At 44.3% G+C, this 71,831-nt stretch overlaps 2 protein-coding genes across 7 annotated transcripts; both read right to left on the reverse strand.

Annotated features, from left to right (window-relative positions):
- Window positions 1-5,175: 5,175 nt before the first annotated feature.
- FAM221A (family with sequence similarity 221 member A) lies at window positions 5,176-30,521 on the reverse strand. 4 transcript variants are annotated; one of them, XR_014710475.1, is made up of 8 exons: window positions 30,387-30,521; window positions 26,077-26,250; window positions 25,200-25,390; window positions 20,762-20,968; window positions 16,071-16,184; window positions 15,232-15,320; window positions 13,020-13,104; window positions 5,267-5,349 (listed from the first exon to the last, which is right to left on the reverse strand). XR_014710475.1 is itself a non-coding variant. In XM_084620977.1 (7 exons), the coding sequence occupies exons 1-7, from the start codon at window positions 30,449-30,451 to the stop codon at window positions 5,287-5,289; spliced, it is 903 nt and encodes a 300-aa protein (XP_084477103.1). In that variant the 5' UTR covers window positions 30,452-30,521; the 3' UTR covers window positions 5,176-5,286. The 4 variants fall into 4 exon arrangements, 2 of the variants coding, with proteins under 2 accessions (XP_084477103.1, XP_084477104.1); XR_014710476.1 differs by lacking the exon at window positions 5,267-5,349 and adding an exon at window positions 5,356-10,478; XM_084620977.1 differs by lacking the exon at window positions 13,020-13,104 and having other exon boundaries at window positions 5,176-5,349.
- Window positions 30,522-44,110: 13,589 nt separating this feature from the next.
- CCDC126 (coiled-coil domain containing 126) lies at window positions 44,111-55,023 on the reverse strand. 3 transcript variants are annotated; one of them, XM_084621631.1, is made up of 4 exons: window positions 54,988-55,023; window positions 47,144-47,284; window positions 46,166-46,561; window positions 44,111-44,616 (listed from the first exon to the last, which is right to left on the reverse strand). In XM_084621631.1, the coding sequence occupies exons 3-4, from the start codon at window positions 46,401-46,403 to the stop codon at window positions 44,432-44,434; spliced, it is 423 nt and encodes a 140-aa protein (XP_084477757.1). In that variant the 5' UTR covers window positions 46,404-46,561; window positions 47,144-47,284; window positions 54,988-55,023; the 3' UTR covers window positions 44,111-44,431. The 3 variants fall into 3 exon arrangements, with proteins under 3 accessions (XP_084477757.1, XP_084477756.1, XP_084477758.1); XM_084621630.1 differs by having other exon boundaries at window positions 54,938-55,019; XM_084621632.1 differs by lacking the exon at window positions 54,988-55,023 and adding an exon at window positions 52,976-53,090.
- Window positions 55,024-71,831: the final 16,808 nt, after the last annotated feature.

Raw genomic sequence — 71,831 nt, forward strand, 5'->3', positions numbered from 1 at the left:
CATCCCTGTCCATCCTGGATATTAACCATTGATGGACCTATCCTTCATTAACTTATCTAGTTATTTTTTGAACCCTTTTATAGTCTTGGCCTTCACAACATCCTCTGGCAAGGAGTTCCACAGGTTAACTATGCGTTGTGTGAAAAAATATTTCCTTTTGTTTGTTTTTAACCTGCTGCTTATTAATTTCATTGGTGACCCCTCATTCTTGTGTTATGAGAAGGAGTAAATAACACTTGCTTATTTACTTTCTCCACACCGGTTATGACTTTATAGACCTCTATCATATCCCCCCTTAGTCATCTCTTTTCCAAGCTGAAAAGTCTTATTAATCTATCCTCATATGGAAGCTGTTCCATACCCCTAATAATTTTTGTTGCCCTTTTCTGAACCTTTTCCAAGTCCAATATATCATTTTGAGATGGGGTGACCACATCTGCATGCAGTAATCAAGATGTGGGCGTACCATGGATATATATAGAGGCAATATGATATTTTCTGTTTTATTTTCTCTCTCTTTCTTAATGATTCCCAACATTCGGTTCACTTTTTTGACTGTCCCTACACATTGAGTGGATGTTTTCAGAGAACTAGCCACAATGACTCCAAGACTTTCTTGAGTGGTAACAGCTAATTTAGACCCCATCATTTTATATGTATAGTTGGGATTATGTTTCCTAATGTGCTTTACTTTGCATTTATCAACTTTGAATTTCATCTGCCATTTTGCTGCCCAGTCACCCAGTTTTGTGAGATCCTTTTATAGCTATCCACAGTCTGCTAGGGACTTAACTATCTTCAGTAGTTTTGTATCCTCTGCAAATTTTGCCACCTCACTGTTTACCCCTTTTTTCAGATCATTTATGAAAATGTTAAATAGGACTGGGCCCAGTATTGACTCCTGGGGGACACCACTATTTCCCTCTCTCCATTCTGAAAACTGACTGTTTATTCCTACCCTTTGTTCCCTATCTTTTAACCAGTTACCAATCCATGAGAGGACCTTCCCTCTTATCCCATGACAGCTTGCTTTGCTTAAGAGCCTTTGGTGAGGGACCTTGTCAAAGGCTTTCTGAAAATCTAAGTATACAATATCAACACGAGCTGCTGCCAGAGGGGGTGCGGATCGCTTTTGGGAGCCGCCTGAGGTAAGCACTGCACCCCTCACCCTCTCCTGCACCTCAACCCCTTACTCCAGCCCAGACACTGCACCCAAACTCCCTCCCTGAGCCTGCCCCCCTGCACCGCCTCCTGTACCCCAACTCCCTGCCCCAGCCCAGAGCCCACACCCAACGTAACTTGTGTCAATCAAAGTTTGTGGTATAGACAGGGCCTTACAAAGAGCTCTTCTTCAGGTCTGTGAAAGGTACTCAGAATGTCAAAGCTAGATACAAAGTGGAACAGATTCTTTAGCATAAGTAGTTAACACATATTGTAAAAAGAAAAGGAGTACTTGTGGCACCTTAGAGACTAACCAATTTATTTGAGCATAAGCTTTCGTGAGCTACAGCTCACTTCATCGGATGCATACTGTGGAAACACATTGTAAGAGACCATTCAAGGTGAAGTGGCCAGTTAACGCCTCTGCAGCCATAGGACAAAAAGGGGTGTGTTGGGGGAGTTAGTGGGTTACAGAGTGTTGTAATAAGCCATAAATCCAGTGTTTTTATTAAATCCATGATTTTTAGTGTCTAGCAGAGTTATGAATTTAAGCTTCCAGACTCATCTTTTGAAGGTACACTCCCCATTTTTTTATTCTTTGACTGCAAGGATGTTAACAAGACACTTTGAATGGTCTCTTACAGTATGCATCATAGGGGCCAACTTCTCCTGGTGCTGATGGGTGCTCCAGCCTCGAGCACCCACAGAGTTGGCGCCTATGCTATGCATTAATTAACTTGCTGAACAGTCTATTCCACTTTGTATTTAACTCTGACACTGAGTACCTTTCCCAGACCTGAAGAGCTCTCTGTAAGGTCAAAAGCTTGTCTCTTTTACCACCAGAAGTTGATTCAATACAATATTACCTCACCTCCTTGTGTCTCTAATATCCTGGGACCCACACAGCTACAACATTGCAAACAAAGGATAAGAAAGACATTTTAAAATGACAGGTTTCAGAGTAACAGCCGTGTTAGTCTGTATTCGCAAAAAGAAAAGGAGTACTTGTGGCACCTTAGAAACTAACCAATTTATTTGAGCATAAGGTTTCGTGAGCTACAGCTCACTTCATCGGATGCATCCGTTGCATCTGATGAAGTGAGCTGTAGCTCACGAAAGCTTATGCTCAAATAAATTGGTTAGTCTCGAAGGTGCCACAAGTACTCCTTTACATTTTAAAATGGCAATGAAAAACCCACTTAGGCCTTGTCTACACTGCCACTTTACAGCGCTGAAACTTTCTTGCTCAGGGATGTGAAAAACCAACCCCCTGAGTGATGCAAGTTTCAGCGCTGTAAAGTGGCAGTGTAGACAGTACACCAGCACTGGGAGCTGTGCACCCAGGACTAGTAGCTACTCCCCTCATCGGGGTGGTTTTTTTACAGTGCTGGGAGAGCTCTCGCCCAGCGCTGTTGCCATGACTACACAACCACATTAAAGTGCTGCCGCGGCGCGCTTTAATATTGGTAGTGAAGACATACCCTTAGTTTGCAATACCCACTTTGAAGATTAAATTTAGTGTCTTTCCCTATTTTTCCTTTTTTAATTACAAATTGTTTCCTTCCCCCAATTTCTAGTGAGCCTAAAATGAACATAGGTTTCAGAGTGGTAGTCGTGTTAGTCTGTATCAGCAAAAACAACGAGGAGTGCTTGTGGCACCTTAGAGACTAACACATTTATTTGGGCATATTTGGGAGTATATATATATATATTGCTTACTGTATTTTTCATTCCATGCATCTGATGAAGTGGGTTTTAGCCCACGAAAGCGTATGCCCAAATAAATGTTAGTCTCTAAGATGCCACAAAGACTCCTCATTGTTTTCAAAATGAACATGTAACTTCATGTTTACTTCAAAGTTTCTGCATTAGCATAGCATATGTTGTAGTGCTTGTTCATGAGATAACACTGTGCTGGAATCAACAGGGGGAGCTTAAATTCATCTCCAGAAGTGCCACATAAAAGTTAGCTATTTTTATTTTAAAAATTCTCAGCAGCAGAGATTTTTAATATATATTTATATTTAATATTAAATGGATATGGGCTATCCTATTATGCATTTTAATGAATTTAATAAGTGTGTTAGCTAAATAGATTGACATACTTAATATGTCATAGCTCTGCATGGCATTGTACAGAGAAATAAATACACATCTCCTGCCTCAAGGAGCTCACAATCTAAACTGGGTAAGGTATGATACAGAAAAACCTATTTAGCCAGCGGGAGGTTTTCCAGAAAACAAGATTCAATAGTTGCTGGTTTTCATGCAGTATATATTTTGTCCCTTCTTTCTTAATTTATATTTGATTAGTTTGGCAGGAGTATGATGGTCATTTTGGGGAGGCTGTAGGACATAAAGGATCAAGGAGGATAATAGTGGTGTAGAGGAAGGTTGGGAAAAATCACAGAGAGTTTCAGAGTAGTAGCTGTGTTAGTCTGTATCCGCAAAAAGAAAAGGAGTACTTGTGGCACCTCAGCGACTAACAAATTTATCTGAGCATAAGCTTTTGTGAGCTACAGCTCACTTCATCAGATGCATGCAGTGGAAAATACAGTGGGGAGATTTTATCTGTAATAGAGTGACCAGATAGCTTGAAGTGAGGCCAGTCCTTGTTTACAGACAGCCCCCCAACCTGAAGCAAATACTCACCAGCAACTACACACCACACAACAAAACCACTAACCCAGGAACCTATCCTTGCAACAAAGCCCATTGCCAGCTGTGTCCACATATCTATTCAGGGGATACTATCATAGGGCCTAATCACATCAGCCACACTATCAGAGGCTTGTTCACCTGCACATCTACCAATGTGATATATGCCATCATGTGCCAGCAATGCCCCTCTGCCATGTACATTGGCCAAACCGGACAGTCTCTATGTAAAAGAATAAATGGACACAAATCAGACGTCAAGAATTATAACATTCAAAAACCAGTCGGAGAACACTTCAACCTCTCTGGTCACTCGATTACAGACCAGAAGTCACAATTCTTGAACAAAAAAACTTCAAAAACAGACTCCAGAGAGAGACTGCTGAATTGGAATTAATTTGCAAACTGAACACCATTACATTAGGCTTGAATAAAGACTGGGAGTGGATGTGTCATTACACAAAGTAAAACTATTTCCCCATGTTTATTCCCCCCGCACACACACACACTGTTCCTCACATGTTCCTGTCAACTGCTGGAAATGGCCCACCTTGATTATCACTACAAAAGGTTTTTTTTCTCTCCTGCTGGTAATAGCTCACCTTATCTGATCACTCTTGTTACAGTGTGTATGGTAACATCCATTGTTTCATGTTCTCTGTATATAAAATCTCCCCACTGTATTTTCCACTGCATGCATCCAATGAAGTGAGCTGTAGCTCACGAAAGCTTATGCTCAAATAAATTTGTTAGTCTCTAAGGTGCCACAAGTACTCCTGTTCTTTTTACAGAGGTGAGTGTAAAAGGATACAAAACAGGCATGAAGGGAAGCAGAATTAGCTGAATGCAGAGCCTGAGGTGAGAGAAGAATATATGTTGGCAGGGACAGAGCTTGCAGAAGCTTGAGGGTGAGAAAAAACAATTTGAATTTGATGTGGAAGATGTGAAGCCAGTGAAGGGAGCAGTGTCTGTGTCTTTTAAGAAAATATTAAAACTACAACCCCAATGAGTAGAAAGTTAGGAACAAGAATAACTCTAAGTCCACATATAAAGAAGCAAGTATGTAATGGAAGTCTGATGATATGATGTGGTGTATAATGTATATTTTACTTGCTGTCCTAAGGCTCTGATTCAGCAAAGCACTTAAGCGTGTGTTTGCTGGATCAAAGCCTAAATGAAAAATTCTAGAAGTCTCTAAAAACCATAATTTTCTACTACATATGACTCATGCAGCAATATTTGAGAGCTTAGATAGTATGTCAAGCTACTTTGATAAAAAGTAACAATTTTATTTGAAAGAACCAGAATCACCAAGTATTTTTAAATGAATTTAATCAATACTTTAATATAGCAGTGTTAATATTGAGAAACTAGAAAATATGTGTGTGCAATAAACACCATGAAAATACACTTAAATATAATGATAAACGATTCTGTATTACAAAAACTCCTTTGTTTCATTAATCTTCATGGATTATTTGATGGCAGTGGACCTTTAACTTTCTGTTTAGCAGCCTTCTCATTTTTCAGCTGCAATAAAAGAAAAACAGCAATGGTCCAAGCACTAGTGTGTCAACAAATCAACCATGCAGTACTAATTAAGCTACTACTTTATAATAGAAATCTAGGTACTTACCTGGCCCCCAACACCACAATACCTCACAAATATGAGTTTATCCTCACACTCATTAGATGAAGAGAAATTCTATTAACACCATTTTACAGATGTGGAACACAGACCAAAAGACTAACTTGCATACTCAAGGTCACAAAGGAAGTCTCGGCAGCTCTCCTGAGTTCTTGGTTGTTGCTTTAACCACAAGATCATTCTTCCTCCCAATTGATTTTCCCCTCACTAGTTTCCTATTGCATGCTTTGATTTGCCAAAATATGTACCTGACTACCCTTTTTTACTGTGGATTTATATTCATCCCACTGCAATTTCAATATAGCAACTCCTTCAATTTTGCATGTATATACCATAGCTTTGGAAGCCAATAATTGGTCTATAGCACTCACTGGAGTGTGATGCATGGGTACATTAAACATTATTTTAAATAACTGTATTGAGAAGGTGTGTGGATCTTTGGTGTATAAGTGTTCACTGCACTGCCTTGAGAGACGGGGGGGGGGGGGGGGGGGAAAGATATCAAAGAGGGGTTGGGGAGATTTAAAGCAACATATTTAACCTGTGTCCCTTTTGTAATTTTATTGTATTCTTGAAGTGGAGTATCTTGTTTTGGTAGGGTTCTTTTAATATTTGTTAAATAAATACACCTGTTACTATGTGTTTACATTAGGCAAGACAAGGTCAAAGAAATACACCTTGCAATTGGAATGGAAAGTGATGAGATTTGTGATGGTTTTTAGTCCCTGGGGGAGTTCATTCCAGACTCAGACCACTCCTGAAGAAAGTTATGTCTCCCGCACAGATGAGCTTTACTCTTATTGTTGAGAGTTCCATTGTGCCAGAGAAGTGAAATTGTCCACCATTGTCTTCATCCCAGAACATCTCACAGTCTTTTAGGTATCCTGGGCTGAGGTCATGGAGAGCTTTGAAGATAAGAACTGAGACCTTGAACTCAACTCAAAATTCTATGGGAAGCCAGTGTAGAGAGTAGAGGACAAGTGTGGCGCCCACCCACTTCCCAGGTTTTTCCAATAAGACAAGTGTGATATGCTCACAGTAGCCTGTGTTGCTGGGGAGACTAGCTGCAGCATTTTGTACTAGGTGGAGTTTTCTAAGTGCACAGGTTTCATGTTCAGGTATATTACATTACATTACTGTAGTCCAGCCAAGTCTTCCTCCACTGGGATGGAAAAGAGTCTCCTAACCAAGCTGTGTTGGGGATCCAACCCACACAAGACCTGGAGGGGTTAAAGTGGCTAAGCAGACCAATTAACTGCCCAGGCTGCACCTGGAGAAGGAGACAGGGAGCAGGTCACTAATTGGAAATGGTCTCAGCTGGGCAGGAACAGGAGAAGCCTATATAAAGCCCAGAAGCTGTAAGCAACAAGAGGCTTCAAGGAAGTAGTCTATAGTGCGTGGGCGTGGGTAAACCAAGAAAAAGGGGGAAGCTAAAGGAAGAAGTCCACAGAAATAGCAGCAAGGAGTTGGACCATACAGACCTTGGCTGCTTGTTATAGGGCAATGGTTCTCAGCTAGGGGGGAGGTATGCAGAGGTCTTCCTACTGGGGGCGGAAACTCCTTTAGATATTTGCCTAGTTTTACAGCAGTCTACCAAAAAAAGCACTAGTGAAGTTGATACAAACTAAAATTTCATACAGACAATATCTTGTTTATACTGCTGTATATATTATACATGTAAGTAAGTATGAAATGTAAGTATGATGTTTATATTCCAATTAATTTATGTATAAATAAGAAAATATGCAATTTTTCAGTAATAGTGTGCTGGGACACATTTGTATTTTTAGGTCTGATTTTTGTAAGCAAGTAGTTTTTAAGTGAGGTGAAACGCAGGGGTATGCAAGACAAAAAAGACACTTGAAAGGGGTACAGTAGTCTGGAAAGGTTGAGAGCCACTGTTATAGGGTCCCTGGGCTGGAATCTAGAGTAGAGAGTGGGCTTGGGTTTTCCTTCCAGCCACTGGGAAGTGGCAGAGGGCACTGGGGACACCAGCCAGACAGCTGGTCTGGAAGGTCTTTGATTTCTCTGGATGGGGAGGACCTTAGTGACCTGGCTGGAGGGCCCAGCCATGAACAGGAAGCTGCAGCTCTGACAGCAAGATAGTCTCTTTCACTCTGTGGCCTAACAGAGAAGAGCAGTGCCTGGCACGAACCAATCCCTGGAGCTGCCAGCAGGAGGTGCCACATGCAGTGAGTGGACCCCATCACACAACCAGACACAGCTGAAAGTGCTACTTGTGGTGACTGTTGTGATGAGGGCTCAGTGTTGGCAAAGAATCCAAGAGTACTCCTAGACTATAGACTGAATTGACTAATTGTGGCTATGAACCTTCAGCCAAAGGACATGGCATAGTAAAATGTTTTATGCCATAAAAGCCAGTGCGCTTTTAAACGTCCAAATACACATTCTATCACCATTCTGCACTTGCTCAGCCTATAGTTGAACAGCTCCTGACTACTGTCCAGGCTGCTAGCGTATGGCTTCATGAGCCATGGCATTAAGGGGTAGGCTGGGTCCCCAAGGATAACTATAGGCATTTCAACATCCCAACAGTTATTTTCTGGTCTGGGAAAAAAGTCCCTTCCTGCAGCTTGTGAAACAGACCAGAGTTCCTGAAGATGCGAGCATCATGTACCTTTCCCAGCCATCCCACGTTGATGTTGGTGAAATGTCCCTTGTGATCCACCAATGCTTGCAGCACTATTGAGAAATACCCCTTACGGTTTATGTATTCGCCGGCTTGGTGCTCCGGTGCCAAGACAGGGATGTGGGTTCCGTCTATTGCCCCACCACAGTTAGGGAATCCTGTTGCAGCAAAGCCATCCACTATGACCTGCACATTTCCCACGGTCATTACCCTTGATATCCGCAGATCTTTGATTGCGTTGGCTACTTGCATCACAGCAGCCCCCACAGTAGATTTGCCCACTCCATATTGAGTCCCGACTGACTGATAGCTGTCTGGCATTGCAAGCTTCCACAGGGCTATTGCCACTCGCTTCTCAACTGTGAGGGCTGCTCTCATCTTAGTATTGTTGTACTTCAGGGCAGGGGAAAGCAAGTCACAAAGTTCCATGAAAGTGCCCTTACGCATGCAAAAGTTTTGCAACCACTGGGAATTGTCCCAGACCTGCAACACTATGCAGTCCCACCAGTCTGTGCTTGTTTCCCGAGCCCAGAATCAGCGTTCCACAGCATGAACCTGCCCCATTAGCACCATGATGCCCACATTGCCAGGGCCCGTGCGTTGAGAGAAGTCTGTGTCCATGTCCTCATCACTCACGTCAGCGAGCTGACGTCGCCTATTCGCCTGGTATCGCTTTGCCAGGTTCTGGTGCTGCATATACTGCTGGATAATGCGCGTGGTGTTTAATGTGCTCCTAATTGCCAAAGTGATCTGAGCAGGCTCCATGCTTGCCGTAGTATGGCATCTGCACAGAAAAAAGGTGCGGAACGGTTGTCTGCCGTTGCCCTGATGGAGGGAGGGGCGACTGACGACATGGCTTACAGGGTTGGCTTACTGGGAATTAAAATTAACAAAGGGGGTGGCTTTGCAAGAAACTGAATGGCCCCCTCAAGGATAGAACTCAAAACCTCAGGGATAGAACTCAAAACTGGGTTTAGCAGGCTGTTGATTTCACAGAGGTAGGGAGGGAGGAGAAAATGAATACAAAACAAATCCGGTCTATTTCTTGTTTTGAGCCACTTCATCTATCTTTATACATCTTGCTGTCAGCAGACTGTGCAGTACAACAGCTAGCCATCATCATCTCCTGGGTGCTCGGCAGAAGACGGTGCAGTATGACGACTAGCCATCATCTTCTGGTAGCTGGAGGTTAAAAGACAGTGCACTGCCGGTAGGACTCAATCGCCACAAGATGAAACAAGGGAAATGACCTGGCTGAGTCACTCCCATGTTTGGCCAGGCAACCGGTTAAAAGAGCACCCAGGACTATGTCGATGACGGCTACCAGTCATACTGCACTGTCTGCTGCCAAAAGGCAATAAACTGCTGCTGTGTAGCAATTCAGTACCACGTCTGCCAGCACCCAGGAGACATACGGTGATGGTTAGCTGAGCGGGCTCCATGCTTGCCGTGGTATGGTGTCTGCACAGGTAACTCAAGAAAAAAGGCGCAAAACAATTGTCTGCCCTTGCTTTCAGGGAGGGAGGGAGGGAGGGAACGGGGGCCTGATGATATGTACCCAGAACCACCCGCGACAATGTTTTAGCCTCATCAGGCACTGGGATTTCTACCCAGAATTCAAATGGGCGGCGGAGACTGCGGGAACTGTGGGATAGCCACCCACAGTGCAACACTCCGGAAGTCGACGGTTGCCTCGGTACTGTGGACACACTCCGCCGACTACATGCACTTAGAGCATTTGTGTGGGGGGACACACAATCAACTGTATAAAAATGCTTTCTACAAAACCGACTTCTATTAATTCGACCTAATTTTGTAGTGTAGACGTACCCCAAGTTTGCTCAGGAACGGGAGGTTTGACGCTCTGTGATAGTTGGCTAGTATTGGGTTAGCCAGCATGGGTTTCTTCAATGTTTAGTCCGACTATTCTGTGTTTGAAGGAGGAAGGGAAGATTCCTTCTCTGAATGAGGCTGTGATGCTGGTAAACCAAGTGCCAGCTCTTGCAGAGTCTGTAGATGTCTGCTGAATACTGTGAAATTCATAGCTGGAAACCAAACCAGCTCACCTATATGTTAATATTGTTCTAGATAAGTGTTAGACTTGTAAGGATGTGTTTAGGTGCTATAAAAAGACTAAGTTGCTGCATTCATTAACATTATAATTGTAATGTTTGTATACCATGTTACAAGGTAAAATATAAGTTTAAAAATGCCTGCTCCAAACTTGTGAACTGGGAAGGGAAGAGTGGCTCATCCAGGAGGGCTATCAAAGTTGTGAGCCATTGTAGGACAAAAGCTTTAATTGCCCCATCCACCCATGGAGAAGTACATGCAGAAGGTCTCATCCCGTGAGTTGGAATGCTGCAAGAGGGAAATAAAGATAGTTGACATGGAACCATAGGCTGAACTCATTTAACCTGTAAATTATCTCATTTCTTTTTCCTAGTTAATAAATCCTCTGTTAATTTACTATGGGATTGGCTACCAGCATTGTCTTTGGTGTGAGATCTACGGTACAAATTGATCTGAGGTAAGTGACTGGTCACAACCTAAATGTTTTATGATTTCTGGTGTAAGTGACCATTTATCACTAAATCCAGCTTGCCTGGGTGGCAATATAGATTGGTGAGCCCAAGGGGATGGTCTGTGACTACATAGTAAGACTGTTACAGTGATCCAGAAGTTCACATTTGTTACTGGGTTGGTAAAATCTAATTATGATACATACCACTAGTTTGGGATATCTGCCCTGCCTTTATCAGTTTGTCTGCTCTGAGACTGGCACTCAGTTGTGAACCACTCTAGACAGCATGACCAAAGCATTGGCTATTTCACTCAGGAGTGGCACTAGTTGTGAATCTGACCTATGCCCTTCCTGGCTTGTGAAAGTCATGAACAAGTCTTGGATCAGGACTCCTTTAGGGTGTCCAAAACTTCTCGATGAGTCAATGTACTGAATTCTGAGAATGCAGTTGGTTCTTAGTTAGTGAGTGCAGGCAAAGCAGATCCATGCTGTTTGAGAAGACTTCCTGAATGTGTGTGATTGTTTTAGTGAAGTAGGATAGTTTTTTGTGGTGCTTGGTGTTCTTGGCTTTGCTACAGGTTGTAGGCATTCAGGATTGAAGGAATTTACCACTCTGGCTAGTTCCTTGGCGTGGGATTTGGCAGCCTCAAAGAAGGCTGATAGGAAAGCTCTTGGCTTGAAATACAGCCTCAGTATAGGCTTTGAGGAATTTGTTTCATCCTGTCGGAATCAGTCTTTGTATTTCCACCCTCTCTCTTCATCCAGCACAGGGTGTCAGAAAATCAAGATAATCTGTGTGGCCAATGGGGAGAAGGGGTCATTTGGGGGCAAACACGTCAATGGCAGAGGCCAGTGTAGAATGATTCACCAGGTCCTTGATTCCTCACCCCGTGGGCGGGGTGCTGTTCTCCTTCAGCAGGCTTTGGAATTCGTTGGAGTACGAGTCAGCTATGTGGGTAAGGCCCTGCATTTTCTGATTTTGTTTAAATTTTCTGGAAATTTATCCACATTTGTTACAAAAAATAAAAAGGGGTGAAAAATCAGTGCAAAAAATGAACTTTGCAGTTTTCTGTATAAATTTCACTCTCCTCTTTCCTGTTTTTGTTTTTTTAACTTCCAAAACAGCCCTAATTTTTCATTTTTGACTACTTTTGGTATGAAAAGTAGTTCACTAACTTATTTGCTTTGAATGCTATAAACATCCATTCTATCGGTAGAACAGGTAATAAGTATGGGATGGGCGTGGGATTGACAGCAGAACACATCAGCGCTCAAGTCATTCCAGTACTTCTGATCCATCCCCATCCCCACTCTGGAAAAAGAGATGGTGGATCAGAAACTAGGGCCACCCAGGTTACTGAGCCACCATCTCACCTTCGAGAGAGGGGAGGTGGGAAGTTCTGGCCCTTCCAATATTTGGGTGGGGAAAAATAATTGCTTTTATAAAACCTAGGAATTTTTTGGTTAAAAATGAAAACAAAAAGGCCAGACATGATCTGTGAAAGTCCTAGGGAGCCAAGTGAGGAGATGGGTTTTGCGGGGGTTGTATCTGTGGTCTTGTTAGTATCAATATAGAAATCTCCCAGGACAACTGGGGTATTTTACCACCATTGCCAACCGCATGCCAGTGAGCTCCTTCATGAATCCTTTTCTGTGGTGGTCTGTTTTCAAAGAAAATGAATGGAGTACCAATTGGCTTTTTGTCATTTCTAGGTCGGGGCGTACCAAATATCCTGGGAGAATGCGATTGGCTACTACAGAACTTGCTCTGTCATCCAGCCAGGTCTTGGTGATGCAGGCTATATCAGGAGCCTCATCACTGATGTGGTTGTGTATTGTTCGTTAGCAGTAGGTCTTGCATTGATCAACATCCGCTTTAGTTTGTGATGCCTTGTGCTGTCTGTTTCTGACCTGTGGACTATGTAGTGGACCTGTGCATCATACAGGTGTGTTATGTCTGGCAGCTAGCTTCTTTTTGCTTTCCTGTTTTCTTGGACCGGTCCTCCCAATTTGAACTGTGATAGGTAATGAAGTACATGTTGCCATGGGATGTTCCAAGTGCAGGAACGGGTTGTCTGGTTTACCAGTTGCCATAGGAAAGGCAGCTCTGTTGGATATATTTTGGATCTGTAACTTGGCTGAGTCTTGGGAAGAGGCAGAGCAGTGTTTCCCTGGAGCAGTGATGGGTATGCTGGAAGCAAGGTGGCATAACAGGAATGAAAACTGTAATAAATGACAATAATAGGGCTGAGTCCAGCAAGAGGAAGTGTCAATGGCATCAGACATCCATTTCCTTGAAATAAACTGTCTGTCATGACACCCCTGTTGCTCTTACCTGCTTTGGGAGGGAGATGTAGAGGGTGAGAAATGGCACTTACCTTTTAGTCTTGTCTGAGTAAGAGCTGAAAAGTAGCCTGCCAGCAGGTGGAGAGGTATCTAGAGGAGCAGGGCTGGGTCTCCTTCCTTTTAAAAAAAGAAAAGGCGTACTTGTGGCACCTTAGAGACTAACCAATTTATTTGAGCATAAGCTTTCATGAGCTACAGATCTGATGAAGTGAACTATAGCTCACGAAAGCTTATGCTCAAATAAATTGGTTAGTCTCTAAGGTGCCACAAGCACTCCTTTTCTTTTTGCGAATACAGACTAACACGGCTGTTACTCTGAAACCTTCCTTTTAAAAGAACACAGCCCTTAGGATGGTTGTGGATGGTTCCTGAGCTGAGGGAGTGACTGGGAGAGGAATCACAGCCCCACTTTAATCTTTTGAAAATTAAAGGAAATTTTCTGAAAAATAGTAAGTGACCAGAGCTGGTGCTGGTTGTGTGGGGCCAGCGAGAGATGGACCCTGCTGCTGCCACTGGTGCTAGGTCCCCATTGGGAAGATTCTTTGCAGGGTCATACTCACTTTTTTGACATACATGCCTAAAGTTATGCACACGGCTAAGTCCTGCTGTGGGACTACTCATTCGCTCAAGAAAAAGAAAATGCCTCAGTCTTTGCAGAATTGAATCAAATATCTGAAATTCTTACCTCTTCACCAAGGAAAAGAAAATACTTGAAAATGTCTTGAGACTTAGTAGTAATGCTATATCTATAAACTGTTACATTTGCAAAATCTGTAGCACTTTTCTTTTTTTGTAATGTTTCTCAAGAAAAGATTCAATTTCAAAGACCAGTTCTCACAGAAACAAACGCTACCTGATGCAGGAAACAAGCATAACATTAGGCTTTATCAAAACTAGTTAAGTGAAATATTACTTTATAGAGGAATGGGTAGAATTCACTTCCGGCTAAGATGGTGGAGTTAAACCAGAATCTGAATGACTACATATAAATTAAAGAGGTATTAAGCAGTTTTGTGCCTGAGAATGGCAGTCCATGTTTTTCTGGGTATCCGAAGGAGGTTTGTGGGTTTATTTTGTTTTTACAGTTTCTCCTAGTTGTCCAAAACAATTACTGATATTTTTGTTTCTGTTATTGTTTGGTATTTTGGTGCAGTTATGCTTTGGCTTTCCTCTGGCCAAAGCAAGTTAAGTTTTTAAATTAAATATGCCTGATCTCAGTGAGAAGGTCACTGAACTATTCCAGATATGATTGGCCTATGGACCTACACTATGTCGTAACCAGTTTCAGAATGGTAGCCATGTTTACTCTGTATCGGGGAAAAAGAACGAGGGTACTAGTGGCACTTCAGACTAACAAATGTATTTGGGCATAAGCTTTTGTGGAGTAAACCCCACTTCATCACCATGCATGGAGTGGAAAATACAGTAGATATATCTATATGAGAGAGATCAATTAAGGTGAGCTATTATCAGTAGGAGGAAGAAAAAACTTTTGTAGTGATAATCAGGATGGCCCATTTCAAAGGTAGACAAGAAGGTGTGAGTAACAGTAGGGGGAAAAATTAGCCTGGGGAAATAGTTTTTAGTTTGGGAGTGGATGGGTCATTAGTCTTTATTCAAGCCTAATTTAATGGTGTCCAGTTTGCAAATTAATTCCAGTTCTGCAGTTTCTCGTTGGAGTCTGTTTTTGTAGGGTTTTTTTGTTGAATTGCAACTTTTAGGTCTGTAATTGAGTGTCCAGAGAGGTTGAAGTGTTATAATTCTTGACGTCTGATTTGTGTCCATTGATGCTTCTGCGTAGAGACTGTCCGGTTTGGCCAATGTACATGGCAGAGGGGCATTGATTGATTTGTCTCGTTAGAGTTGGTATGGCAACCCCCATTTTTTCATGTTGGGGGTGTGTGTGTCTGTGTGTGTGTGTATATATATATATATGTGTGTGTGTGTGTGTGTGTATATATCTTCCTACTGTATTTTCCACTCCATGCATCTGATGAAGTGAGTTTTAGCCCATGAAAGCTTATGCTAAATAAATTTGTTAGTCTCTAAGGTGCCACTAGTATTCCTCGTTGTTTATGTTGTAACCCTCATTTTGAAATGCTAATACATTTTTCAGGATCAGAATACCAGTTAAAGCAATGTGCACCATTGTAGGCAAGTTCAATTTTAAGTTTATCCACCTTAAATTGAGCCTCTTTATTTTTAAGGAACATGTTTGTATTAAACCTAAATACGATGACTTGCCCGTTCCTGGTACTGTTTTTCAAAGTAAGCCATGTCCTCTTCTTCAGAACTCCTTAAATTAGAAACTTGCTTTGCTGCACTAGAGCCACCTGAAGAAACACAAAACAAATGTCTATTAAAAATACTTGTTTTTATTTCAATATGCTTTATATTTGGAAAAAGATTTTCAAACGAAAATTTCAGTCTGCACAAGGGAGAAGTGCCCTATTTTACTTAAAAGCAATACCTTCAGCCAAGTAAGCAGCACTGTTAACTAGGTCTGGAATGAAAAGACCAGTAGTCTCTATGAGAGGCCTCAGAGGAGCTACATTGTAACTACCATCTTACTAGCCATGGGACAGAAGTGACGTTACAGCTATGTCGATATAGGCAGAAAGTCATAGCCCAGTATTACACTGAGTAAATACATACAGTGTGTTCTCTTACTGGAAACAAAAATGGAGAGACAGTACTCCAGTGAATAGAGGATTCCATTATTAAAGGAAACAGGTGCGGGGGAGGGCATCAAAAGCAAGAAAATCTAGTTCTTAAACTAATCATTTAGTTTCTCTAAAACATTAAACTAATGAGAGAGATTCTCTAAAACAATGAAAAAACCCTTGTTTTGAAAATCTTGATTACAGAAAAGTTTGTATATTAATTACATACACCCCTCTTAGAGGAAATGTCTTAAATATTTGCTTTAGTTTTGAACTCTAATGTACACCTTTAAGCTTTCCCTAACATCAAAAAGTCAACATTATACAGTGTACTCAGTATCAAGGCAATCTGACATTAATACACAACAATTTAAAAAAAAAAAAAAAAAAAAAAAAAAGCATGGTAGTTCATTTCATTACCACTTGTTAATTGTGAGCTGGCTTGTGCAGAACTGGATGGGCCTTGGAATGCTTTTAGAAATGGATGGTCCATGCCACTACTAGGTGACTCTAGAAATTCAGCAGAGGGTGCCCCTAATAGAAAACATATTGGGGGGAAAAATTAGCTTCACAAGAAGAGTTAATCATACATGATGGAAACCAAACATACCTACCAGTTAAAATAAATAATGCTGATACTTAGTAAACAGCATGAAAAAATTATGCATTGTGTATCATCCAGAACACTAGAACAAAGTAGGTGTGGTAAAAGAACCAAAGTATGGCTTGAAAAGAAATTAAATGGCTGAGCTCTTCTCCTCCTGTTGCTGTGACTGTACTATACGGGAACTACATTGCAGAAAGATCGTGGAGACCAGACCCAGATTTTAAAATATAATTAAATACCAACAGTGTTTCAAAATAAAGACTCCTGATTCTCTTTACTCCCCTGTAATGTAGTTTTGAATGTAGAAGTTCTCTAAGAACCAGGGGTGTAAGATGATAACCCAGTTCTACATATGCCCAATTTTGTTACAAGATTACAATTAATACTCAGTATACAAATCAGCTTGAAATCCCACTATGAATTGTGCCTTACACTGGGGAAAAAAATCATTTATCTGCATGTGTCAGGCTGAAAACTTAAAATGAATAATAAGAGAAAACAAAGATACCCCAACATGTAACTGTTAATGGGGAATCATCAATGAATGGGAGTGTTTCTAACGGGCATCTGTTCTTAGCCCAATGTCATTCAACATCTGTACGGGTGACCTGGAAAAAAATATAAAATCATGGCTAGTAAAGTTTGCAGATGACACAAAAATTGGTGGAATGGTAAACAGTGATAAGGATAAGTCAGTTATGCAGAGTGATCTGAATCATTTGGTAAACTGGGCTCATTCAAATAATATGCATTTCAGTATGGCCAAATGCAAAATCATACATCTAAAGAACAAAGAATTAGATCACACATGCGGGATGGGGACTGTATCTTGGGAAGAAGTGCTTCTAATGAGGACTTACCCTTATGGGTTAGATGACCAAGTGGCACATGAGAGCCACAGAGCTATATTGGGATAAGAGGGCCAATTCAGTTCTTTAATATATAAACAGGGGAATATCAAGTAGGCATTTCAATGTCTTCATTGAATGTCAATATCCTTCAACCAGAATGTAATCTTCTGGATACAGAAATGAATGAATTTCATAGAACTGGAAGGGACCTCAAGAGGTCATTGAGTCCAGTCCCTGACAGGTGTCTGTCCAACCTGCTTCCAAAATCCCCAGTGATGGAGATTCCATAATGTCCCGAGGCAATTTATTTCAGTGCTTAACCACCCTGACAGTTAAGAAGTTTTTCCTAATGTCCAATCTAAACTGCCCTTGGTGCAATTTAAGCCCATTGCTTCTTGTCCGATCCTCAGGGATTAAGAACAATTTTTCTCCCTCTTCCTTGTAACAACCTTTTTATGTACTTGAAAACTATTATGTCCCCTCGGTCTTCTCTTCTCCAGACTAAACAAACCCACTTTTTTCAATCTTCCCTCATAGGCCATGTTTTCTAAACCTTTAATCATTTTCGTTGCTCTTCTCTGGACTTCTTCAATTTGTCCACATCTTTCCTGAAATGTGGCATCCAGAACTGGACACAATACTCCAGTTGAGGCCTAATCAGTGCAGAGTAGAGCAGAAGAATTACTTCTCATGTCTTGATTACAATACTCTTGCTTATGTTTACCTTTTTTGCAACAGCGTTATATTGTTAACTCAAAGTTAGCTTGTGATCCACTATGACCCCCAGATCCCTTTCCACAGTACTCCTTCCTAGACAGTCATTTCCCATTTTGTATGTGTGCAACATTGTCCCCTTCCTAAGTGGAGCACTTTGCATTTGTCTTTATTGAATTTCATCCTATTTACTTCAGACCATTTCTCTAGTTTGTCCAGATCATTTTGAATTTTAATCCTATCCTCCAAAGCACTTGCAACCCCTCCCAGCTTGGTATTGTCTGCAAACTTTTACTGTACTCTCTGCTATTATCTAAATCAGGGATCAGCAACCCTTGGCATGCAGCCAGTCAGGGAAAACCGCTGGCAGGCTGGGACGGTTTCTTTCCCTGTAGCATCTGCAGGTTCGGCCGATTGCAGCTCCTACTGGGTGTGGTTCGCTGTTCCCACAGCACCTGTTGACCTGGAAGTGGCAGCCAGCACATCCCTCAGCCCGCACAGCTTCCCGCAGCCCCCATTGGCCTGGAATAGCAAACCGCAGTCAGTGTGAGCTGCAATCAGCAGAACCTACGGATGCTGCAGATAAAGAAACCGTCCCAGCCCGCCAGCAGATTTCCCTGACGAGACACATGCCAAAGGTTGCTGATCCCTGATCCTAAATCATTGATGAAGATATTGAACAAAACCGGACCCAGAACCAACCTCTGCAGGACCCCACTCGTTATGCTCTTCCAGCATGACTGAACCACTGATAACTACTCTCTGGGAATGATTTTCCAACCAGTTATACATTCACCTTACAGTAGCTCCATCTAGGTTGTAGTTCCCTAGCTTGTTAATGAGAAGGTCATGCAAGACAGTATCAAAAGCCTTACTAACATCAAGATAGACAACATCTACCACTTCCCCCTTATCCACAAGGCTTGTTACCCTGTCAAAGAAGGCTATCAGGTTTGTTTCACATGATTTGTTCTTGACAAATCCATGCTGACTGTTGTTTATCACCTTCTTCTCTTCTAGGTGTTTTTAAATTGATTGCTTAATTATTGGCTCCATTATCTTTCCAGGTACAGAAGTTAAGCTGACTGTTCTGTAATTCCCCAGGTTATCCTTATTTCCCTTTTTTATAGATGGGCACTGTATTTGCCCTTTTCCAGTCTTCTGGAATCTATTCCATGACTTCTCAAAGATAATTGCTAATGGGTCAGATATCTCCTCAGTCAACTCCTTGTGTATTCTAGGATGCAATTCATCAGGCCATGGTGATTTGAAGACCTCTAATTTGTCTAAGTAATTTTTGACTTGTTCTTTCCCTATTTTAGACTCTGATCCTACCTCATTTTCACTGGCATTCACTGTTAGATGTCCAATTGCCACCAACCTTCTTGGTGAAAACCGAAATCAAGTCATTAAGCACCTCTGCCATTTCCACATTTTCTGTTAGTCTCTCTCTCCCTCCCTCCCCCCACATTGAGTAATGGGCCTATTCTGCCCTTGGTCTTCCTCTTGCTTCTAACGTATTCGTAGCATGTTTTCTTGTTTCGTTTTATGTCCCTAGCTAGTTTGATCTTGTTTTGTGCCTTGGCTTTTCCAATTTTGTCCCTACATACATATGTTTATATTCATCCTTTGTAATTTGACCAAGTTTCCACTTTTTGCAGGACTTTTTTTTTTGATCATTGAAGATCTCCTGGTTAAGCCAGAGTGGTCTCTTGCCATAGTGACTCTTTCCTAAACAGTGGAATAGTTTGTTCTTGTGCCCTTAATAATGTCTCTTTGGAAAAACTGCCAACAGTCATCAATTGTTTTTCCCCTTAGATTTGCTTCCCATGGGATTTTACCGACCAGCTTCCTGAGTTTGCTAAAGTCTGCCTTCTTGAAATCCATTGTCTTTATTGTGCTGTTCTCCCTCCTACCATTCCTTAGAATCATGAACTCTACCATTTCATGATCACTTTTACCCAAGTTGCCTTCCACTTTCAAATTCTCAACCAGTTCCTCCCTGTTTGTCAAAATCAAATGTAGAAGAGCCTTCCCCGTAGTAGTTTTCTCCACTTTCTGAAATAAAAAATTGTCTCCAATACATTCCAAGAACTTGTTGGATAATCTATGCCCTCCTGTGTTTTCCCAACAGATGTCTGGGTACTTGAAGTCGCCCATCACCACCAAGTCCTGTGCTTTGGATGATTTTGTTAGTTTAAAAGAAGCCGCCTCCACCTCTTCCTGGTTTGGTGGTCTGCAGTAGACCCCTACCACTACATCACCTTTTTGTTTTTATCCCTTTTTGTTCTTACCCAGAGACTTTCAACAAGTCTGTTTCTTATTTCTATCTCAACCTCAGTCCAAGTGTATACATTTTTAATACATAAGGCCAGGGCTGGCTCTACTGTTTTTGCTGCCCCAAGCAGCATGCCGAATTGCCACCTGAAAAAGGGAGCTGCCGCCGAATTGCTACCGTGGAACTGTGAAGATACAAGCTGATGCCAAATTGTCATGGCGGTGAAAAAACCCATGCAGCCCTAATGATGCATGGACTGCCGCCCCTTTAAGATTGCTGCCCCAGGCACCTGTTTGGAAAGCTGGAGCCTGGAGCCGGCCCTGTTTAAGGCAATACCTCCTCCCTTTTTTCCCTGCCATCCTTCCTGAGCAAGCTGTATCCTTTTATACCAATATTCCAGTCATGCATATTATTCCACCAAGTCTCCATGATGCCAACTATGTCATATCTTCTAATTTCTATAGCTTCTTTTCTACAAGAAGTCAGAAGATGATCATCTCTTGCCTTTAAATCTATAAAAAAAAAAAAAATCAGGAATTGGGAGTCCCCATCCTATTGGAAAGTCTAACTTGCCCTGAAACTTCATATTTCAAGAGACTTTCATATAAGAAAATTAAATAGACAAAGGATCAAAATATTATCTCAAGTCTCCTGCACTTACCGACTCCGCTGTCATCAAGTCTCATGTAGCCTTCGGCCAGTGAACTAAAGCCAGTTAATCCTCCCATTGCAGCATAAGGAACATCCTGCCCCACAGGTTTTCCCTGGGCTAAGCGCTCTTGTTTAGTTTCCACAACCGTTTCATGAGCATATGTTGGCTGACCACACCCACAGGTAAAGCAGCTGTGAAATCCTGAACATTTAGAACCTAAATAAAAAGTATTCAGAGTGAGATAATGGAGTCTATTCATTTATTATCTCTCACACACTACAGTTTCCCTAAATTGTTGCTTTCCCAAGCACTGCTGGTTTCTTTCCATGCATAAGTACCCAACCACACTTTCCATTTGGATGCTCTATAAGAAAAAGGATGAACATGTGCTTAAATCATGGGAATCTGAGTTCTATTCCTGGAATCAGTCCCAGGCAAATCGAAGGATTGATTGTGCACGTGCTCCTACAATTTGTCCAACAATTTAAACGAGGTGGAGGCTGCTTCAGCTAAGGCAGGGGTGGGCAAACTACAGCCTGCAGGCTGCATCCAGACCATCAAACCTTTTAATCCAGCCCTCTATCTCTTACCAGGGAGCAGGATCAGGGGCTTGCCCTGCTTGTGCCATAGCTCCGTGTGGCTCCCGAAAGCAGTGGCATGTCCCCCACCTCCAGCTCCTACATGTAAGAGCAACCAGGGGGCTCCACACACTACGCCTGCCCCAAGCACTGGCTCTGCAGCTCCCATTGGCTGGAATGGGTGCCTGCAGACAGGGCAGAACGCAGAGCTGCCTGGCCAGGGCTGTGCCTCTGTGTAAAAGCCTGGGGGGGACATGCTGCTGCTACTACTGCTTCTGAGAGCTGCAGAGGCAGCACCTGCAGATGGGGCAGCTCGCAGACCCACCTGGCCGCGCCGCCGCATAGGAGCCGGACTCAGAGGGGGGACATGTTGCGGCTTCCGGGAGCTGCTTGAGGTAAGCGCTGCCCAGAGCCTGCACCCCTGACCTCCTCCTGGGCCCCTACCCCAGCCCTCACCCTGGAACCTGTACCCCCTCCCACACCCACCCCTACCTCAGCCCAGAGCCCCCTCCTGCACCCTGAACTCATTTCTGGCCCCACCCCAGAGCCCACAGCTGGAGCCTGCACCCCAACCTGCAATTTCATGAGCATTCATAGCCCACCACACAATTTCCATACCCAGATGTGGCCCTCAAGTCAAAAAGTTTGCCCACCCCTGAGCTAAGATAACAACTAGTGAGTGAGATCCACTGTTGTTATGCTCCCCCAGATGGCATCAGTAGCGTAGCTAGTGGAGGAGCGGGGCAACGGCCGCTCTCCCACTGAGCAGAAGTGGCACCTTTTTAATTTTTTGGCGCTTTTAATTTTTACTCACCTGGCAGCGCTCCGTGTCTTTCAGAATTGGGTCCTTCTCTCGCTCCGGGTCTTCGGCGGCACTGAAGGACCCCAACACCACCACCACCACCACCAAAATGCTGCAGAAGACCCAGAGCGAGCGAAGGACCCGATGCCGAAGACCTCAAGCGCCGCTGCGGGTGGCACCTTTTTTTTATCTCCGCTCCTCTTGTTTTCTCCACCTGGCTACGCCACTGGATAGCAGCAATAGTTCTCTGCCTTCTTCACCTCCCTTGCCAATTGGCTCTAGCTGTTCTGTAGAATGGGCACAGTCACACCCAGCAGCAGCATGTAGCCCAACATATGCCCAGCCAAGAAGGATTCATGGACCTAAATCAGGGCACGGAATGGTCCAACTGATCAGTCACAAGTCTGGGATTCTAGCAACCTGAGTTCACTTCCCAGATCTGCCATGGACTCCCTGTGTGACCTTGGGAAAGTTATTTACAGGCATAGACTTTTAAGCCAGAAGGGACCATTGTGATCACCTAGTCTGACCTCCTGCACACTGCAGGCCACAGAACCTCATTCACCTACTCCTGTAGTAGACCCATAACCTCTGGCTGAGTTACTGAAGTCTTCAAATCATGATTTAAAGGCTTCCAGTTACAGAGAATCCACCACTTACTCTACTTTAAACCTGCAAGTGACCTGCGCCCATACTGCAGAGGAAAGTGGAAAACCCCCTGGGGTGAAACCTTTTCCTAACCCCCAAATTGGCAATCAGTTGGACTCTGAGCATGTCAGCAAGACCCACCAGCCAGACACCTGAGAAAAAATTCTCTGTAGCAACTCAGCCTCCCACTCTGATGTCCCCACTACAGCCACTGGGAATATTTGTACTAGCAGTGACTGATGGGTCATACACCATTTTAGGCAGTCTCATTATACCATCCCCTCCATAAACTAAAACCAGTTAAGTTTTTTGCCCCCACTGCTGCCCTTGGAAGGCTGTCCCAGACCTTGCCTCCTCTAATGGTTAGAAACCTTCAACTAATTTCAAACCTAAACCTATTTATGGCTAGTTTATATCAATTTGTTCTTGTTTCAACATCGGTGCTTAACTTAAATAACTCCATTTCATCTCTGGGGTGTGTGAGTGAGAGAGAGAACATACACCTCTCTACAGGCTTCATTGGGTTAGGGTAAACAAGCCAAACCCCTTGAGTCTCCTCTCATAAGGGAGGTTTTCCATTCCTTTGATCATTATAGTAACCCTTCTCTGCACCTGTTCCAGTCTGAATTCATCTTTCTTATACATGGGAGACCAGAACTGCACACAGTATTCCAGATGAGGTCTCACCAGTGCCTTGTATAATGGTAATAACACTTCCCTATCTCTACTGGAAATACCTCACCTGATGCATCCTAGGATTGCATTTAACCTTTTTCACCGCTGTATCACATTAGCAGCTCATAGTCATCCTGTCATCAACAAACCTAGGTCTTTCTCCTCCTCTGTTCCTTTCCACAGGTTCATCCACAGCTTATAGCAAAAATTCTTATTAGTCCTTAAGTGCATGACCTTGAACTATTAAATTTCATCCCATTTCTATTCCAATTTTTAAGGTTCTCCAGATTTTCTTGTGTGATATTCCAGTCCTCCCCTGTTTTGGCAGTACCTCCCAACTTTGTCATCCACAAATTTTATTAGAACACTGCCATGTTTTGGACCTTCACAGTGGTTCTCAAACTGTGATTCAAGACTCCCAAAATTCTTCTTGGTGCTCTACAAAATGGAACACTTGCGATACAAGAAATGGGGGACTGTAAAGCTGGGAACAGGAGAGAGGCTACGAAGAGTCTCTATTACAAAGTAGACCACAGAATGAAATATCTGAAAAACTACTACCACGGTTACTTCTTTATGATTGAATCAAGAGCACTGTGATGACTTAGTCCCATCTTTGGGAGCAAAGAAATCACTTCACTCTATATTTCTATACACATATATACTACAGCTTAAGAGTATATAGGATAAACCCAGTGGATATATACTCCTACAGAAAACAAAAAATCCATCAACACTATTCCGGTATTGATCCTGTTCCTCACCGATCACAGCCATTGCTTGCAACCAGGATGGTTTTATTTATTTGTTTAAAGAAAAGGAAGTACCCTGATTTGTATAAAAACAAAAGCCAGGGTTCCAAATATTCTAGTCACAAGGCAAAGGAGACTGAGAGCCAAGATTGTGTAAACTAACTCCAGTATAATAAAAATCTACAATTTTCAAGAGAGGGGTCAATTCCTGACATCTTCTACAGAATTTTCAAACACAGCCAGGCCTCTTAACTATCATATATACTTGAAGCATTAGAAAATTTATTAAGCATAATATGACCTGTCATTCAAAAATATTATATTCGTTTGTAGTTTAAAGATTCAGTATGAAACAATCCAGTTACACTTAAACTAATTTGCTACATATGATTTAGAGTTAATTCTTGAAAGGCTGTTATATCAATGTTGTATATTATTCTGTTAGATATTATTCCCCATGCTGCAAGCAAAACTGGTTTATGAGATCCTTCCTCTATAAATTATTTCTCATACTTCATGCAAGTAATTTACTAGCAATCTAGAAATCTAGCTAAAAATATCCATCAATATATCATTTGAAGAGCTCTAAAAGACAGAAAATCATCTGAAGAAGTGGGTTTTTTACCCATGAAAGCTTATGCCTTAATAAATCCGTTAGTCTTTAAGGTGCCACTGGATTCCTTGTTGTTTTTGTGGATAGAGACTAACACAGCTACCCCTCTGATACTTGAGTACATAGTTTAACTGCTGATAATAATTCCTGTTTTAGGGCCAAATCCTAGTCCCACTAAAGTCAATAGCAAAACTTCAACTGAACTGAGTGATACCTGAATTTAACCATTAGTATATTAAATTAGTGTTACCAATAATCTTGCATGGGCATGAAGTGCTATTTCCTGCTAAGTTTAGAAAATATACCTATATTTAAAGCCTATGCTTCTTAAGTTAGTAGTAACGAATACTGCATGTGTATTTATAAGAAACTAACTTACAGGAGTTACAGGAAAATCCAGGTGCTGCACTGTGCTGATCAGCAAAATGCTTGCATCTACAACGAATGGGCTGAGTGCCATTAAGAGGGACATAGTGATAGGATTTGCACTGGCAACGGCTCACTCGACAGGGTACAAAAATAGGACGATTTTTTGGAATCTCTTCATAATCTGTTTTGTGTTGTTTATACCTAAAAACAGAAAAAAAATAAATTAGTACATATGCATATGGGCTATAACAATACCCTTATAGTTCAAAGAGACCAAGTCACTGAGGTACCAACATGGCTGCAACAACACTGCAAACAATTATAGCTCAAAGTCATTCAGCATTTACCATTAAAAATTTCTTTAAGGAATTTATAATTTAGATTTCAAGTTTAATGCAGAGATACATTTAGTTCTTCTACAAACAAAAAATGTGCTCATTCTCACAAAAGGTAGGTTTCGTTGCTGTGTGGGGTTTCAAGTGCTTTTTAAGTTATACTCTAGTGAAAAAATATGGCAGACCTTTAAATTTGCCTTTGGCACCATTTCAAGTATATATTTTCAAAGCAGTATGTGGTGATGGAATCAAATGGTCATAGATCCACACAATAAGTGTAAATATATCAGTAAATTCAAAGCTCTGAACTCTTGAATTTATCTCTGACTACTTCAATCTCTGGTAGACTCACAGTTCCAAGCATAAATTGCATTTATAGATCACTATAGAATGATTTCTTTCGTCTCAAAAATGCTTCCTTAAATTACATCACTCTTTTCACCCCAGATTCTCGAGTTAACTACTGCTATGACACTGCGTTTTATAAACATTTTACATTTTCTAAGTAAAAACAAAGTTCAGCAGCAAGAAGGAAAAAAAAACAAAACTCACCTATGGGTACAAAAACAGAGTGTTTCCGGGCCCACAAGTTTACAGTCCATCCCAGTTGGTGATCTCCAGCTCACGTACAATCTGTTCTGTAATCGTATTGGTAACATTTTTCTTTTGTATTCTTCATATTGCTCAGGGGTAAAGAGTTTCCCTCTATCATCATCACCTACAATTCTGCAACATATAATTGTGTTTCATAATATTTTAATTACATTTAACTTTCAGTAAAATTGAGGGAGGCAAAGGTAGATTGCAATTCTGAAAATATATAATGATACACCAGTAAACAACACTGAATATTATTTTATCTTCCATAATAGTACCCTAGAGATAGCCTTTGTAAGGAACTGTACTCAAGTGTTTAAACAAATGCTTATAAACTGGCTTTAACGGTATGGAAAAAAGAACAGGAGTACTTGTGCACTTTAGAGACTAACAAATTTATTTGAGCATAAGCTTTTGTGGGCTACAGCCCCCTGCATCGGATGCATAGAATATGCATATAGTAAGAAGATATATATATACATACAGAGAACATGAAAAGGTGGAAGTAGCCATACCAACTGTAAGAGGCTAATTAATTAAGATGGTATGAAAAGTGTGTAAAGAAGGGCTAGGGAAGGATGGAGTGGAGCGGCAAGCTACCAAGTTCCTTTTTACGTTGAAGAAAACGGACTGCAAGTCAGGAGTTCTGAGGTCTTCCTAGCTCTGACTCAGATTTCCTGCATGACCACTAACAAGCCACGTCATCTCTCTATTGCAGAGGTCCGCAAACTGTGGGGCACGACCCCCTAGGGGAGTATGGAGGAATGTTTGGTGGGGTGTGGTGGTGACCAGGCCAGCCCCCACAGGGGGTGGAGAGGAAGTGCCACCCAGCCCCCCCTCCCAACTCTGTTCTGGCCCTGGCCCTAGCCTCAGCCTCACTGCAGCTCTGCACCCACTGCAGCCCAGCTGTGGCTCCACCCCAGCCTGGGCCCCTGGCCGCGACTTTGTTCCTGGCCCCAGCCCTGGCTCTGCTCCCAGCCCCAGCCCCACTCTAAGTCTTGCTCCCTTACCCCTATCCACGTCTCCCCACCTGCCCCAGGAGCTGTGACCCTACTCCCATCCTTGGCTCAGGGGCGGGGGGCATGACCCTAAAATGTTCAGGGGCCACTGCTGTATGGTTATGTCTTCGCTCCAGTTATCTATTCTTGAGTTAACTCTTCTGAAGTTAACCCAGCTTGAATCACAGCTGCTACACCATGAAATAACACTCAAGATGTATTGAATGGTATATTAGCAGCGCAAAGTGATTGTGTAAGCCAGTAGGTTTCAACCTTTCCAAACTACTGTACCCCTTTCAGAAGTCTTGATTTGCCTTGCGTACCCCAAGTTTCACCTCACTTAAAAACTACTTGCGTACAAAATCAGACATAAAAATACAAAAGTGTCACAGCATACGACTGAAAAATTGCTTATTTTCTCATTTTGACTATATTAAATTTTAGTTTGTACTGACTTCGACAGTGCTTTTTATGCAGCCTGTTTTAAAACTAGGCAAATATCAAGATGAGTTAATGTACCCCTTGGAAAACCTCTGCGTACCCCCAAAGGTACGTGAAACCCAGTTGAGAACCACTGCTATAAGCAGCTGATGAGCCATGCTAACCAGAGCAATAACCTACATCCCAACAGGCCAGCCAACTTGAATTAACTATGCTCAAGATTTGTGTATGTGGACAGGACTCAAGGGGCAACACTCAAGTTATAATTCTAGTTAACTCTGCAATGAGGACAAGCCCTAAAAGGCCTTCGGTTTCCTCATTTGTAAAACAGAAATAATACTTACCTGCCTCATGGAGTTGTTAAACTTCATTCATTCATGTTTATAAAATGCTATAAAAATTTATAGTATTATTATAAGTTGCATGTGTTAAGACTTTCTACAAATAGATATAACATAGGCCTGTTTTTCAGTAAGCTACAGTGTGGATATACATATGCAAATTCACAATATATCAGTAACATACAATATCACATAATGTGCGCTAATATATTTCATCAACACCTGATATAACAATTTATTGAAATTTACCCTCCTTTTTAAAGCATTTTGAACATATATGGATAAAAAGTATGATTACCTGCATCTTTCATATTTTACTGAATGTTTTCTTAAGCTAAAAATAGTGTGCAAGGTATTGCATCACGTAGGGTAAGTAAAACAGGAGCTAATTCACTTTTGCGGTTTTTTAAAAGTTATTATTTTAATAAGATGCACCTAGAGATTCTTACAAATGGGGACATTTTTATAATTGTCAAAATAAAATGTGTGTCAATTTGTATTTCCTGAAAAAAATAGTTGAACTGGCTTACTGTCCTCCCAAACTATTTCACAAAAGTTTACTCATGGGCAGATGGCAGGCATACAAGCACGCCTGGGCATGGGGAACATAAACATAATTTCCATTCTCATATTTCAACTGAGATATATCTAAAAGATGAGTTTATATATGTCAACAGAAAAGGTACTTGCATGTCAAAATATTCACAGACAAAGCTCAATGAGACAAATATTAATAGAGCCATAATACCAGAGATAAAGGCATTGCATGGGGTAGTTGGAAGATTTCCCTCTCCCTGCCTTTGAAAAAGAAACATTTTTTAAAGTTCTGAAGTGTTCTGATGTATCCACAGAACTCATTAAAACATTCTAGAGTCCTGGTGAATCCTAAATTTTGCTGAGCTCTCCTATCCAGAATTTCAATCAATGATAACTTAAAAATCAGCTGTAGCATATCGCACAGCAAGAAAAGAAAGAAGTCTAACACCAAAACGTAGATAACACCAGGATTATAACCTCAGGTGGAGTATTAAATAACATTTTTATTTACAAAACACTGCTTCCCGTTGCTAAGCAAGAAGCTTTGTTGCTTTGGTGTTTCCATGGAGGAAAAAAGCGTTCTTCCCATGTCTCAAAAAAACAAAACAAAACAAAAAAGATTCCAGGTTCCTAAAGATATTTGGATGGGGACAGATTTGCATGAGAAGAGAACCTTGTCAGATAAAATATACTGGTATAATTTGCCATGTGACATCAGGTTCTGCAGATGTGGCCTTTGTTAACAAGCATGTTACCTCTGGAGACACAAATCCACAGTTTGAAAACTGCAAAACTAAGCATCCCTGATGGTATCTTCTAGACCAGTGGTCTCCAAACTTTTTGGATCATGCACCCCCAGGGCCAGCTCTAGGGAAGCGAAAAAAAAAAAAAAAAAAGAGCTGCTGCCAGCGTGTCACCGAAGACGGAGCAGGAAGAACCGAGCTGCCGCCGGCATGCCTCCGAAGAATCAAAGGTCCAGGAGCGCTGCTGCCGCCATGCCGGCGGCGCTCCTTCACTGGCGCTCCTCCTGCCGCGCAACCCCAGGGATGGTCTTGCGTACCCCGTGGGGTGCGCACTCCACTTTGGAGACCACTGTTCTAGACTGAGCACTGAGTCCCATTGGGTAGATAGAAAGACTAACCTAAATAATAATCTCTCCAGAAGCCTGTGGAACCCCATAAAATTAGGTCCCTAATCCATGAACTATTGGAACTCATTTACAAAACTTTTCTTAAACATTACATGAATATATCATCTCATACTACAGAATTAGAATTTATAATCCCTATTCCATGAGGAGATATCTTTGAGCTATAATGTATCTTAATTAAAACTATCTTTAGATAGGTCTTTTCCTCAAAAAAAGCATTTTATTAAAAAAATCCCATTTAAATACAAATATCTGATTTTTTTTTTTAAATCATTGATTTTTATCTACCCTGCCTCCAGGGGAACCTCTCTCTATACTCTGGCAGAGCGCCTCCCCGAGTCTAACAGCAGAGGCTGACTTGGCTGAGAAATTACCCAGTGTCCAACCCTTCTAATTTAGAGGATTCCCCTACCTGGATGCTCCAAACCACCCCCGCCAGGGATTCCCGTTTATTCCCTCGTAAAACGGTATTTCAGCTTTATTAAAGTGTTCCCCGAGGAGAGTCACTCCTGCTTCTTCAACCAGCACCCGCCATCTCCAGCCCAGGGCATAGGGAGCCTGACCCCCGCAGCCCACCCCCAAGCGGGGCAGGAGAAAGAGCCTGCGAACTACACCCCAGGCACCTGCGCCCCCATCCCCAGGAGAGGGGCGGCGACCCACGCCCCAGCCCCAGCCGAGCGGGGACGGGGACCGACCCCGGGGCCAGGTGAGACCGTGACACACCAGGAAGGGCCTTAACATTATCCGCAGCCCTCTGAAACTCAGGGCGGTCCCGTCCCGGGGCAGGCGGCCCCTCACCTCCGGTACTCCAGGTACTCGTCCACCGCCGCCGCGCCCCCGGCCTGCACCCGCAGCCGCTCCATCCGCGCCGGTCTCCCAGGCCCGGGGCGGGACGGGGCGGGAGCGCCTCGCAGCGCCGGCTGCCCGCTCGGAAGCGCCGCCCTCCCAGCCGAGGGGGAAGGCGGCTCCGGCGGGAGACGAGCGCTTGCCCCCGCCCTTCGCGCGGCTGGGCCGTTGCTCGGCTGGCGCCGGTTCAACGGGTCTCCAGCGGGGACTGGCCGACTGCGCCCGCCCAGTCTCCGCAGTATCCCCCCAGCGCGGCCGGCGCCTCAGTCCAGCCCGCCCCCCGGGGCAGTTTTATCCCCCTGGTCTTTCTGCGGCGGGAGAGGAATCAGCGGGGTAGAAGGGCTGGTGATATAGCCACAGGGGTGTGTAGCTTTGCCAGCGAGAGGTTTCTAGTGCAGACAAGGCTTTCATTGCCTTTATACTGGTATAAGGCCAGGGCCGCACTAGGGGCTTAGCTACCTTACGGAGTTGTATGGACAACCATCAGCTTCCGTGGACAAAAGGGTGGAGGTGTACACACTGGAAGGCTCCTCCCGCCCATGGAACTCCCCGGCTATGCCGACATAACAGAACCACCTTCCTCAGAGGGGTAGAGCTTTTTGCAGCAAAGTTATATTGACAGAGTGTCAGTGGTAGACACTGCACTTAGTTATGTCCCTGTAAATGGTCTCTAGGAGGTGTCCATCCTAACCCCTCTGAACTCTGCTGCCCCGCGCCCAGGAACACAGGCTTCTGCCCCTCCCTCCTTTAAAGGCCCATGAATTTTTGAAATTCCACTTTCTGTTTGCTCCCTGTGGACAGCTCACATCGCATCTTCCCAGCCAGCCATACAGCAAATGCTCTCCCGCTTGGAGCACACCTGAATTGTTGGATCTGCTGGCTCTGTGGGGAGAGGAGGCTGTGCAGTCCCAGCTCCACTCCAGTAGGAACTTCGATACTTATGGGCAGATTTCTTATGGCCTCTTGGATAAGGGCTACAAACGGGACATGCATCAGTGCCATGAGAAGATCAAGGAGCAGAGGTAGGCGTACCAGAAGGCAAGGGAGTCAAACTGTTGCTCTGGTGCTGTGCTGAAGACCTGCTGCTTCTATAAGGAGCTGGACGCCATCCTCGGCAGCGATCCCACCTCCACCATGAAGAGCCCTGTGGATACTTCGGGAGGGGAGGGGAGAGAGCAGACTCAACCCCAAGGACAAAGTGGTGGACAAGGAGGTTGAGTTGGAGGACAAGATCGGACAAGCAACAGTCTCATCTAGTACCATGGCAAGCCAGGACCTCTTCTCAACCAAGGAGGGTTCAAGCCAGTCCCAGCACTCTGTCTCTGACATGTGTGTTGCAGAGAGGAAGTAAGTGATCTTTTTGAATCGATCCTGCTGGGCTCTATGAAATAGAGCTGTCCTTTGCTTTGTTATATGCTAGAAGTGGGTTAAGAGATAGAAATGTACAAGACTTGTTGTGTTTGCATGAGCTTGTCATTCCCCTGTGCAACTATGCAGTGGGGTGGAATAGTGTGTTAATACACACTGAGATTTCATGGGACTCCTCCAGAGAGATCTCCAGAAGGTACTTGCCAATCCTCTGCCAAAGGTTCCTTTGCAGAGCTACTTTTTTCCTTCCCCGTTGTAGGAAACTTTCCTGTGCCAATCGGCAATCACTTGTGCAGGGACCAAAACAGCACATAAGCAAGCAGCATAGGGACTGAGTCTGAAACTGCCTGGATGCAGGAGATGCACCCTTGCAACCTTGGTTACGCTCAGGAGTGAGATATTGGCTTCAATGACCCCTGCCTGTGGAAAACGGTGGCAGAATTTACAATTTTGTCCCTAGTTGCTTGCAGTGATCCCATTAAAAAAATCACCTAGACCCTTTGCATCATCTTGAGCCCATTCCTGTCCCAGAAAGAGATGTATTTTACTATAATGATTTGATGCAGGTAGTGCACTAACAATCATGCTTCTGCTTGTTGTTTCTTGTGCTTCCGCAGATGTGGCCTTTGTTAACAAGCATGTTACCTCTGGAGACACAAATCCACAGTTTGAGAACTGCAAAACTAAGCATCTCTGATGGTATCTTCTAGACCAGTGGTCTCCAAACTTTTTGGATCAGGCACCCCCAGGGCCAGCTCTAGGGAAGCAAAAAAAAAAAAAAAAAGAAAGAAGAAGAAGAAGAGCTGCCGCTGGCGTGCCGCCGAAGACAGAGCAGGGAGAGCCGAGCTGCCGCCAGCGTGCCACCAAAGAATCAAATCAAACCATGCCGGCAGCGCTCCTTCAGTGGCGCTCCTCCTGCCATGCACCCCCAGGGTTGGTCTTGCGCACCCCCTACTTTGGAGATGACTGTTCTAGACTGAGCACTGAGTCCAATTGAGTAGATAGAAAGACTAACCTAAATAATAATAGGTTTCAGAGTAACAGCCGTGTTAGTCTGTATTCGCAAAAAGAAAAGGAGTACTTGTGGCACCTTAGAGACTAAAAAATTTATTTGAGCATAAGCTTTCGTGAGCTACAGCTCACTTCATCGGATGCATCCTGTGGAAAGTGTAGAAGATCTTTTTATACACACAAAGCATGAAAAAATACCTCCCCCCACCCCACTCTCCTGCTGGTAATAGCTTATGTAAAGTGATCACTCTCCTTACAATGTGTGTGATATCCTAGGAGAGTATGATATCGTAAGGAGAGTGATCACTTTAGATAAGCTATTACCAGCAGGAGAGTGGGTTGCAGATTATTGTAATAAACCATAAATCCAGGGTCATTTTTCAGTCCATGATTTTTAGTGTCTAGCAAAGTTATGAATTTAAGCTCCCAGACTTGTCTGTTGAAAGTATTGTGCAGATTTTCTTTGAGGATGAGGAGTAATAGGTCAGATATAAAGATGATATGGTGGTTTTGTCTTTTATCATTATTCTGTGTGAGTTCATTCGAGAGTGTAGTGATTGTCTTGTTTCACCCACATAGTTGCTACTGGGGCATTTAGTGCACTGAATGAGGTACACCACATGTTATGATAGGCAAGTGTAGGACCCATGGATTTTGAAAGATGTGTTGTGGGGGATGTTGACCATTGTAGCGGTGGAGATACATCTGCAGGTTTTGCATCTGTTTTTCTGGCTGGGTCTGGTGCTACTTCGAGTTGGTGCATCCTGGTCAGTGGGCAGCTTGCTTGTGATGATGAACTTGGAGAAGCTGGGGGGGTTGTTTGAAGGCCAAAAGTGGGGGCTTATGAAAGATTTATTTCAGGATGGTGTCCCAAGTGAGCATGGGTTGTAGTCTGATAATGCCCCATATGGATTCCAGTGTGGAGTGGTAGATGACAACTAGGGGCGTATGGTCGGAGCTGGTTTTATTTCTGTGCCGAAGAAGATTCTTTGGGGGTATTTGGGTGGCCCATTCCATGGTGCGATTTACTTCTCTGGTGGAGTAGCCTTGTTTGGTGAAGGTGGTTTTGAGTGTGTTAAGCTGTATATCCCAGACCTTCTCCTTGGAGTATATTCTACGGTATCGTGTGTCCCTGGCTGTAGAGAACAGATTTCTTGGTGTGTTTGGGGTGATTACTGGATCTAAGAAGGTAGGTGTGGTGATACATGGATTTCTTGTATATAAAATTGTCTGTAGGGTTCCATTATTGAAGCTGATCATGGTGTCCAGGAAGTTGATGCTGTTGTCGGAATGTTCTATAGAGAGTTTAATAGATGGGTGGTAGTGGTGGTTGAAGTTGTAGTGGAAATCTATGAGGGAGTTTAGGTCATCTGTCCAGACTAGAGGATGAAAATATCATTGATGTATCTCAGGTATTCCATTAGTTTCATGGTGCATTTGTCCAGAAATTCTTTTTCAAGGTGGCCCATGAAGAGGTTGGCATACTGAGGAGTCATCCTAATACCTATGGTTGTTGTCTCTCTAATATCCTGGGACCACCATGGGTACATAACTGCATAGTTCTTTGTGAAGTTATTTTATTTTTGAGTGCACTTACAGATAACCCTAAGATTACTATAATCAAGTTTCAATGGGAAAAACACTTTTTACGGTGTGCTTGCTTTGTGTGTAGTCTTTTCAATAGTCAGCATGCCCTGCTTCACAGAATCATAAAAATGTAGGGCAGGAAAGGACATCAAGAGATCAAGTCCATCCCCCAGGGCTGAGGCAGAACCAAGTATACCTAGACTATGGCTGACAGGTGTTTGTCTATCCCAGCGTTTCTCAAATGTGGCCACCAGATTTTTCTGTGGCCACATCAGCCTCCTGGGCAGAAATGGGGGGGAGGGGCAAAGCAGCAGTCCCTCCCTGCAGTACCCAGCTGTTGCTCCTGGCTGCCTTGTTTGCTGGCACCGCCAGCAGAGGATCAGTACACTGCACAGTGCACCCTCATGGGGGCTCTGGGCAGTGCCTTACCAGACACATGGGGCCAATGTGTGTGATCAATGGGCTTTGAGCTTCAGCCCGGGCCAGCAAGGTTTGGGCTTGGAAAAATTTTCAGAGCTGCCACCAGCAAGGGTTGGTGGCTGCATTTTGACACAAAAAATGCAAAAATGTTCTGAGAACCCAACATGTTCTTAAACCTTCCAGCATCAGGAATTTCACAACCTCCCTTGGAACTCTGGAAGCCTATTCCAGTACTTCGCTATTGTGATAGTTAGAAAGTTTTTCCTAATATATAAACCTATATCTCCCTTGTTGCAGAGTAAGCAGATTACTTCTTGTCCTCCCTTCAGTGGACATAGAGAACATCCTCTTACTAACAGCCCTTAATATATTTGAAGACTAGTTTCAGGTCCCACCCACTCTTTTCTCAGAATTAAACAAGCCCGATTTCTTTTAGCCTTTCTGCATAGGTCAGGGAGAAAACATGTTTAACTTTTGAGGTCAACTCAAGTTTTATAAAGGTCACAATATCATGTACTACATTAAGTATCTATATTTTCAATCTGTACAATGGAGCAAATTATGGTATTTACATTTTTGCAAATGTAAATACTTTCTTAGTTCTGTTGTGTAGAAAAGCTCTTGCCCAAAGCTTTTAGTTTCAATTAAGCTATAGTGTATAGCTTTAGTGTGTATCCCAGACTTTCTCCTTGGTTCAGAAACAATATTTCTCCTAGGTTCAGAAACAATATTTTCTTAATTTGAACTAGTTCAAAGTTGAGAAACCAACTGGAAGCTGATAAAGCAGAAAAGCTTATGAATACAAACCAGGAGGAAAAGGATGAGACTGATGAAGGACACAGGGCCAGATTTTTCGAAGGTATTTAGGCACCTAAAGATGCAGACTGAAAACTGTACTAAGGTCATGTCTGCTTATTTAAAGAACAGTTGAAATGACTTCATGTATTAATGACCTCATTTATTCAGTTCATCTCCATCTTGTAGCATGGAGTATTCTGATTTTGGGGAGTTTTTTGGGTTATGCAATAGAATTTAAGCCTCTCATTTATTTAAAAAAAATCATAGTTTTCTCCATTAGCAAGTACTTTCAGGGTGAACTAATATATTTTTCCCTGTTAAAGATTCTGGCAAACAACAGCTGTAGAAACAAGAGGATTGTACCCAAGAAAAAATGAGCCAATTAAAGAGGGAGAAAGTAGTGCTAAAGCACATGACTGGATGCCCAGGAGACTGATGTTCTGCTACATTTACTTTTAGGTCTACATCCTTGTCTTTATTAAAAAAAATAAAAATAGATCCGCACGCATCTGTGACCTAGTAGCAGTTGGTGGGATTCTTCATGACAGGTCCCAGAGGGGCTTTTTTTTGGTGGGGGGCAGGGGGACATTTTGTATGCTCCAATGATTCTCTAATATGGGGCTTCACAAGGCTCTGCCACTGCTCCTGTTCAACATATATTATTTGGATTACAACAACAGCTGGAGGCCCCAACTTTTGCTCAGGGCTCCATTGTGCTATGCACACCTACATAAAGCTGTTAGAGGTGGTTGCATTGCGGCTGCAGTTTGTTAAAGTCTCCATTTCAGATGACGGACAGCACAACTGAGCAAATGACCCATGGGCTTGCTGAGATTGGATCTTAGATGAGGGCTAGCAGGCTCGGACTCAAACAGGATAAAACTGAAGTAATTCACAGATTGGAGAAGGCAACTGAGGAAAATGAGAGATTATTTCAGTTGCCTTGATTGGACATGTGTGCTTGCTATAGTAATCAGGTCTGGAACATATTGGGGATTGTGTTGGATTCCCAGGTGCTTCTGGCTCTCCAGGTAGCAGTTGCCAAGACTACTTTTTCCTCCTTCATCTATTCCTACCTAGCAAGTTATGACCTTTATTTTGGGTGTTGAATTCACTAGCTTTCCTTGCCCAAGTTAGCCAATCATTGAAGTGCAAGAATACGTGAATTACTTTATGCCCAAAAGGGGCATGAAACAGATTGTGATTGAGAAAATTCAGGTCCATTAGAAAACCACAGTAAAATTAAAAAAAAAAAAGTCAGTTGGTTTCAGAGTAGTTACCAGCTAAAAAAATTATTTATCAATAAATTCTGTGTTGTACCAGTTTGAAACAGCCCAATTCTTTTGTGGTTTCTGACATAACCTGAAATTAGAAGTATAACACTGTATTGTTAAAACAGTAGTGAGACATCTGTTCCATCCACAAAAGTAATTTAATATTTGTTATATATATTATCTACAAGTTCTCCTTAAATATTTAGTATTTTTATAAGCTATATCCAGTGAGTACGTGTATTACATAAAGCTGAAAGACAGTGCAACTGTTTACTACAAAAGTACAGAACTGCTTTGTAATAGTTGTATGATTGCACACAAATCTACACAAGCTCATCAGTCATCAAAATCCCTTATCGACAGTGCCTGGGCAAAGAGCTAGTGAACAGGGAAGTTTTGCGAGGGACTTCTCCGGGTAAAGGAGGAGTGCTTACATGACCCTTGGGGTAAGTTTGTTGTCTGTTGTGTGTGTGTTTGTTTGTTGTGGTGTGGTGTGCTTGCTGCTGGACTGAAACGTACCGTGTGGTCTGTTTGTGGTCTGGACTGTGTGCTGACCGTATGGGTGCTGAGCCTAGCGGCCTGCTAGGCAAGGCTGAGAGCTTCTTAACAAGGCTTTGGTCCCTTTAGCACCCATCAACCCTTAACCAGGGGGCGGGGCTACTCAGGAAGACCAGGGCTTTAAAAAGCCTGCTCCTAAGCGACCAGAGCAGGGGTGGCCAACCTGTGGCTCCGGAGCTGCATATGGCTCTTCAGAAGTTAATATGCGGCTCCTTGCATAGACACGGGCTCCAGGGCTGGAGCTACAGGTACCAACTTTCCAATGCTCACTGCTCAACCCCTGCCTCTGTCACTGGCCCTGCCCCCACTTCACCCCTTTCCCCAAGGCCCTGTCCCCGAAGCTTGCTGCACCCTCGCTCTTCTCCTCGCCTCCCAGATCCTCCTGCATCCTGCGTGAGGTACAGGGAGGGAGGGGAGGCGCTGATTGGCAGGGCAGCTGGCAGGGGAGCTGATGGAGGCTGATGAGATAATACTGTGGCTCTTTGGCAATATACATTGGCAAATTCTAGCTCCTTCTCAGGCACAGGTTGGCCACCCCTGGCCCCAAGGATCCAGTGAACAGGAGTGGTTAACAGGGGAGTTTTGCAAGGGAGTTTACAGGGGGAATGTGGGGTGGGTGGCTACATACACTTCACATTCCCTAAACTTCTTTAAACTTAAGCTAAAAAACATCCCGTGATAAAAACAAAACAACAACAAAGGAACCAGCGACAGGAGTAAAAAGAGAATGCAGGCAGAAGTCCAGCAACAAAGTGGGGGCTACCCAGTTTATTGCACCCAATGCAGCATGTATGATTACCTGCCCTATGGGCAGGTGGCGTATGTGTGCTGTGATGAACTGGGAATATTCTTAATGTTTTCTCTGAATACTGTGTGGGTGCCTTCGTTTCCCCTTCGCATTTCTTAAGTATCTAGGGTGTGTGATTGTTGCAGAGCCCTAGAGTGCCAGTGTGATGCTGTCTGCACAGAGAATGGCCGACACCCTGTCTCCTGGCAACTGATGGCCTGGGCCCCTCCTCTGCAAAGGTGCCAACTGAAGGTGCTGGAGAACAAAGAGATCAGGTGGCCTCCTGGCCTGGGAAAGAGACAAAGGCCAGAGGAGGGGCAGGAGGGTTTCAGTTTGGAGCTGGCTGGGGAAATGGAAGGATGCCCAGAGGGGGCTCTGGGCTCCCTGCCCCCCAAGACAGACCTGACTGAGGGGTCCTGTTCTCTGTACCTACAAGCTCTGTTTTAGACCATGTTCCTGTCGTCTAATAAACCTTCTGTTTTACTGGTTGGCTGAGAGTCACGTCTGACTGCGGAGCTGGGGTGCAGGGCCCTCTGGCTTCCCCAGAAGCCCTGCCAGTGCGGACTTGATGTGGGAAGTGCACGGTGTGAAAAGGGGATGCTGAATGCTCTGAGGTCAGCCCCAGGAAGTCTGAAGTTGTGTAAGCTTCTTGCCCTGGAGACAGTATGCTCACGGAGAGGAGGTGCCCCCAGAGTCCTGACTGGCTTCGTATGGAGTAGTTCCAGAGCATCGCCCAGTGATGCTGTGACATATGCATTTAGTGCAAGGAACTCCTAGCCCTCAGAGACGGTGTACGGGCTTTGTAAGCAGGGTGACTGAGCTGGAGGAGTTAAGGGAGACAGAGAGATACACAGATAAGACTTTCCAGGACACTGGAATGGTCCCACCCCCGGTCTGACAACCTGTGCTGTTGAGGAGGATAAAAGTCTCAGGGAAGGAGAATATCCAACTGGAGCAGAGGGAAGCGATCCCATAGTTGAGACCCTACTTCCAGATGATGTTGTGGTATCCTGTTGAACTGAGGATACCTCTCCAGGGGAGGGAACTCCAGTTGTTAGAAAGAGACAAGTATTAGTTATGGGCGATTTGATCATTAGAAACATAAATAGATGGGTTTGCGATGACCGGGAGAACTGCATGGTGACTTGCCTACGCTGTGCGAAGGTTGCGGATTTCTCGGGACATCTAGATAGGCTTATGTGTAGTGCGGGGGAGGAGCCAGTGGTCATGGTACATGGAGGTGCCAATGACATAGCGAAACATAGGGGAGAGGTCCTGGAAGCCAAATTTAGGCTGCTAGGTAAGAGATTTAAGTCCAGGACCTCATGGTAGCACTCTCTGAAATGCTTCCAGTTCCACACTGAGGGCCCAGTTAGACAAGCAGAACTGCAAGGTCTCAATGCATGGATGAGACGATGGTGTAGGGAGGAGGGGTTTAGATTTATTAGGAACTAGGGAAATTTTTGGAAAGGGGGAGCCTATACAGGAAGGATGGACTCCACCTAAACCAAAATGGAACCAGATTGCTGGCACTTATAATTAAAAAGGTCATAGAGCAGTTTTTAAACTAAGGGCTGGGGGGAAAGCTGACAGGTGCAGAGGAGCACGTGGTTCAGAAATCCCTTACGGAAGGATCTACAGATTGAGATTCTCTATGTCCTAATAAGGAAGAGAGAATGGAAGATGATAAAATACAGGTGGAATCTGAGGAGAAACAGTCAACTGAAAAAAAGTCCCATTCAGTTACATCATGTAATGGCAGGCAGCTAAACAGTGACAAGTTTTTAAAGTGCTTATATACCAGTGCTAGAAGTCTAAATAATAAGATGTGTGAACTAGAGTGCCTCGTATTAAATGAGGATATTGATATAATAGGCATCACAGAAACTTGGTGGAATGAGGATAATCAATGGGACAGTAATACCAGGGTACAAAATATATCAGAAGGACAGAACAGGTCATGCTGGTGGGGAAGTGGCACTGTATGTGAAAGAAAGCAGAGAATCAAATGAAGTAAAAACCTTAAATGAACCACACAGCACCATAGAATCTCTATGGATAGTAATTCCATGCTTGAATAATAAGAATATAACTGTAGGGATATATTACAGACCACGTGACTAGGATGGTGATCGTGACTGAAATGCTCAGGAAGATTAGAGAGGCTATTACAGTAAAAAACTCAATAATAATGTGGGATTTCAACTATCCCCATATTGACTGCGTACTTATCACCTTATGAAGGGATGCAGAGATAAAGTTTCTTGGCACTTTAAATGACTGCTTCTTGCCAAAGTCTCAAAAAGTAATAGCAAAAAAAATTTTAAGTACATCAGAAGCAGGAAGCCAGCTAAACAACCAGTGGGGCCACTGAACAATCAAGATGATAAAGGAGCACTCAAGGAGGATAAGGCCATTGCAGAGAAACTAAATGAATTCTTTGCATCAATCTTCATGGCTGAGAATGTGAGGGAGATTCCCAAACCTGAACCATTCTTTTTAGGTGACAAATCTGAGGAACTGTCCCAGATCAAGCTGTCATTAGAGGTGGTTTTGGAACAAACTGATAAACTAAAAACAGTAATAAGTTACCAGGACCAGATGGTATTCACCCAAGAGTTCTGAAATAACTCAAATGTGAAATTGGAGGACTACTAACTGTCATCTGTACCAAATGACTGGAGGATAGCTAATGAGATGCCAATCTTTAAAAAGGGCTCCAGAGGAAACCTCGGCAATTACAGGACACTAAGCCTGACTCCAGTACCGGGCAAACTGGTTGAAACTATAGTAAAGAACAAAATTGTCAGACACTAGATGAACATAATTTGTTGGGGAATAGTCAACATGGTTTTTGTATAAAGAAATCATGTCTCACCAATCTAATAGAATTCTTTGAGGGGCTCAACAAGCACGTAGACAAAGGGGATCCAGTGGATATAGTGTATTTAGATTTTTAGAAAGCCTTTGACAAGGTCCCTCGCCAAAGGCTCTTAAGCAAAGTAAGCAGTCATGGGATAAGAGGGAAGGTTCTCTCATAGATTGGTAACTGGTTAAGAGATAGGAAACAAAGACTAGGAATAAATGGTCAGTTTTCAGAATGGAGTGAGGTAAACAGTAGTGTCCCCAGGGGTCTATACTGGTCCCAGTCCTATTTAACATATTCATAAATGATCTGGAAAAAGGGGTAAATAGTGAGGTGGCAAAATTTGCAGAGGATACAAAACTACTCAAGATAGTTCAGCCCCAGGCAGACTGCAAAGAACTACAAAGGATCTCTCAAAACTGGGTGACTGGGCAACAAAATGGCACATGAAATTCCATGTTAATAAATGAAAAGTAATGCACATTGGAAAACATAATCCCAACTATACATATAAAATGATGGGGTCTAAATTAGCTGTTACCATTCAAGAAACAGACCTTGGAGTCATTGTGGATAGTTCTCTGAAAACATCCACTCAATGTGCAGCGGCAGTCAAAAAAGGGAACAGAATGTTTGGAATCATTAAGGGATAGATAATAAGACAGAAAATATCACATTGCCTCTATATAAATCCATGGTATGCCCAAATCTTGAATACTGCGTACAGACGTGCTTGCCCCATCTCAAAAAAGATATATTGGACTTGGAAAAGGTTCAGAAAAGGGCAACAAAAATTATTAGGGGTATGGAACAGCTGCCGTATTAGGAGAGATTAATAATATTGGGACTTTTCAGGTTGGAATAGAGACGACTAAGGGGGGATATGATAGAGGTCTATAAAATCATGACTGGTGTGGAGAAAGTAAATTAGGAAGTGTTATTTACTCCTTTTCATAACACAAGAACTAGGGGCCACCAAATGAAATTAATAGGTAGCAGGTTAAAAACTAACAAAAGGAAGTATTTATTCCACACAACACAGTCAACCTGTGGAACTCCTTGCCAGAGGATGTTGTGAAGGCCAAGACTATAACAGGTTTCAAAAAAGAACTAAATAAATTCATGAAGGATAGGTCCATCAATGGCTATTAGCCAGGATGGGCAGGGATGGTGCCCCCAGCCTCTGTTTGCCAGAAGCTGGGACTGCGTGACAGGGGAGGATCACTTGATGATTACCTGTTCTTTTCATTCCCTCTGGGGCACCTGGCATTGGCCACTGTCAGAAGACAGGATACTGGGCTAGATGGACCTTTGGTCTGACCCAGTATGGCCGTTCTTATGTCCTAAGAGATCCATCTGCCTACTTTTGAAACTTTTACCACTCATGTCTAGTAGTCCTTGACAATTTTCTTTTGGACTTTATGCTCCTCAAGAGGAGTAATCAACGACCAGTTTATATATGCATTACTAAATATTACTAAAACTTGCCTGGTGAAATCAACCAGTATCCAGAAAAACAGCGTACCTTCAGATTAGTCGGAGATTTTTCAAATGCATCAACAGGAGTTATGTGTCTAGCTGTCTTCTGTGCCTTCGAAAACTTCCCCCCCCCCCCCCAAACTATTGCACAGTCATATTTTCTTCTCTCCCCTCCAACCTAGGCAAAAGTTTTTGAGAAATATTGGGGTTTCAAAACCAAATGAATTATACCCATTCTTCTACTTATATAGCCTATGAGATAAATAGCAGACTTTAGAATTAGTGATAAACTACAAAGATCAATAGTTTAAAGTCTCAAGGTACGTAGAGAGACTACATGTAGAAAACAGGAAAAAGTGAATCACTTAATTAAAAAACAAAACAAAAAACTTTCACAAATACAATTTTATTTTCTTTCTTCCTGGAAAAAAAAGTTTACACTCAGCATCTCAAACACAAAATAAGAAACAGTTGGACACTAACTCAAGTTTTATTTATATATTCTACTTTCCTCTAGACCAGTCCAGACTATCATCGGGGAGAAAAGCAGAAAACCGTGAGACCATATGTCATCCAGCACTTCTGGTCTTATTCAGTTTGTTTGTTTTTTAATAAAATATTGAAAAGCTATTACACAGCATATTTCAAGCAAAAATTCCTGAACATAATTCTAAAAAAAAAAAAAAACCCAAAACCCCAACCACTCAATATAGTTTTAAAAAACATAGGACTGAATGGCACTTTCATTTTAGCATTCATGATGCAGAAAGCACATTTTTAAATATAGTGCACCCTCACTACAATTTTCATTTCTGTAAGGCTAACGTGGATATAAGGCAACGTAACCTCAGCTCCCACCTATGTCCCTCATAAAACACCATTAGCACATGCTTCTCTTTAGTATATGCCAAGATGCTCTGCTTCCCTTCAACTTCGTTTACCTACTCCCTCCTGTTTAAAAAAGTAACTTAAGAAGATGATGTGCTATATTTGTCACACACTGCAAGATACTAAAATATTGAAAAGAAACAGCAATGAATACAAATATTCACATATCTGAAAACTGACTTCCATCTCTTAAATAACTTATCTGAAGTTACAAAATACACACACAAATATCATACATAGCTATTTCATAGAAAGATATCAGAGATTGTTTTGCCTTTGATAATTTAACTGACCTATTTCTGGAGCAAAGATATCTGGACAGTGTTGCTACCTAAGATTTTCATTATAATTGATTTTTTTAAATATACAATAAATTCTCTCTAGCTATTCTAGCAGGTAGTGCAAATAAAGACATTCTTTGGGTTGCAATTTTTAAAACATCTCAATGTTATCTTCAACATATCACTAGCAAATTAATAAGTAACAAAATACTGTACTGTAAATGCACATCTTCTAACATTACATTATCCTTAGTTACCTGTTTAAAACCAATCACACAAACAATGATTAAGCTATATAATCAATCTATCCAAAAGATATGTTACATTTTTATTTAAATAAATATATTTTACAAGTGAATATATATTTTTCCATTTTAGTTTAACTTCAAATATTATAAAGTATCACCCATTTGGCATACTACATCAACCAAGTTACCAGAATATCTTTAAATACGATATTGTACAGCACTGCTTTAACAGAACTTTCTGAAAGCAACAAATTAATCCTCTGAGAACCTTATGTACAGAAGTTGGGACTGCATGTACTCAGCACATTCTATAGCAGAACAGTGTACGATATGTTAGTGTCAACTATTGCTTTGCCTAGCCAGAGGTAAAAAGCTTTTCTTGAATCCAATCAAATCGATGATAGATAAAGAAATATAAGGTGATCTTGTATGTTATCTAATATTGCTTGCTGCATTTACACGTTTACTTGTAGTTACTGGCACCAGATTACCACTAGTTCCATTGGTGGTATTTGTTGCTGAGCCATTCACAACAATGTAGTCAACTTTGTTTTCCAGTTTCACCAGACGTTGTAAGATGTCATCCAGAAGAACAGCAATCGTTCTTTTGAGATCAGCTGAAGAAGACAAAACAAAGAAAGTAGCATTGAATACTGTTCATTTATATTATCAGCAGTGTGTGAGAAATTTGCAGATTTGGACATCTAACTTATGTCTCCAAAGGTTGCTTTTCTTTTTTCCTGGATTTGTTTGGAGAAGATAGAGAAAAGGTAGAGTGTGCTTTAATTCTCCAACATATGGATTCTAGCTGTCCATATGTTTAAAAAGTACTATTTCTTATTTTTTGCATACTTGAAGATACTACCACAATAGCAAACTGAGAATTGGCCAATTGAATCATAGAATATAAAATAACATTAGTCTCCCCTAGTCCTCCCCCAATTTTTTTTTTAAAAGATAAGTGACTATTTAAGGGTAATATTTTGGACTTTAACCCACAGCAGCAGTAGAGGCAAAATAAATTCAACCTGTATAACAGCTTCTGGCACTTGGCAGCATTAGAAAGCACTTAGTTTTTCCACCCTAGATAAGATGGATCTTAATTATTTCCTTCTGTAGTTCCTTTCCAATTATTCTCCAAGTTCAGAACGTGCTGTCTGCCACAGGACAAGGTAGAGCACTTTTGTAATACACAATGTAATTCTTAAAGCAGAAAAAAGGAATACAGTTTCTTTCTTATTTTAAAATTCTTGGATGTAAAGATTTAGACTTAGGTTCTTTTTAGATCAACTTATCTATATATCGAGAAAAAAAAGCAGGGTGGAAGAGGACAGTTAATCACGGTGTGGGAAGGAAGAACACAAATGGGCAAGACTACTAAGCAAACAATGCAGTAATCAACATAATTCAACAAAAAAATTCACTTTGCTGTACGTATTCTTTCAGAAATGAGAAATTTTCAATGTTTACGTTAAACAGATCTCAATAAGTAAACCACACACAGATCTCTCTTGCATTTTAGATGAGCATAGGCTATAGACATATAGCGGGTGCACAGGTAACAGGGCACAGTGGTGTCAAGTCAGAGGGGAATATGCTGATGCAAACACAATGGAGGCTCAAGATTTGGAGCACTCTACTGCCATCTGTAAAATAAGGGTCAGATTCTGCTAAATACATAATCATTCCCCCATCTCTCCCATTCTACCATCATGATTGCTTCTCATTGTTTGTTAATAGTAGAAGAGAAGAAAATTAAGGGGGGGGGAGATAAAAGCAATAAAAAGGTAGAAATAACACAAAGTGACAGTGTTTGGGTAGTGAAGTGTTTTAATTTTACATTTAATTCCTACATTATGAATGTAGTCCTTCATGTTACTGTGGAGAAAACCCCCCAGAGCTCTATTTCCAATTGGTGGAGAAACAAGACAACCTAGTATTGATTCTGACAGTCAAATTACTATAATACATACAACTATGTTTAAAGAACAAGTGTTAAAAGAAGTTATGCCTTAAAATTAAGCCCTATCAATGAGCAAACACACAGTCAGCACATACAAAATTACTTTGAAGAGTTCCATGTACCATTTAAAATAAGATTTAAAAGCTGTACCAAAGGCAGTTTAGAACAAAACGGTTTGTGTAGCCAGGTTTATTTAATCTTACCATATCCTGCCATTGAGGCTCCATTACCACCATTCATTATGTTCTTATTTTCTTCTGCCAGTGCTTTCACATATCTTTTACTTAAGTCTAGTATCTGTTCACGCAATTCAGCACTGGTTTGGTGCCTTGGATGCTGAAAAGTATAGCGCAGCAACATCAAGCCCCAAATGAATCCAAACACCAGCAACAACAAACTCAGTTTCTGGGACATGTTTTTTCTTGAAAATGTTAAAAACATTTCTGATGAAGGCAACAGATGAGTCTTGATTTCACAAAAAATAATTCAATTTGAAGTTGTCATGGTATTTACATATTCGTCAAAAGCAAGATCTTCACAAAGTAACAAATCTTCTGGGTGGACCATCTTAAACACATTTTCTCCACGTCAACTGATTCCTAAATTTGAAGTATTACAAGATTAGTCAAAATGCTCATTCACTAGGAAAAAGAACAAAAAAGTTTTCAAGTTATTAGATATTCTAGAAATTCTTTGTGGATTCATATCTGTGCAGAAACATAACTGTCCACCTCACTTATTTCTACAGCTTTGTCTTTTAGCTTTTCTGCATCAAGTCAAAACTTCAATGCCACCATCATTGCTTCAGTTTTAAATTACTGTAATTGTAATTAACTTTTTAAAGTGCATTTGCGTTCAATCTTATAGAAACCTGTAAAAAACTCTTCCCTTTAGAAACTATTCAGTTTGTAAGCAATATTTTTGGGTTGTTTATAATGCCATATTTTCACAAAAAAAGTCCTTGCAAATTCATCTGCAGCTGTTGCTTATTCCCCACTGAAAGTCACAAGGCTATGGTGAAACTTAAACATAAAATTTATTTAGACTAAGTTTCTTTGGTAAGGTCCTCATTTGCTTTTGTACAGGATCAAACACAGTCAGTGTCTTAATAAAACATAATGAAGTTACACCTCCTTATAGCACTTTGGCTAATAATCATCCATTAGTTATATAATCCTTACCGTAGCAACCAATTTTGATGCCACTACAGATTATGACTTCAGGTGGGAAGTGATCAGCAGGAACATATCAGTATTTATAAACCAAATATCCAGCTTCTGAGGGTATGGAGTAGTATCGGCCATACATCTTCAAAGAAAGCTCTGCATGTCAAGCAAAGTTTATTCAAATAAAGTTCTGCATATTATGTTAAGACCAACATTTTCAAGGAGGAGCCTCACGTTGAGCAGTGCCTAATCGTAAGCAACTATGTCTGAAAGCCCAAAATTACTAAAATAACGATTGGAACTGGATACTGTGGCTTAGCATACATACAAACACAAATTTCACATACATAAAGTCACTTCTTCTGTTTGAAAGGCAGGCAAAGATTTCTTCTTTTAAGCAGCTACTTTGCCTTTTAAAATCCTTGTTTACAATCTTACTCAGTATTTGGCCTCTACAGTATCCTGTGGCAATGACTTCTACTGCTTAATAATGTGTGAAAAAAATATTTCCTTCTATAAGTTTTGCATCTTCCATCTTTTAATTTCATTAAAACATCCCCTTGTTTTGTGTCATGTCAGGGAGAACAGAAACTCTGGATCAACCTTTGACATATTTTTATCATATCCCCTCTTATTTGTCTCCTTTCTAAGGTAAACAAACCCAATTTTTTCAGTCTTTCTTTAAATGAGTTTTTCCTCATGCCTCTAATCAGGTGTTATCCTTCTCTGGACCTCTTCCAATTCTGCAATATGCCATTTGAGATTAGGTAAACAGTACTGCACATAATATTCTAGGTGAGGCTTCAGCATTGATTTATATAATGGCATTGTATTTTCCATATTCTTCTCTATCATGTTCCTTTGGCATCCTAACAGCTTGGCTTTCTGGACCATAGCTGCACATTAAGTCAAGGTCTTCATTGGGCTGCCCACAGCAATGTCTAGGTACCTTTCTTGAGTTAACAAAGTTAATTTAGAATCCTCTAAAGTGTACAAGTAGTTAAAATTTCTCTTTCCAATGTGTTTTACTTCTGACACAGCGTACTGACCCAACAGAAGATTTTAAAAAATAATATAAAAAAATCACACAGTAGGCAAAGACAGTGCTTTCGGTTCCTCTGGGATTATCCTTGCTAGCTTGACTAGGTGAAGTAGTCAATGTATCTTAGTAAAGCCGTGATCACATTAAAAAGGAGCTAAATATGGGGACCATAGTGGTTTGAGTGACAAAGTATTTTGTTGTTCGTAACACATGCAAGGCTCAGGAATATAATCAAGATAAAGCCTGCCCCTTTCCCCCTACCATAAGGACAAAACAGATTGTTTCAATGACAAAATGTTTGAAAACTTAAATAGATGATTTGGCACTATTTTAGACAAATTAATAACCACACCTTACATTTACAAAGCAGTATTACATTTACAAAGCAGTATTAATCTCAAAGGATTCCAAAGTCCTTCAAAAATATTACGTATGAGAATCACTTCCTCTACACTTGGAAGGAATATAGCAGCTGTTTAACAGTGAACAGCCCTAACGAGAAAGTTTAGAAGAGGAAGTGAAGACTCCTCTTCACATCCAAATGAAAAGATACGGCCTGCACCACACTTAGATTTCACCCACATCTGAACAGGGTTGTCCATGCTAACTTATACAATGCTGAATACATTTTAGCAGTCAGTTTAGACCAGGGCTAATTTTGTTCAGCATCACCAGCTAAGTATTAAACCCCAAGAAGCCCTGATAAATTCTATTGTAAACTCTTTGCTGACTATCTCCAGTACCCATTAGTCTTCAGATATTTTAGACCAGGCCTATAGCAATTACAGTAGACAACATATAATGACTCAAGTTATAACTTAGACAGGATACAAGGATTAACACCCCTAAATCTTGTGAAAAGTGTTATGGGATTTTTAATACGTGTGATCATGACCTCAGTATCTCTCTTCTACTAGAAGTGACATCTTTTGCTGCAGAGTGACCTTCAATACCTTACTGAACCATTTGATCAGAATTAGCTCAGAAGGAATACCACAGCCTCTCATTGAATCACCAACCAGTTAGAAGATAAGAAGAGTTTTCTTTGAGGAAAGGGAACACAAGGGCCTAACAATAAGAGTGCAGTTTAAATGCACTTATCTACTAAGGTTTTGGGGAATATCCCTGTTTACTAGATTAGAGAACTCAGAAACCATTGCATAATTCCCAGGAGCTGTAAAATAACTGTAAATAAATTATTAACAAATTAGACATGAATACACAATACAAGAAATAAGAAGGCACGAGGCCAATGCGCTGTGTACACAGGGGGATCACATCCTGAGGGTCAAAATGGGACAAGAGTAGTGGTAATTTTCCACGTTCTACCTACAAACCAAAACCCACAGGCTCATGACACCAAGAGGAGATACCACTCCAAGTGGATTGTGCTTATCTTCATATTGTTCCTCTTGTTTCTTCTATACTTTACTCAGAAATGAAGTAGAAACTAGGACTGTCGATTAAACGCACTTAACTCAAAAAAAAATTAATTGCGATTAATCACACTGTTAATAGAATACCAATTGAAATGTATTAAATATTTTGGATGTTTTTTTACACAGAATACAAAGTGTACAGTGCTCACTTTATATTATTTTTATTACAAATATTTGCACTGTAAAAGTGATAAAAGAAATAGTATTTTTCAATTCACCTCATACAAGTACTGTAGTCCAATCTCTTTATCGTGAAAGTATAACTTACAAATGTAGATTTTTGTGTTGCATAACTGTACTCAAAAACAAAATGTAAAACTTTAGAGCCTACACATCCACTCAGTCCTATTTCAGCCAATCACTCAGACAAACTAGTTTGGTTACAATTTTCAGGAGATAATGCTGCCTGCTTCTTGTTTACAATGTCACATGAAAATGAGAACAGGCATTCTCATGGCACTGTTGTAGCCGGCATTGCAATATATTCACATGGCAGATGCGCTAGATATTCATATGTCCCTTCCTGCTTCAACCACCATTCCAGAGGACATGTGTCCATGCTGATGACGGGTTCTGCTCGATAACGATCCAAAGCACAGCAGACCGACGCATGTTCGTTTTCATCATCTGAGTCAGATGCCACCAGCAGAAGGCTGATTTTATTTTTTGGTGGTTCAGGTTCTGTAGTTTCCACATCTGAGTGTTGCTCTTTTAAGACTTCTGAAAGTATGCTCCACACCTCGTCCCTCTCAGATTTTGGACAGCACTTCAGATTCTTAAACCTTGAGTTGAGTGCTGTAGCTATTTTTAGAAATCTCACATTGGTACCTTCTTTGAGTTTTGTCAAATCCGCTTTGAAAGTGTTATTAAAATGAACATGTGCTGGGTCATCATCCGAGACTGCTATAACATGAAATATATGGAAGAATGCGGGTAAAACAGAACAGGAGACATACAGTTCTCCCCCAAGGAGTTCAGTCACAAATTTAATTAACACTTTTTTTTTTAAATGAGCATCATCAATCTGGAAGCATGTCCTGTGGAATGGCGGCCGAAGCATGAAGGGGCATACGAATGTTTAGCATTTCTGGCACATAAATATCTTGCAACACCAGCTACAAAAGTGCCATGCGAATGCCTGTTCTCACTTTCAGGTGACATTGTAAATAAAAAGCAGGCCGCAGTATCTCCCGTATATGTAACCAAACGTGTCTGCCTGAGTGATTGGCTGAAGCAGGACTGAGTGGACATGTAGGCTCTAAAGTTTTACATTGTTTTATTTTTTTTAAATGCAGTTATTTTTTGTACATAATTCTATATTTGTAAGTTGAACTTTCATGATAAAGAGATTGCACTACAGTACTTGTATTAGGTGAATTGAAAAATACTATTTCTTTTGTTTTTTATAGTGCAAATATTTGTAATAAAAATAAATATAAAGTGAGAACTGTACACTTTGTATTCTGTCTTGTAATTGAAATCAATATATTTGAAAATGTAGAAAACATCCAAAAATATTTAAATAAATGGTATTCTATTATTGTTTAATAGCACAATTAATCGCAATTCATTTTTTTAATTGCTTGACAGCTCTAGTAGCAACAAAAGTGATATTTAAATCATATTTTAGATCCAGAGGTAATACTACATTGAGATTAACTGGAACAACTCGCCTCTCAGAACTGTGAACTAAAACTTCATCAGTTTACAATCTGTTCACATTCGGAAGGTTGTGTTGGTAAATATATAACACCTAAGGGGCTTATTTTACAAACAGTAACCTGGATTATGGAGCAAAGATTGGAGCCACCAAGAAAAAGCATCAGATTACTAAATTGCTGCAAACTAGCCTAAGTAGGCCCCAGGTCATTATCACAGAACAGAGAGAAAATCCTTCTTTATATCACACCTGGAAAAGTACATTCCATTCTAGTTATCTGTATCTTTCCAATAATGAGGTACAAAAAAGGAGTTTAACGTTGGAGTGAATGATTTATAGAGAAAGTTTAATAAAAGGTAAATATATATAGCTTGTTTAAACAGGAGACATGATAATAATCTATAAATATCTGAAAGGTTAAACTCCAAGGAAAGAAAAATGTTATTTAAAGGAGGTATAAGAGATTGTCACTAGAAGTAACTGAATTATATTTTATACGTGAAAGTTTACATACAATAAAGACAGACAGATGACAGTGTGGTATGGTAGGCTGTGGAATAGCATACTAAGCAGTAACAGAAGACTCATTGCTTTGATTTTCTGGCAAGTGACATGCTTGGACCCTATGAAAGTTAGATTGGGTCCTTACAGTACAGCAAACACATTAGTTTTTCAGAGTCACAGCAGCCATAGTACAGTTCTTAAAGTTTAGGAATTATATGGGGTAAAATTGTGATTCTATAGCAAATGCAGAAGGAAACACAAAACTACTTTTAAGGAAGCACCAATCTAGCGCCCTGAGTAAATTCTAGATTTGGGTAGTAAGAGAAGACTTGACTATTTGATGCATCATTCCCTCAATATATCCCTTGTTCTCCCCAAAACAAACAATAATTCATATAACTTGTTATATTTGGACTTAGCCACAGAAGAGTGATAGCACTTCCTTACCTCACAGAGGTGTTGTGAGGATAAATACATTTAAAGATTGTGACATTCTCAGGTTCTATGATAACAAGGGCTCTATATATACCTAAAATTGTATATATACCTAAAATTGGTAATCCTCAGATCTTGCGATCCCTAAGAGGACAATTTAGGAAAGTATACATTATTAACAGTGCACAACACATAGTAAAACCCCGACTCACTCCAAGACAACTCAGGGTCATTGCAGCACAGATGTGCAGTTGGGTGATCCATGCTAGAATAAGGCTGAGTCATGGAAGCTAGCTCCCATAGAACACTGCACAGAGGCACTGATAAGAGAGGTCAGCAACAACTCCCTTACAAGCACACAGGGAACATTACATTGGTATTAACAACAGGGATTTGAGAGGGTAAAAAGGGATTGCTCCTGCCATCAGAATCCAAGTGCTCATACAGTCCAGCACCAGGAACTGCTGCAACAGGACAAACCAGAGCAAAAGCAAATCATTGCATGTACAGATTGGGTGGGCAGGAGCAGGGAGGGGAGGAAGGAAAAGAGAAAAGAGCATGACCTGGACCAAGGAGACATCTATAAAGAAGAATCCAAATAAAATGCTGATGATAATGAGGTAATAACCTCACTTTGCTCAACAACGGCGACCACCCCCAACACCTAGTATAACAAACTCCATCCCGTACGCATTCTCAAACTCACACTTATATCTGTCCCAGTTCACAGAACACACACAATGACCTAATCCCTATCTCAGACCGACCTGCAATTACCGAAGCCCCTATATCGCCTCATATCCCGGCACAGGGCAGTCCAGCTCTCATCCCTCGATCCCTGTCCCACTCTAGCACTCACAGACACCCCGGGGGAACGGGGCCGGCCCTGCTACTCCCCATCCCTGCCCCCTCTCAAACACCCCCCGCCCCGAGGCCGGCCCTGCCACTCCCCATCCCTGCCCCCTCTCAAACACCCCCCCCCGCCCCGGGGCCGGCCCTGCCACTCCCCATCCCTGCCCCCTCTCAAACACCCCCCGCCCCAGGGAACGGGGCCGGCCCTGCTACTCCCCATCCCTGCCCCCTCTCAAACACCCCCCCGCCCCGGGGAACGGGGCCGGCCCTGCTACTCCCCATCCCTGCCCCCTCTCAAACACCCCCCCGCCACGCCGGCCCTGCTACTCTCCATCCCTGCCCCCCCTCAAACAACCCCCCCGCCCCGGGGCCGGCCCTGCCACTCCCCATCCCTGCCCCCTCTCAAACACCCCCCGCCCCGGGGAACGGGGCCGGCCCTGCTACTCCCCATCCCTGCCCCCTCTCAAACACCCCCCCGCCCCGGGGAACGGGGCCGGCCCTGCTACTCCCCATCCCTGCCCCCTCTCAAACACCCCCCCCCCGCCACCCCGGCCCTGCTACTCTCCATCCCTGCCCCCTCTCAAACAACCCCCCCGCCCCGGGGCCGGCCCTGCCACTCCCCATCCCTGCCCCCTCTCAAACACCCCCCGCCCCGGGGAACGGGGCCAGCCCTGCTACTCCCCATCCCTGCCCCCTCTCAAACACCCCCCCGCCACGCCGGCCCTGCTACTCTCCATCCCTGCCCCCTCTCAAACAACCCCCCCGCCCCGGGGCCGGCCCTGCCACTCCCCATCCCTGCCCCCTCTCAAACACCCCCCGCCCCGGGGAACGGGGCCGGCCCTGCTACTCCCCATCCCTGCCCCCTCTCAAACACCCCCCCGCCACGCCGGCCCTGCCACTCCCCATCCCTGCCCCCTCTCAAACACCCCCCGCCCCGGGGAACGGGGCCGGCCCTGCTACTCCCCATCCCTGCCCCCTCTCAAACACCCCCCCGCCACGCCGGCCCTGCTACTCTCCATCCCTGCCCCCCCTCAAACAACCCCCCCGCCCCGGGGCCGGCCCTGCCACTCCCCATCCCTGCCCCCTCTCAAACACCCCCCGCCCCGGGGAACGGGGCCGGCCCTGCTACTCCCCATCCCTGCCCCCTCTCAAACACCCCCCCGCCCCGGGGAACGGGGCCGGCCCTGCTACTCCCCATCCCTGCCCCCTCTCAAACACCCCCCCCCCGCCACCCCGGCCCTGCTACTCTCCATCCCTGCCCCCTCTCAAACAACCCCCCCGCCCCGGGGCCGGCCCTGCCACTCCCCATCCCTGCCCCCTCTCAAACACCCCCCGCCCCGGGGAACGGGGCCAGCCCTGCTACTCCCCATCCCTGCCCCCTCTCAAACACCCCCCCGCCACGCCGGCCCTGCTACTCTCCATCCCTGCCCCCTCTCAAACAACCCCCCCGCCCCGGGGCCGGCCCTGCCACTCCCCATCCCTGCCCCCTCTCAAACAACCCCCCCGCCCCGGGGCCGGCCCTGCCACTCCCCATCCCTGCCCCCTCTCAAACACCCCCCGCCCCGGGGCCGGCCCTGCCACTCCCCATCCCTGCCCCCTCTCAAACACCCCCCGCCCCGGGGAACGGGGCCGGCCCTGCTACTCCCCATCCCTGCCCCCTCTCAAACACCCCCCCGCCACGCCGGCCCTGCTACTCTCCATCCCTGCCCCCTCTCAAACAACCCCCCCGCCCCGGGGCCGGCCCTGCCACTCCCCATCCCTGCCCCCTCTCAAACAACCCCCCCGCCCCGGGGCCGGCCCTGCCACTCCCCATCTCAAACACCCTCCCTTGGGCACGGGGCAGGCCCTGTCCCCCCGGGGCACGGGGCCGCCCCTACCAACAACGGCTCGGACTCCCGCGGCGGCGGCGCTCTCACCCCTTCCCTACCCGGCTGACAGGCACAACGCCAGCTCCCCGCCCCGCTTCCGCTCATCCCCCAGCCCCGCCCCCCGAGCCCTTCCGCCCGACGCATGCCGGGAACGGATTCCGCAGCCTTCGCCGAGCCAAGCGCAGGCGCGGCGCCGCTTCTCCCCTTCGCGCGGGCTGCGGGCTAAAGTCCCCGTGTCTTGCTGAGGGCGCGCGCGTGGGTGGGTTCCCGGGCCGCTGCTGTCGCCGCCTAGTGCTAAGTCGTGGCCGCAGCACGGGAGCCGCCGCCGCAGCGCTTGCTGGGGTCTCCTTGCGCTTCGGCCCTCTGTGGGTGGGTGGGTGCACGGGCCTTTGTTCTGTGCCGCTCAGGAGGTGCCGGGCAGGCGGCCCGCCTCGGACGGGTGTCTAGGTAGCAGCCTCGCGCAGCGCGGGGTCTTAGCTTTCATATTGAAAACAACGTGTCTGACCTTCAGCGGCGTGTCGAGCACTTTCCCACTGGTTCCTGAGCGGGGGTTAACCTGAAACATTGGCTCAGCGAGGGTTAAACTCCCCCATGCCCGATTAGTCTCAGGCCATGTGTACCCCACAAACTGGTCAACGCACGTCGTTACCACCGAAGCTGTGTATCCCTTGGGTGTGGGCATACGTGGCTCTGATGTTGGTGCTGGCCGAACTCAGCAGCGGGCTGTGGGGTGCTGGCGGGGCCCAGCCAAGTGCAGCATGTTTCATTGTGAAAGCAGTACATCTGTGGGGCAGCACCAGGGCTAGTGTTGGCCTCCCTAGTCTTGCACTCCTGCTGCAGTTGCTTTGCTTTCACCTGGCACTGCTGCCGATCCCTGTTGTACTCCTTTGCCTGCATCCCTTGTGCAATCTTGGTAGATGTCCCTGTTACTACAGCTCTTCTCTGACCCTCGCAAGCCCAGGAGAGCCAATACCTCCTGTCTGCTCCAGGCAGGAGCGTGACAAGTGCAGGGCGCCACCATGATCAGTTGGACAGCTGCGCACAACAAAAGTGAACTGCTAGATATAAGCAAGGTGGGCAAATAGGAACAGGCACTTCGAAAACACATGGGGAGGCTTGGAGTGTGTGTGTGAGGCGGAGTTCTGATTTCTGTGACCCCGGGCAATGGAGTGTAAAATTGAGACGTAGTCACTGTTGCAGGGAATTGTGAGACAACTGCTACAGGACTGTTAGGATTGATACAGGTCACACATTGTCAACAGTCGCACTGCATCGACTTCAGTAAGTCGACCATGGCTCCACATCATTTCAGGGAGGTGGTTTTACTGCATTGCTGTAATGTGCCACGATGTTGGCTAGAGACAAATTTCATTGTAGACACATATGCAAATAAGTCGACGCAAGGCAACTTACATTAGCCTAACTTAGTACTGTAGACCAGGCCTAACCATACAAGAATCAAACTCCTAACTGACATAGGTATGCCAACAGCTTTTAAATATAGATCAGGCGTTATTAGGCCATGTCAAGACTAGGATCACCTTTTCTATAGGTATACCAGCGGAGTGCTTCTAGTGTGGAAATAGTTCTACCAGCAAAGCTAACCAATACAGCTTATTTCACCATCACCCTGAGCGAAACAAACTAAACTGGTGACGCCATAGATTTGCTACAATAACTGCATCTACTCTAGAAGGTTTTGCTGGCATAGCTATGTAAGCAGTGTCAGGATGAGCTCCACCCTGACATCTGGTGGTGAGGTGTGGCAAGTTGTGGAAAAGAACTTCAGGGGCCGATCTCATTTGCATAGGCACACCCACCACGCCTAGAATGAGACCATAGCTGCCCAAATGGTCACTTTGGCTGCTGTGGGATCCCCAGTGTCTCTGTTATTGGGGCAGGAAGAATAAATTGCTATTACCCTGATTATGGGAACTGTGCTTGGAACTGTACGTGGCCTTTTGTTATGATGGAGGGATTCACCATCAACTAAGTAGCACTCGCTAGGCAAGGGTCATGGGTTCCAAAACTGTGTGAATGGAGAGAGGCTGGGGACAAGTATTAATACTTGGTAGCATGGGCCCCTTGGTGAGGGCCTTACATGCTGATTGCACTTCCTCCTCTCTCCACTGTGGAATATCAGAGCTAATTTTGATTTCATTAGAAGTCTAGTTATAGGCTGCTGAGCTCACTTTGGGCTGACAGTGCACCAGCACTGGGGCTCCCCTACTATAAGCTGAATTCACCTAAGAGCTGAAATCACTGAGTGTTGTGTTAAGTAGTGGGGGAGCCTGAAGATATATTGTGGAGCAATTTGCGGGACGGCTGGTGAAGCAGTTCGACGCGGAGCAGTGTGTGGATGGCAGGAGCTGCTTGTGGGCTGTGGAGCTGAGTGAAGGAGTTCGTGGGGCGGCTGGCGGAGCGGAGCGCAGCTGAGCGAAGGAGTTCGTGGGGCGGCTGGCGGAGCGGAGCGCAGCTGAGCGAAGGAGTTCGTGGGGCGGCTGGCGGAGCGGAGCGCCGCTATGGAGCTATGGGGCGGTCAGCTTCAGATCACGTAAGGTGCCTCTTACCCCTGTCCCATTTCCACCCAGATTGGGAGGTAAAGCTCCGCCGATAAACTTTCGAACTCTGGGGCTGCCCTGACCAGGGACAGAGACTTTTGGGGCATTGGACTTTTGGGACTTTGGGTGATTTGGGGTTGCTGGACTCAAGAACCAAAGGGAAAAGGGCATGCCCCAATTTGCCTGGGGTGGGGTTGTTTTTGCTCATGGGTTGTGTTATGAATCCTGTTGGTGGTGTTTCCCCAACATAATGCCACATTGTTTCTCTCTGTTATTAAAAGACTTTTGCTACACTCAGACTAGGTGCTTGCGAGAGGGGAAGTATTGCCTCTTGGAGGCGCCCAGGGGGGTGGTATATATTGGTCCCAGGTCACTGGGTGGGGGCTCGAGCCGGTTTGCATTGTGTTATTGGAATGGAACCCCTAGATATTGAACCCGGCCCTTGTTGCTGCCAACTCTGACGGGCAGAAGGGTTACATTTTTGGGGGCTCGTCCGGGATCGCCTGGGTCAGTACCCCTCGCAAGCACCTGTTGAGTGATCCACTACATTGGGAAACAATTTATATTTTTTTTTGTTTGTGCTTATATTTTGAGGAAATTACTGTTTGTATAATGGCTAATATGTCAGGTTTGTTGGGCCCTGGCTCAGCAGCTTCTAGCTCAGAGGCTGCAGCCTCGGCTGATGATTGGACAAAAGCTCTGGGGCAAATATTGGAAAAGGTTGTGCTTCCCCATGCTGAGTCAGACTCTTGTCGTAAGTTAAGATTATTTGCTGGGGAGGAGGAGTTTGAACCCTGGTTAGAGCATACCACTGAAATGCTGCAAGAGTGGGCCGTACCAGATGCAGAAAAGCGAAGATGCCTTATAGAGAGCCTTGGCGGCCCAGCATTAGATGTGATTCGCACCCTGAAGCTCATTGACCCTGGGGTCAGTGTGAAGGACTGCCTAGAGGCCCTTGAACACAACTTTGGGAGCGTAGAGGGCCCTGAAGACAGCTACTGTAAGTTCCTTAATTCCCGACAACAAAAGGGCGAGAAGGCTTCAGCCTACATACAGAGACTGGAGAGACTGCTTCAGAGAGCTGTCATGAGGGGAGCAGTGACTGCTGAGCAGATGGATCAGACCAGACTGGCTCAAATTGTAAGAGGAACTCAGTATCAGAACCCGATTCTACTTCATCTCCGGCTAAGAGAACGACGGGAACATCCCCCAAGTTACTCCCAGCTGATAAAAGAGGTCCGAGAGGAGGAAGAAAGGCAGGCTGCCAGTGAGTTTTGGGAAGCCCAAACATCGGAGCCAGCCAGCACAACACCACTGCAAATGGCCAGTGTACTGATGGTGAGCACCAGAGAGGAACTTGCCCAACAAATGCAGGTCCTGACGGAACGGATAGCTGAGCTGCAAAGTACCGTTGACCGAGTTAAGACTTCTAGGAATAAGAAGCCTCAAACTGTGGCGATTGAGAAGCCCGCACTTAGAGCCACCATCCCCCCCAGGCGAAGGGGGAAAGGTCAATTCTTCTGCTACCGATGTGGTCAGGATGGACACAGTGCTGCCAAGTGCCGTAATGAAGAAAACCCCTCCTTAGTGTATGGAAAGCTGAGGATCAGTTGGGAGAGATCCGGTAGCTGCCAGAGGGTCTGGGGACGGGGACCCCCCAGGTCTGCAGGATTTGAAGATTCCCCCAGAAAAGACTGTCCAGCTGGGATCCCTGCAGGACTGATAGGGCCTCGAGCAGAGGTCATGGTGAGGATCGAAGGGGTGGAGTGTAAAGCAGTGCTTGACACTGGATCTCAAGTGACTATTATATTTCAGTCATTCTACCAACAGATGCTTAGGCACCTGCCTATACAGCCACTGACTGGCCTTGGCCTATGTGGCCTCAGCATGGATGAATACCCCTATCAAGGGTATGTCATAGTGCACCTGGAATTCCCAGAGGAGGTTGCTGGGGTAAGAGAAGAGGTAGACACAGCTGCCTTAATATGCCCTGACCCTAAAGGGACTTCTGATGTGTCTGTGCTGATAGGGACCAACTCCAGTCTCTTCAAGGTACTCGCGGATTACTGCAGAAGGCGGGCTGGGGACCAGTACCTGAATACCCTGATGATCCATACGCTTTGTGCTGAAGCCTATAGGAAAATTGAGAGCGCTAAAAGGGACACATCTGAGCTACCGCTTGGGGCACTGAAGTACGCGGGCACAACCCCCTTAGTAGTGCCTGCAAGGACGGAGCAAGAAGTGCTTGTCATGAGTACCTGTCTGAAAGGCAGTAAAGGGACGTTAGCAATGATAGAGCAGCCGATGGGAGGAGAGCTCCCTGAAGGAGTGCTGGTCCCCAGTGGAGTCATAACCCTACCTGCTGAAGCCCAGGAAAGGGTGACTATATTGATTGCTAATGAAACGAGTCGTGATATTTTTGTGAAGCAAGGACAAAAGATAGCAGACCTCTTTGAGCCTGAGTCGATTGTAAAACCCCAGTATGAAACTCCAGTTTCGGCAATAGACCCAGCAAAGTTTGACTTTGGAGATTCACCAGTGTCCGAGGACTGGAAAGATCGCCTGAGGAAGAAACTTTGTGAAAGATCCAAGGTGTTCTCACTGCATGAGTGGGATGTGGGATGTGCAAAAGGAGTAGAGCACAATATCAGACTACATGACTCTCGACCTTTCAGGGAGAGATCTAGGAAGATTGCTCTCTCTGAGATGGAAGATGTGCGACATCATCTTCAGGAGCTGGCTGCGAATGGCATCATTACAGAGTCCCGCAGCCCATACGCCTCACCCATTGTGGTAGTCCGCAAAAAGAATGGGAAAATCCGGATGTGTATTGACTACCGCACCCTAAACAGCCGTACTGTGGTCGACCAGTACACTATGCCTCGAGTGCAAGACGCCTTAGACTGTTTGCTGGGAAGCCAGTGGTTCTCTGTGTTGGATCTTCGAAGTGGATACTACCAGATCCCTCTGGGAGAAGAAGATAAGGAGAAGACAGCCTTCATCTGCCCATTAGGGTTTTATGAGTTTGAACGCATGCCCCAAGGGATTTCTGGAGCACCTGCCACCTTTCAACGTCTCATGGAGAAAGTTGTGGGAGACATGAATTTACTGCAAGTGTTAGTTTATTTGGATGACCTGATTGTGTTTGGAAGAACCTTAGAGGAGCATGAAGAAAGACTTCTTAAAGTGCTTGATAGGTTGGAGGATTATGGGCTGAAGCTTTCAATTGACAAATGCCAGTTCTGCAGAACCTCAGTGAAGTATGTGGGTCACATTGTGTCCCAAGAAGGTGTGAGTACTGATCCTGATAAAATAGAAGCACTCACTACATGGCCACGTCCAAGTAACTACAGAGAACTCAAGACCTTCCTTGGATTTAGTGGCTACTACCGCAGATTTGTGAAAAACTATGCTACGATTGTAAAGCCTCTGAATGATCTTACCAGGGGACATCAGTTCAGCAAGAACAAATCTAAGTCCAAGAATAAGGGGAGGTCCCCAAAGCCTCCTGTGCAGAGACACAATGGCCCCTTTGCACCATTTGGGCCACGGTGGGATGAGAGATGTGAAAGGGCTTTTCAAGAAATCATTACTTGCCTAACTCATGCTCCAGTCCTAGTTTTTGCTGACCCAAGCAAACCATTTATCCTGCATACTGATGCCAGTTTGGAGGGTCTGGGAGCAGTCCTGTACCAGGAAGTGGAAGGCAAATGTAAACCTGTAGCCTTTGCCAGCCGAGGATTGTCTGATAGTGAAACTCGCTATCCCACCCACAAGCTGGAGTTTTTGGCCTTGAAATGGGCCATCACTGAGAAATTTCGAGACTACTTGTATGGTGCTCAGTTCCAGGTGTGGACAGATAACAATCCACTGACTTATGTGTTAACAAGTGCTAAGCTGGATGCTACAGGGCAGAGATGGGTGGCCGCCTTGGCTAGCTATGAGTTCAGCATTCAGTACCGATCAGGGAGAAGCAATGTAGATGCAGATGCATTGTCCAGGCGTCCGCAGGCTCCAGAAGTTGCTGTGATACCCACAGATGGAGTGAGAGCTATTTGCAGTGTGAGTCGCCGAGAGCCAGAGGCCCGTGAAGACTTTCAGGGATGTGTTGCAGAAGCTTTGGGCCTGCCCCCTGAATGCATGCCTTCTGCTTCGGTGAACTATATTGCATTAGACCAATCTCCTTTGCCCATGCTCAATGCGGCTGACTGGCAAGAAGCCCAGCGGCAAGATATTGACATTCGTGATACACTACTTGCCAAAAGGGAGGGGCGAAGCCCAACTGCGGTTGTCCCACCTAACCCGGAGGGTAAACTACTATTGAGAGAATGGACCAAACTAAAACTGATTCAGGGAGTGCTACACCGAATGACCACTGACCCTTTACAAAAACAACGAGCACAACTAGTACTGCCAAAAAAGTACAGAGCCCTGGCCATGAGGGCCCTGCATGATGACTTTGGGCATTTAGGGATGGAGAGGACCCTGGAACTTATTCGTAGTAGGTTCTATTGGCCCCGAATGGCTGAAGATGTTCGCAGGAAATGTGAGACTTGCGCTCGATGTGTTCAAAGGAAAACTCTGCCCACGAGGGCTGCATATCTCAAGAACATCACCAGCAACAAACCTTTGGAGTTGGTATGCATTGATTTCTTGTCTGTAGAGGTAGACAAGAGGAATGTTGGAAACATTCTAGTAGTGACTGACCATTTTACACGGTATGCACAAGCATATCCCACACGTGATCAGAGGGCCACCACCGTTGCTCGAGTATTGTGGGACAAATATTTCTCAGTCTATGGATTCCCGGCTCGGATACACTCTGATCAGGGGCGGGATTTTGAGAGTCACCTTCTGAAGGAGGTGCTGAAGATAGCAGGAATTAAAAAGTCTAGGACAACGCCTTATCACCCCCAAGGTGATCCTCAGCCAGAGAGGTTCAATCGAACCCTATTAGATATGTTGGGAACTTTGCGACCAGAGCAGAAGACAACCTGGAGCCAGCATGTCGCATTTCTGGTGCATGCCTACAATGCCACAAAGAACGATGCTACGGGAGTCACCCCATATCTCTTGATGTTTGGGCGAGAACCAAGATTACCCATAGACTTGTGCTTTGGTGTATCAGAGGATGGAGATAGCTATGAAACTCATCAGCAATATGTATCCCGACTAAGAGAAAAGCTGCGGGATGCTTATCGCTTAGCTACCGCTGCGGCTCGGAAGAACGCAGACCGCAACAAACATCGATATGATGCTAGAGTGCGTTCGCAGGAGCTCCAGCCGGGGGACAGAGTCCTGCTGCGAAATTTGGGTATTGCTGGCAAACACAAGATAGCTGACAGATGGAAGGCAATACCTTACCTGGTGATGGAAAAGCTGGGAGATCTGCCGGTCTACAAGATCAAACCTGAAGACGGTCCAGGGCAAATAAAGACGGTGCATAGAAACCTTTTGCTCCCTGTGGGGGAATTGGTAAGCACCCCTTGTGAGATGGGCCACGGCAGGGCCGCCGGGCAGAACAGAGGTGCTAGACCAAAGCCGCCATCCAACACAGACAGTGGGCCCCCTGCAGCTAACTTACCCCTATTCTGCACATCTGAGAGTGAGTCTGAGGAGGAAGACACAACCCTGGTGTATCCTGGGATGGAGACAAGATTTCAGTCTCGATCAGCTGAACCAAACGAGAGTTCTCCCTTTTCCGCCCTAAACCCATTGGCGGAACTATTTAGGCCCCTTTCTGATACCCCGGTGCTGCTGATGAGACCCCCCTGTGATGACAAACACAGGTTATTGGACAATGGGGACAGTCAGGTAGAGGATGTCCTGGGCACCTTGGACCCTCCAGCGTTAGAACTAGGAGTGCAGGGGCCTACGCCAGTAGCCGAGGGACCCTCCAGGGAAGCCTCTCCATCCGTCACTCAAGAGGATGTTCCCCTTACTTCGGCAACAGAGATTCTCAATAGACGAGACAGGGTGATAAGACCAGTGAAACGGTTAACTTATGATGCACCTGGGGTGACTAGTGAGGAGCCAATACATTTAGCACACAGGCTTGTGGAAGCTAAAGTGGGCTTCCTGAGGCCCTTTGGAGGAAACCAATGAGTTGGTATAAAGGGAGTGTGATTTGTCGGGACGACAAAGTCTCGGCTGGGGGGAGGATGTAAGCAGTGTCAGGATGAGCTCCACCCTGACATCTGGTGGTGAGGTGTGGCAAGTTGTGGAAAAGAACTTCAGGGGCCGATCTCATTTGCATAGGCACACCCACCACGCCTAGAATGAGACCATAGCTGCCCAAATGGTCACTTTGGCTGCTGTGGGATCCCCAGTGTCTCTGTTATTGGGGCAGGAAGAATAAATTGCTATTACCCTGATTATGGGAACTGTGCTTGGAACTGTACGTGGCCTTTTGTTATGATGGAGGGATTCACCATCAACTAAGTAGCACTCGCTAGGCAAGGGTCATGGGTTCCAAAACTGTGTGAATGGAGAGAGGCTGGGGACAAGTATTAATACTTGGTAGCATGGGCCCCTTGGTGAGGGCCTTACATGCTGATTGCACTTCCTCCTCTCTCCACTGTGGAATATCAGAGCTAATTTTGATTTCATTAGAAGTCTAGTTATAGGCTGCTGAGCTCACTTTGGGCTGACAGTGCACCAGCACTGGGGCTCCCCTACTATAAGCTGAATTCACCTAAGAGCTGAAATCACTGAGTGTTGTGTTAAGTAGTGGGGGAGCCTGAAGATATATTGTGGAGCAATTTGCGGGACGGCTGGTGAAGCAGTTCGACGCGGAGCAGTGTGTGGATGGCAGGAGCTGCTTGTGGGCTGTGGAGCTGAGTGAAGGAGTTCGTGGGGCGGCTGGCGGAGCGGAGCGCAGCTGAGCGAAGGAGTTCGTGGGGCGGCTGGCGGAGCGGAGCGCAGCTGAGCGAAGGAGTTCGTGGGGCGGCTGGCGGAGCGGAGCGCCGCTATGGAGCTATGGGGCGGTCAGCTTCAGATCACGTAAGGTGCCTCTTACCCCTGTCCCATTTCCACCCAGATTGGGAGGTAAAGCTCCGCCGATAAACTTTCGAACTCTGGGGCTGCCCTGACCAGGGACAGAGACTTTTGGGGCATTGGACTTTTGGGACTTTGGGTGATTTGGGGTTGCTGGACTCAAGAACCAAAGGGAAAAGGGCATGCCCCAATTTGCCTGGGGTGGGGTTGTTTTTGCTCATGGGTTGTGTTATGAATCCTGTTGGTGGTGTTTCCCCAACATAATGCCACATTGTTTCTCTCTGTTATTAAAAGACTTTTGCTACACTCAGACTAGGTGCTTGCGAGAGGGGAAGTATTGCCTCTTGGAGGCGCCCAGGGGGGTGGTATATATTGGTCCCAGGTCACTGGGTGGGGGCTCGAGCCGGTTTGCATTGTGTTATTGGAATGGAACCCCTAGATATTGAACCCGGCCCTTGTTGCTGCCAACTCTGACGGGCAGAAGGGTTACAGCTATGTTCGTTACAAGTCACACCTCTTCACACCCCGACCAAAATAACTATGCTGGCAAAAGCCCCTGTTGTAGATGTGGACTCATTCCACAATAAGTGTGTCCACTATTGGAGTTATTCAGGAACAGCTGTTCCATGTGCAGACAAACCCAAGGGGTAGAAAAAGTAGGTGTCCTAAAGGTAAGCATATTTTTCCAGTTAGTGATGCTGAATACAAAAGCAATAGTCAATGGGAAATTAATAAATTATGACTGCAAGTTTAGTTACTTTTCCAGTTGACATTTAGCGACACTTTCCAAATGGGAGTTCTATGCTGAAGTGAGGGTAGTATGCAGTCCTGCATACCCCAGTCCATGGGTTATTAGTAAAACTTATTCGTAAATATTTATATTATGGAAGTGCCCAACAGCCACAAATCAACATTGAGACCCTGTTGTGCTGGGAACTGTAGAAAAATAGAAAAGAAACAATCTCTGCCTCTGAGAGCTTAAATAGAATTTGGCCATCTCCACAGTATAAATATGATATCGCTGATTTAGAGGCAAAGATATAGCATTTCTTGATATATTTTTGTTATCATATAAATGTACTTTATTTGGCAAATGTAGCAGTGGGGGCATAATGGGTACAGGAATATCTGTTCTGTTTCTGACAGCTTTTGATAGCAATTAAACATGAACACAGGCAGTGGGTGAGTGCCTGAGGCCCTGCTCCTTCTGCCCTACCCCCCACCAGAGCACATCCCTGCTCCCTCTGGCTGCTGGCCCCCCTGCATGCCCCCAGCCCCAACACATCGGGCAGGCAGAGCACCTCCAGCATTGGGTGGGCAGGCAGGCAGCATTGCTGGAGTGTCCCCAGCGCTGGGCGGGCGGGCGGGTGGGCAGACAGCGAGGCTGGAGTGCCCCCAGCCCCAGCATCGTCCCAGCACCAGGAAGACAGGCGGCACAGCATGGCATAGCCCCAGCCCGGGGGTCTTGTGCACACCACGGTCCCCAGCCTGCCTGCCCCAGCCTCTTTGCCACAGAAGGGAACAGCAGGCAGGAGGGGACCTGGGGGTGAAGCATGGGCGGGGCCACGCCAGGCTGTTTCAGGAGGCACAGCCTCCCCCTGCCTATGATACCCGCCGCCCATGAACCTGAAGGAGAATTTCCATATAGCTCACTCTCCCACTGCGACCCCAGGGCCGGAGGAGCACGGTCTCCCAACCCCAGCCCTGGGGCCAGAGGAGTTCTGTGCCCCCACCGATTATTGAGGGGGAACCATGCTCCTGCTTGCCCTCCCTCTTCTGCCCATCCTTGTCAGTGCCTCCTGCACATTCCTTGATACTGCAGGCCTCCACACCTAAACAGAAACCCAGAATGCAGAGGGGAAAGTTCTCAACCACTGCACCCGGATTGATGCAGCAGTCACCATTTCCAAAGCATTGGCTTTGATGCCTCAGTCGAGGGCCATGAACACCCCTATGATCCGTAGCAGAGGCTGTAGCACCCTGCCCCCCTTCATGCTCCCACTTTTTGGAGATCATCTCTACCATTTCTGCAGCTCCTGGGAGCAGATTACCTCCAACATATGGGTCTTGAAGGTTATAACATCAGGCTACTCCATCTATTTTCACTCCATATCTCCCTCCTATTCCCCCCCATCCCTTTTCAGTGACCCATCTCATGAGTGTCTCATGAGACAAGAGATTCTCTCCCTCCTCTGCTTAGGAGCCGTAGAACCAGTTCCCACTCAGTACAAAGGAAGCAGATTTTAATCCAAGTACTTTCTGGTTTGCAAAATAGATCTCAGTATTCTGAATACCTTTGTCAAAGTACAGATATACAAGATGGTAAAACTCACAGCTATTATCCCATCTCTGAATCCAGGAAATTATTTTGTGACTCTCAACCTTCAAGACACATACTTTCATGTTGCACTACATCCCTCTCACAAGAGTTTTCTATGCTTTGCCATAGTCAGGACCCACTATCAGTATCAAGTCCTCCCTTTCGCACTCTCTACCACCCCCCGAAAGTTTTTACAAAATTTATGGCAGTAGATGCTTCACCAATGTGAGTAATCATCTTCTCGTCTTGACAATTGGCTTCCAAAAGGGCATTCCTACATTGAAGTTCAAACAGTGGTAAAGAAGGCTACATCTTTCTTCTATATGCTTGGCCTTCAGCTCAATACTGCAAAGTCCTCCCTCTTACCTCTACAGTGGATAGAACCACTCTCAAAGCCATCCATCTCCCATTGATGCCCAGTTCTGCAAACAGTTCTGACCAAGTTCTGAAGCTGCCACCTCCTTTGAAGAGTACTGCTTGGGAGCATCCAGAGGAACACTACTTTAAGAAGAAGGAAAGATTACTCACCTTCTGCAGTAACGAGTTCTTCGAGATGTGCGTCCCTTTGGATGCTCCACTACCTACCTTCCTTCCCCTCTGCTTTGTGGTTTTGTCTCCATGGGACTGTGTGGGAGTTCGTCTGTGATGTCCCTCAGTATGGGGCACACGAATAGCTAGGGCACATGCACTGCTGTTTGTTTGAGATTACCAAAAATCTCCAATTGAAGGTGCACAAGGCACAGGTGCACTTCAAGTGGAGGACCCATACGGACACACATCACAAAGAATTCCAGTTACTATACAAGGTATGTGATGGGTTGGACCCTTTGGGAAGCCACCTGATGTGTTGAGATGCCACTGAGTCTCCCTGTTCTGCCAGCATGGGCCCCCTTTAACTTGTCTTGCTGAGCCAGGCTCTTAAAACCTCCCCTAACACACACACACACAGGCAGGGCCACACCCAGCTGCAGATCAGCTTTGGGAAGACTCAGCTTAAGGGACTTGCTCCAGCACTCAGATGTCTACCTCCCTTGGAGTGCAGACCCAAAGATATATTATGAAATTCACCCCCTCCCTCAATGTGGAGAGGGGTGTACACACTTCTTCCACCTACCCTCCACCCCTGTTGGAAATTCCAGAAACAGGGTTTACTAATAAACAAATTTAATTAACTATAAAAGGCAGATTTTAAGTGGTAAAAGGGGTAACAAACAGAACAAAGCAGATTACTAAGCAAATGAAATCAAACATGCAAACTAAGCTAGTTTCATTAAATAAATTGGTTACAAATAGTATTTCTCACCCTAGATATTGTTGCAGGCAGTTTGCAAAGTTTCTGTGGTTCAGAGTTCCAATTATATTCCTTTTCAGACTGTACCCCATCTCAGTCTGGACTTCCCCCTTGCCTTTCCTTTTGCAGTCTTTCTTCTTGGGCAGACAGGCCATGGAGAGGATTAGTCTTGTTTACCTTCCTCCCCACCCTTAAATAGGATTTACATGAGGTGGGAATCCTTTGTTTCCCAAACTTGCCTCCCCCCTTCCCTTACAGTGGAAAGTTACAAGAAGTCCCAGGTAATGTTTTAGTGTCAGGTGATGTTCCTACCATGATGGAAAAACCTTTCCATCATCATAAGATGTGTCTACAGTATGGGTTTATGCCGGCATAGCCACAGCACCATAGTTATGCCACTATAGTCCCCATAGTGTAGACATGTCCTTAGTTCACTTTAGTTTTATCCCCTCTGAAGGAAGCAAGATGACATATCCTCCCTGATCAAGGTGCCTGATCAAGGTCCAGTGTTCAGCAGGCATGGAGGGACCATCAAAGTCACCATGCCAGAGGCTACTGATTAAAACAGACAAACACCGTTAGATTTACAGTCACAGTGGAAAGGGAAAGATAAGTCTTAAAGCTCCCTTACATTATCGCCATAAATTTCTTTAATAAGAAATGCTAATTGTCACTTTAGCTTTGGAGTGCTCATTACAGCACCATTTTGCAGCTCAAGCCATCATGAGTACAGCCTAGCAGGGAGAAGGCCAGGGAGGGTGGTGTTGCATGGAAAGTTTAGACACTGGGTGTGACATTACCCAGGGTACAATGTGGACTGATGGACAGCTGTGTGTGTCCTCTCAATTCTCCAACCTGGGGTGCTTCAATGTGAGAGCAACTACTCCTGCTCAGTTCAGACACAGCCTCCAGCATGGAAATCACTCCCAGCTATATTGTATGAGTGCTATAGCCAGTCACTCTGAATTACACTACAGAGCAACACCAGCAAACTCCTAGGCCCAGACTTTCCCCCAGTTATGTGTGTCTTGTACGGCCCAGCTTCTCCTCGACAATACAAGCTCATATAAAGTCTGTCATTTCATTAATAGAAAATGATAATGATATGCACAAATCTTGTTATCCCAAATGAAATTTCCCAAACACTTCAGTCCAAACACACACTGGTTTAGTTAAAACAATAATACAACTTTATTGACTACAGAAAGATACATTTTAAGTAATTACAAGTAATGAGGCATAAAAATCAGAATTGATTACAAAGAAATAAAAGGTGACATGCAACTAACACCTAACTTAACAAGTTAACTGAATTCAAAGCAAAATGTTTATCTCACCATATGCTTTAGCAGTCTTATGGCTGGAATCCTGTCAGCCAGGACCCCTGCCCCAGTTCAGTGTTAATTTCCTTGTTCTTCAGTAGTTGTTGATGCCATGGGCATAGAAAAAAGGAGGAGTCATTTGAGGCATCTGTTCCCCATTTTTATATCTTTTCCTCCTCTTTGAGAATCATCTCCAGCTGGGGTTCAGGAGACAGAAAGTCTGTGGAACGGGAACTTCCAGCTGTTTCTTTGCCAAGATGTAAATTTCTTATGTACACCCTTTTCCTGACAAAGCATGGCTGCTTAACCAGGTAATAGTCTGTCTGATTTTGTTGACAGCTAGCTGAGGCATCAGTTTGCCTTTTAGGAACTGGTTTGTGCCTGCTTTTCTAAACTTGGAATATGTCTCAGTAATGTTATACAGTGGAATCTTATAACTTTACATACAATGTTGCCACACATATTTTACCAGGACAATAACAATGAGCACATTATGAGTTTTCAAATGATAAGTCACAAGGCATACTTTGTACAAAATCCATTATAGTTTTGTAAAAAGGGTGAATATAGGGATACAGACTGTCACACTGGGCATCCCTGTGTATGAATGTGGGGAATGAATGGCAGGTGTTCATCTCAAAAGACAATGGTGTAAGTGTTGAAGCAATTCAGTTACTGTGTGTTATGCTTCAGTATCATGAGTGACTAATAAGTTCAATTCTCAAGCAACAATCCTTGCCACAGATAATGCAGGTATAAGGCACTGAGCCAGAAGATGAACTAATACACTGCTAGCACTTGAGGCCTGCTGTACTTTCCTCTTTCTCAACCACCTCCCTTTAGCCTCTTTGACTCCTTGGTGCAGACCAGCCCTCCAGCGTGTCCTCTTGCTAGCTGCATCTTCCCACCTTGTAGTGTCAATGCTGCAAGTTTTCAATTCCCCTTTGCAAACGTTTTGAACCTAGGTTGGCCCGGGGCCCTGGAGCATCTGGAATTTCTCCATACAGGAGATCCTTTGGAATATGTCCATCTGGTGCAGATGAGCAAGACAATGGTGTTGTCTGTGTTTGAGAACAATGATTAGACTTGGCAATTTTGCTTTCTCATATATAGGGAAAGTGTGGTGAATGGCGCCAGTAATTTCATATCCCTAAAAATGTTCAAGAGAGGATTTCAGAGTATCTCCATGAAAGTTTTTGTTGAGATCACTCAAGAGGATAAAAGGGATAATGCTATTCAGATAAATAAAGTACTCTGCATGGTCCACCTTGCCTTGTCCAACAAGCTAAAGAATGGAAAAGTGAATGCTTCCTCTACCTCTTTCTTCTACCTCTATCTAATGTGGATTGTGAAATTCAGATGCCATACACATTTTTTTTACTATATTCTCTAACGTTTTATTTTCTAACATTTTACAAGCAAAATAAGCAATCAAAAGTCAATGCCTTTGTTCTCTAAACTTGTGGATGGGGTGGGTGCCATTTTTAAATGGGCAAAATGGGTGGAGGGGGGTGGGAGGAAGGAAGATGAGGTTTCAGACAATTAAAAGGTAAAAAAATGCTTATAAGGCATAATGCCTGTGCACACTTACCCAAGCTCCTTTTCCCTTCATCAGCAGTCTCATTTGGCATTTGACTGGCAGAACTGGCTTGCCTCCAGCAGAGTTTCATACAGCTCCTGGCTCGCTGCATCGTTTGCGTTCCCCTCCACATCTCTCCCCACTTTCTTCTCCTCGCTGCTGTGCACTGTAGGAGTCTCCACCTGAGGCTCATGCAAAATGTCCACTGTTGTATATGGGTTACTGGTGTGCCCACACCAAGTATGATATGCAGTTCATTGTAGAAGCAGCAGGTCTGCAGGGCAGCACAAGATTTGTTCTTAGTCTCCCTCATCTTCTAGTATGTGTGCCAAAGTTCCTTTGCTTTCACATGACATTGCTACTCATCCCTGTCAGTCATGCCCCAGTTTCATCATCCCCAGTGGACTCTGCGTGTAGATGTCTACATTGCTTTGACTGTTCCTTAGCTGTGTTTGCATAGTGTCTACTCACCACAGGCCAAGGAGATCCATGACCTCTTTCCTGTTCCTGGCAGGAGCATGTCTAGTAGCTCTGCATGTGTGTGAGCTGGTCTGGTTGAATGTTCGCAGAGGTGGGCTAGTAGGTGCGCTTGCCAAGGTGGGCAAAAAGGAAAAGGGATTTCAAAAACACCCGGGGGTCGGAGTGTTAAAAGGGGGCACAGGCTTCCAGTCTCTGTGACTCCTGGGCAGTGGAGTTCAGAATTGTGACTGGAACAGCCACTGTCATAGGGCAAAGGACATTGTGGGACAGCTGCTGGAGGACTGTTAGGGTTGACATAGGTAATGCAATGTCTACACTTGCACTGTGCACCCTAAGTACGTTGACGATACCTCT

The sequence above is a fragment of the Lepidochelys olivacea genome (assembly GCF_965140295.1).
Source record: "Lepidochelys olivacea isolate rLepOli2 genome assembly, chromosome: 2".
In the NCBI taxonomy this organism is placed as follows: Eukaryota; Metazoa; Chordata; order Testudines; family Cheloniidae; genus Lepidochelys; species Lepidochelys olivacea.

What these genes read in the sequence shown, in the direction of transcription:
- FAM221A (XM_084620977.1), bottom strand. Translation starts at nt 30,451, where the DNA reads ATGGAGCGGCTGCGGGTGCAGGCCGGGGGCGCGGCGGCGGTGGACGAG. An exon ending in ACTTGATGACAGCGGAGTCG is followed by an intron (nt 16,185 to 20,761) that starts GTAAGTGCAGGA and finishes GTTTTCTATTAG; the next exon opens with GGGCACCCTCTGCTGAATTT. An exon ending in AAAAACAGTACCAGGAACGG is followed by an intron (nt 5,350 to 15,231) that starts GCAAGTCATCGT and finishes CTTTTATTGCAG; the next exon opens with CTGAAAAATGAGAAGGCTGC.
- CCDC126 (XM_084621631.1), bottom strand. Translation starts at nt 46,403, where the DNA reads ATGTTTTTAACATTTTCAAGAAAAAACATGTCCCAGAAACTGAGTTTG. An exon ending in AGCCTCAATGGCAGGATATG is followed by an intron (nt 44,617 to 46,165) that starts GTAAGATTAAAT and finishes TGTCTTCTTCAG; the next exon opens with CTGATCTCAAAAGAACGATT.